The sequence below is a fragment of the Stenella coeruleoalba genome (genome assembly GCF_951394435.1).
Source record: "Stenella coeruleoalba genome assembly, chromosome: 9".
Lineage (NCBI taxonomy): Eukaryota > Metazoa > Chordata > Mammalia > Artiodactyla > Delphinidae > Stenella > Stenella coeruleoalba.
In genome coordinates, this window is record NC_137155.1 from 70,713,492 (window position 1) to 70,785,580 (window position 72,089).

The window sequence follows — 72,089 nt, forward strand, 5'->3', positions numbered from 1 at the left end:
TATTTTATTCTTTTTGTTGCAGTGGTAAATAGGAGTCTTTTCTTAATTTCATTTTCAGATTTTTCATCATTAGTGTATAGGAATTTCAGAGATTTCTGTGCATTAATTATGTATCCTGCTACTTTACCAAATTCATTGATTAGCTCTAGTAGTTTTCTGGTAGCATCTTGGGGATTCTCTATGTATAGTATCATGTCATCTGCAAACAGTGACAACTTTACTTCTTCTTTTCCGATTTGGATTCCTTTTATTTCTTTTTCTTCTCTGATTGCTGTGGCTAAAACTTCCAAAACTATGTTGAATAATAGTGGTGAGAGTGGGGAACCTTGTCTTGTTCCTGATCTTAGTGGAAATCGTTTCAGTTTTTCATCATTGAGGATGATGTTGGCTATGGGTTTGTCATACATGGCATTTATTATGTTGAGTAAAGTTCCCTCTATGCCTACTTTCTGCAGAGTTTTTATCATAAATAGGTGTTAAATTTTGTTGAAAGCTTTCTCTGCATCTATTGAGATGATCATATGGTTTTTCTCCTTCAGTTTTTTAATATGGTGTATCACGTTGGTTGATTTGTGTATATTGAAGAATCCTTGCATTCCTGGAACAAACCCCACTTGATCATGGTGTATGATCCTTTTAATGTGCTGTTGGATTCTGTTTGCTAGTGTTTTGTTGAGGATTTTTGCATCTGTGTTCATCAGTGATACTGCCCTGTAGTTTTCTTTCTTTGTGACGTCTTTGTCTGGTTTTGGTATCAGGGTGATGGTGACCTCAGAGAATGAGTTGGGAGTGTTCCTCCCTCTGCTATATTTTGGAAGAGTTTGAGAAAGATAGGTGTTAGCTCTTCTCTAAATGTTTGATAGAATTCTCCTGTGAAGCCATCTGGTCCTCGGCTTTTGTTTTTTGGAAGATTTTTAATCACAGTTTCAATTTCAGTGCTCGTGATTGGTCTGTTCATATTTTCTATTTTTTCCTGGTTCAGTCGTGGCAGGTTGTGCATTTCTAAGAATTTGTCCATTTCTTCCAGGTTGTCCATTTTATTGGCACAGAGTTGCTTGTAGTAATCTCTCATGATCTTTTGTATTTCTGCAGTGTCAGTTGTTACTTCTGCTTTTTCATTTCTAATTCTATTGATTTGAGTCTTCTCCCTTTTGTTCTTGATGAGTCTGGCTAAAGGTTTCTCAATTTTGTTTGTCTTCTCAAAGAACCAGCTTTTAGTTTTTTTGATCTTTGCTATCATTTCCTTCATTTGTTTTTCATTTATTTCTGATCTTTATGATTTCTTTCCTTATGCTAACTTTGAGGGTTTTTTGTTCTTCTTTTTCTAATTGCTTTAGGTGTAAGGTTAGGTTGTTTATTTGAGATATTTCTTGTTTCTTGAGGTAGGATTGTATTGCTATAAACTTCCCTCTTAGAACTGCTTTTGCTGCATCCCATAGGTTTTAGGTCGTCGTGTCTCCATTGTCATTTGTTTCTAGTTATTTTTTTTTCCTCTTTGATTTCTTCAGTGATCACTTTGTTATTAAGTAGTGTATTGTTTAGCCTCCATGTGTTTGTATTTTTTACACATCTTTTCCTGTAATTGATATCTAGTCTCATAGTGTTGTGGTCAGAAAAGATACTTGATAGAATTTCAATTTTCTTAAGTTTACCAAGGCTTGATTTGTGACCTAAGGTATGATCTATCCTGGAGAATGTTCCATGAGCACTTGAGAAAAATGTGTATTCTGTTGTTTTTTGGATGGAATGTCCTATAAATATCAATTAAGTCCATCTTGTTTAATGGATCATTTAAAGCTCGTGTTTTCTTCTTTATTTTCATTTTGGATGATCTGTCCATTGGTGAAAGTGGGGTGTTAAAGTCCCCTACTATGAGTATGTTACTGTCGATTTCCCCTTTTCTGGCTGTTAGTATTTGCCTTATGTATTGAGGTGCTCCTATGTTGGGTGCATATTTACAATTGTTATATCTTCTTCTTGGATTGATCCCTTGATCATGATGTAGTGTCCTTCTTTCTCTCTTTTAATAGTCCTTATTTTAAAGTCTATTTTGTCTGATATGAGAATTGCTACTCCAGCTTTCTTCTTATTTCCATTTGCATGGAATATCTTTTTCCATCCCCTCACTGTAGTCTGTATGTGTCCCTAGATCTGAAGTGGGTTTCTTGTAGACAGCACATATATGGGTCTTGTATCCATTCAGCCAATCTGTGTCTTTTGGTGGGAGCGTTTAGTCCATTTACATTTAAGGTAATTATCGATATGTATGTTCCTATTCCCATTTTCTTAATTGTTTTGGGTTTGTTATTGTAGGTCTTTTCCTTCTCTTGTGTTTCTTGCCTAGAGAAGTTCCTTTAGCATTTGTAGTAAAGCTGGTTTGGTGGTGCTGAACTCTCTCAGCTTTTGCTTGTCTGTAAAGGTTTTAATTTCTCCATCAAATCTGAATGAGATCCTTGCTGAGTAGAGTAATCTTGGTTGTAGGTTTTTCTCCTTCACACTTTAAATATGTCCTGCCAGTCCCTTCTGGCTTGCAGAGTTTCTGCTGAAAGATCAGTTGTTAACCTTGTGGGGATTCCCTTGTGTGTTATTTGTTGTTTTTCCCTTGCAGCTTTTAATATGTTTTCTTTGTATTTAATTTTTGATAGTTTGATTAATATGTCTTGGCGTGTTTCTCCTTGGATTTATCATGTATGGGACTCTCTGTGCTTCCTGAACTTGATTAACTATTTCCTTTCCCATATTAGGGAAGTTTTCAACTATAATCTCTTCAAATATTTTCTCAGTCCCTTTCTTTTTCTCTTCTTCTTCTGGGATCCCTATAATTCGAATGTTGGTGCATTTAATGTCCCAGAGGTCTCTGAGACTGTCCTCAGTTCTTTTCATTCCTTTTCTTTCTTCTGCTCTGCAGTAGTTATTTCCACTATTTTATCTTCCAGGTCACTTATCTGTTCTTCTGCCTCAGTTATTCTGCTATTGATACCTTGTAGAGTATTTTTAATTTCATTTATTGTGTTGTTTATCATTGCTTCTTTCCTCTTTAGTTCTTCTAGGTCCTTGTTAAATGTTTCTTGCATTCTCTGTATTCAATTTCCAAGATTTTGGATCATCTTTACTATCATTATTCTGAATTCTTTTTCAGGTAGACTGCCTATTTCCTCTTCATTTGTTAGGTCTAGTGGGTTTTTACTTTGCTCCTTCATCTGCTGTGTGTTTTTCTGTCTTCTCATTTTTCTTATCTTACTGTGTTTCGGGTCTCCTTTTTGCAGGCTGCAGATTCATAGTTCCCGTTGTTTTTGGTGTCTGTCCCCAGTGGCTAAAGTTGGTTCAGTGGGTTGTGTAGGCTTCCTGGTGGAGGGGACTAGTGCCTGTGTTCTGGTGGATGAGGCTGGATCTTGTCTTTCTGGTGGGCAGGTCCACGTCTGGTGATGTGTTTGGGGGTGTCTGTGGACTTATTATGATTTTAGGCAGCCTCTCTGCTAATGGGTGGGGTTGTGTTCCTGTCTTGCTAGTTGTTTGGCATAGGATGTCCAGCACTGTAGCTTGCTGGTCGTTGAGTGAAGCTGGGTGTTGGTGTTGAGATGGAGATCTCTGGGAGATTTTCCCTGTTTGATAATACGTGGAGCTGGGAGGTCTCTTGTGGACCAGTGTCCTGAAGTTGGCTCTCCCACCTCAGAGGCACAGCACTGACTCCTGGCTGGAGCACCAAGAGCCTTTCATCCACACGGCTTGGAATAAAAGGGAGAAAAAGTAGAAAGAAAGAAACAAAGAAAGAAAGAAAGAAAGAGAATAAAATAAAGTAAGTTAAAAGAAAATAAAGTTATTGAAATAAAAAATGAAAATTAAGAAAAAAAATTTTTAAGTAAAAAAAACAAACAACAAAAACACGGCTGGACAGAACCCTTGGACAAATGGTGAAAGCAAAGCTATACAGACAAAATCTCACACAGAAGCATACACATACACACTCACAAAAAGAGGAAAAGGGGAAAAAATCATAAATCTTGCTCTCAAAGTCCACCTCCTCAATTTGGGATGATTCGTTATCATTTCAGGTATTCCACAGATGCAGGGTACATCAGGTTGATTGTGGAGATTTAATCCACTGCTCCTGAGGCTGCTGGGAGAGATTTCCCTTTCTCTTCTTTGTTCGCACAGCTCCTGGGGTTCAGCTTTTGATTTGGACCCACCTCTGCATGTAGGTCACCTGAGGGCATCTTTTCTTCGCTCAGACAGGATGGGGTTAAAGGAGCCACTGATTCGGAGGCTCTGGCTCACTCAGGCCGTGGGGAGGGAGCAGTATGGATGCGGGGCGAGCCTCCGGCGGCAGAGGCCGGTGTGACGTTGCACCAGCCTGAGGCGCACCCTGTGTTCTCCCGGGGAAGTTGTCCCTGGATCACGGGACCCTGGCAGTGGCGGGCTGCACAGGCTCCCAGGAGGGGAGGTGTGGATAGTGACCTGTGCTCGCACACAGGCTTCTTGGTGGCTGCAGCGGCAGCCTTAGTGTCTCATGCCTGCCTCTGGGGTCCGCGCTGGCAGCCGCGGCTCGCGCCCGTCTCTGGAGCTCCTTCAAGCAGCGCTCTTAATCCCCTCTTCTCGCGCACCAGGAAACAGAGGGAAGAAAAAGTCTTTTGCCTCTTAGGCAGGTCCAGACTTTTTCCCGGACTCCCTCCCGGCTAGCCGTGGTGCACTAACCCTTTCAGGCTGTGTTCACGCCGCCAACCCCAGTTCTCTCCCTGGGATCCGACCGAAGTCTGAGCCTCAGCTCCCAGCCCCCGTCCGCCACGGCGGGTGAGCAGACAAGCCTCTCGGACTGGTGAGTGCTGGTTGGCACCGATCCTCTGTGCGGGAATCTCTCCGCTTTACCCTCCGCACCCCTGTTCCTGCGCTCTTCTCGGTGGCCCCGAAGCTTCCCCCCTCCGCCCTTCGCAGTCTCTGTCCGCCAAGGGGCTTCCTAGTGTGTAGAAACCTTCCCTCCTTCACAGCTCCCTCCCACTGGTGCAGGGCCCATCCCTATCCTTTTGTCTCTGTTTATTCTTTTTTCTTTTGCCTTACCCAGGTACGTGGGGGGGTTTCTTACTTTTTGGGAGGTCTGAGGTCTTCTGCCAGCATTCAGTAGGTGTTCTGTAGGAGTTGTTCCATGTGTATATGTATTTCTGATGTATCTGTGGGGAGGAAGGTGATCTCCGCTTCTTACTCTTCCACCATCTTCCCTTTTCCTGGGGAGTGGTACATTCTTGCTATTAAGTCTATTGCTGGCCCTTTATGGGCTTGTGTAGGTTAATTAACTCTGGAAAGACTCAGTTACTGTTCTTGAGAAGTGTGATGAAAAACTGTCATTTGCCATTCAATTCAGCAGCAAGGTGTAAATGCTGATTCTAGCGGTGTGTAGTAGGTGTAGCAAGGCCCTAGCAGCCAGGGAGAGGTGCCAAGCTGGGGCGGGGGTAGGAGCACCAAAGTAGCCTGAAGAGAGGGGTGCTCCGGACACTGACACACCTACAGATTGGTTGGGAAGTGCAGCCAACCAGGTTGATTGTGCACAGTCATGGCCCCCCTCCTTCCTAAGAGGACTCTCGTTTGTTCAAGTATCCATACTCCTTGTGGCCACGCTTTTTAGGGGAGGTATGAAGGATCCCTAGCCCCTTGAGCCTGCCTTGTTCCTTTGGTTCACTGAGGCCTGGGAATACAAAACAACTTGGGTTGAAGAAGTACAAGTCCAAGTTGGCTTGAGGATGGAGTGGGATGGGGGTGGTTCTGGTGTTTTGGGGAAAGGATTTCCTCAAGAGAAAGTTCCTTTACTGCTTTTACTCCCTCTGGATATTGACCTCAGCATATGATCTCCGCTTCAGGCATCTTGCATCCAGGAGGCCAAGAAGTGAAAGATGGCAGAACAGAAATGTGACTTAACCTGGACCTAGGAGGAAGGATGGATTTGCACAAACAACAGAACAGTGAAGAAGCAAGAGCATTTCAAGACATGGTAAGAGCATAAATAAGAAAAAAAAAAGTGGACTGGAGCTGGCTTATTAATTGAGCAGTTTTGAAACCACTAAGTCTGGAACCATAGGAGGAAAAGTTTTGTTAAATGAGGAGAATTCACAGTTGCTCACCTGATCACCTCTCCCTGCAGGGCGGTGGTGCCATGTAGGATTCTTGGGCTTCCTACTTGCCCTGAGTCACCTGTGAATCTTCAGACTTCTTTCTTCAGACGAAGAGTAGGGAAAGCCAGGAGGCTTAAAGGAGTCTTGTGAGTCTACACCTATTGTAAAGTTAAGGGAGTTGTGCATGAGAATCACCGTGCTCAATTTTATCTTAACGTGGTCTTTTAAAAATGATTACTGTGAGCTTATGCATTTTCTCTTTTTTACTTCATGGTGGGAGAGGTATTGATCTGGTTGCCATGTAAAAGAGAGAAACTGACTTCCCATAGAAGTAAAAAGAATATGGTATTTGTAAAAGTTTTTGGAATCTCAAAGTTAAAAATGCACCTTATAGAAAAGCCAGATCACATAGAAAAATAGCATTATTTAAAGTCGAATACCACCAAGATGGAACGAAACTGCTTCAGAATTTTGTGACTGTTCATTCAACAGCAACTCTTTGACTCCAGTGATCCATGTGCCTGAAGACATATGAAGTAGACAGTGTTTTATGATAGGAGATAAACTCTTAAGTGCATGAGCTACTACTGAAAATATATGAAAGCTAAGTTATTATTAAACATACAAAGCATTACGAAGATCACTTTGTTGCTGTCATATACATCATATTTAATAAAATCTAAAAAGCCATTGACTGTTAAAGGCAGTATTCTTATTTTGGTTTACTCTTGTTTTTACTCGGTAAAAACATGTATGAAAAATTTTTATTTGATTTCAGAGTGGAGTCCTTGTGAAGCATTTCTGTAAAAAGTCCAGAAACCATCAAAGAAATGAATGGTAAACTTGACCACCAATTGATCTTTACATATTCCACAAGCAAAGTCAAATAACAAATGGGTGTGTGGGGAACATTTGTGCAAATTACATGTGTAATAAGAATATTGATGTCAGCATTACTTCATATAAAAACAGAGCATTACAAAAACATAGCCATTAAGAGGAACCAGGTAAATAAATTCTAGTTAGTACACCCCCAAGATGCATTGTTATCAGTTTGTGTTTTGGTTACTGATATATTTTTTTCTTTTAACATCTTTATTGGAGTATAATTGCTTTACAATGTTGTGTTAGTTTCTGCTGTATAACAAACTGAATCAGCTATAAATATACATGTATCCCCATATACCCTCCCTCTTGCCTCTCCATCCCACCCTCCCTATCCCACCCCTCTAGGTGGTCACAAAGCACCGAGTTGATCTCTCTTTGCTATGCGGCTGCTTCCCACTAGCTATCTATTTTACATTTGGTAGTGTATATATATCCATGCCACTCTCTCACTTTGTCCCAGCTTGCCCTTCCCCCCACCGTGTCCTCAAGTCCATTCTCTATATCTGTGTCTTTATTCCTGTCCTGCCCCTAGGTTCTTCAGAACCATTTTTTTTTTTTAATTTTTTCTTAGATTCCATATATATGTGTTAGCATCCGGTATTTGTTTTTCTCTTTCTGACTTACTTCACTCTGTATGACAGACTCTAGGTCCATCCACCTCGCTACAAATAACTCAATTTTGTTTCTTTTTGTGGCTGAATAATATTTCATTGAATATATGTGCCACATCTTCTTTATCCATTCATGTTGATGGACACTTAGGTTGCTTCCATGTCCTGGATATTGTAAATAGAGCTGCAGTGAACGTTTTGGTACATGACTGTTTTTGAATTATGGTTTTCTCAGGGTATATACCCAGTAGTGGGATTGCTGGGTCGTATGATAGTTCTATTTTTAGTTTTTTAAGGAACCTCCATACTGTTCTCCATAGTGGCTGTATCAATTTACATTCCCACCAACAGTGCAAGAGGGTTCCCTTTTTTCCACACCCTCTCCAGCATTTATTGTTTGTAGATTTTTTGATGATGGCCATTCTGACTGGTGTGAGGTGATACCTCATTGTAGTTTTGATTTGCATTTCTCTAATGATTAGTGACATTGAGCATCTTTTCATGTGTTTCTTGGCCACCTCTATGTCTTCTTTGGAGAAATGTCTATTTAGGTCTTCTGCCCATTGTTGGATTGGGTTGTTTTGTTTTTGATATTGAGCTGCATGAGCTGCTTGTATATTTTGGAGATTAATCCCTTGTGGGTTGCATGATTTGTTCACAATATTTTGTCCCATTCTGAGGGTTGTCTTTTCAGTTCATTTATGGTTTTCTTTGCTGTGCAAAAGCTTTGAAGTTTCATTAGGTCCCATTTGTTTATTTTTGTTTTTATCTTCATTACTCTAGGAGGTGGGTCAAAAAAGATCTTGCTGTGATTTTTGTCAGAGTGTTCTTCCTATGTTTTCCTCTAAGAGTTTTACAGTGTCCGGTCTTACATTTAGGTCTTTAATCCATTTTGAGTTTATTTTTGTGTATGGTGTTAGGGAGTGTTCTAATTTCATTCTTTTACATGTAGCTGTCCAGGTTTCCCAGCACCACTTACTGAAGAGACTGTCTTTTCTCCATTGTATATCCTTGCCTCCTTTGTCATAGATTAGGTGACCATATGTGTGTGGGTTTATCTCTGGGCCTTCTGTCCTGTTCCATTTGTTCTTTATACTTTCTTTCAAGTTTTGCCCAATGGCAGTGTCGTAGCCAGTGAGGTTTATCCGAGGCACAATTACTGCTATTTGAAAACTATATTGTCTTTCATTGAACATTGTTATCACATGTAACTTCTTTCACTTTATGGCTTGCATTTTTCTCCTTTCAATAACTAGAAAATGTGAATTTTAATATTGTCTAGCTTATCAGGTTTTTTGCTTTATAGTTAGTGATTTTTTTGTGTGCACTTTAAGAAATCTCTGCCTCTCCAAGTTCAGAAAGATAAACTCATATCGTCTTCGAGAAATTTCATTGTCTTACCTTTCACATTCAGAGCCTCAAAATGTGTAGTTTTGTGTGTAATTTATTCTTGACCATGATGCGAGCCAGGGAGGAATCCAGATTTGTTTCTTTTCCATATGGATATCCAGTGACCCAGTACCACTTATTTAAAAAGACCCTTCTTTCTCTCACTGCAGCATATGAATCAGTGACTAAATTTGGACAGATACACTGTTAGAGCCTGCATTCTGTTCCATGGTAAATTTGTCTAAGCTTCTGCCTTTTTCATACTGCTCCCCTATTGCAGCGACATAAGTCTTGATTTTTGGTATTACAAGGTCTCTAACTTTATTATTTTTTGTTCATAATTGTGTTGGTTGTCCTAGTCCCACTCATTCCCATATAAATGTAAAAATCACCTCATTGACACACACAAAATGTTGCTAGGACTTTTTCTATTAGGACTAAGTTGAATCTATATTTCAGCATGGGAGAAATTAAAATTTTTATAATAAGTCTTCTAACATGAAAATTCATACAATTCCATTAATTAGATCTCCTTTAATTTTATTCAGTAATGTTCTGTGGTTGTCTTTGTAGATGTTTTGATTTTTCTTAGATATATTCCTGGAAATTTGGTGGGGTTTTTTGTTACTATTTAAAATGGCATTATTTTACTTTTTACTTTTTTATTTTATATTGGAGTATAGTTGATTTACAATGTTGTGTTACTTTCAGGTGTACAGCACAGTGATTCAGTTATACACATACATGTATCCATTCTTTTTTCTGATTCTTTTTCCATATAGGTTATTATAGAATATTGAGTAGACTTCCCTGTGCTATACAGTAGGTCCTTATTGATTATCTATTTTATATATAGTAGTAAATATATGTTAATCCCAAACTCCTAATTTATCCCTCCCCCCAACATCTTTCCCCTTTGGTAACCATAAATTTGTTTTCAAAGTATGTGAGTCTGTTTCTGTTTTGTAAATAAGTTTATTTGTATCATTTTTTAAGATTCTACATATAAGTGATATCATATGATATTTGTCTTTCTCTGTCTGACTTACTTCACTTAGTATGTAATCTCTAGTTGGATCCATGTTGCTGCAAATGGCATTATTTCATTCTTTTTTATGGCTGAGTAACCTTCCATTGCATACATGTACCACATCTTCTTTATCGATTCCTCTGTTGGTGGACATATGCTTGCATGTCTTGGCTATTGTAAATATGCTCCTATGAACTTTGCGGTGCATGTATCTTTTCGAATTATGTTTTTCTCTGGATATATGCCCAGGAGTGGGATTGCTGGATGATATGAAAGTTTTATTTTTAGTTTTTTAGGGAACTTCCCTACCTTTCTCCATAATGGTTGTACAAATTTACATTCCCACCAGCAGTGTAGGAGGATTCCCTTTTCTCCACACCCTCTCAAGCATTTATTGTTTGTAGACTTTTTGATGATGGCCATTCTGAAAGGTGTGAGGTGATATCTCATTGTGGTTTTGATTTTCATTTCTCTAATAATTAGCGATGTTGAACATCTTTTCATGTGCTTTTTGGCCATATTTATATCTTCTTTGGAGAAGTCTGTTTAGATCTTATGCCCATTTTTTGATTGGGTTGGGGTTTTTTTTTGTAATATTGAGCTGCATGAGCTGTTTGTATATTTTGGAGATTAATCCAATGTAGGTCGCATCATTTATTCACAGTATTTTCTCCCATTCTGTGGACTTTTTAGTTTTGTTTATTGTTTCCTTTGCTGTGCAAAAGCTTTTGAGTTTAATTAGGTCCCATTTGTTTATTTTTGTTTTTATTTTCATTACTCTAGGTGGTGGATCCAAAAAGATACTGCTGTGATTTATGTCAAAAAGTGTTCTGCATATGTTTTCCTCTAAGAGTTTGATAGTGTCTGGCCTTATATTTAGGTCTTTAATCCATTTTGAGTTTTTTTTGTGTGTGTGTGTGTGTGTGGTGTTAGGCAGTGTTCTAATTTCATTCTTTTCCATGTACCGGTCCAATTTTCCTAGCACCATTATTGAGAGGCTGTCTTTTCTCCATTTTATATTCTTGCCTCCTTTATCAAAGCTAAGGTGACCATAGGTGTGTGGGTTTATCTCTGGGCTTTCTATCCTGTTCCATTGATCTATATTTCTGTTTTTGTGCCAGTAACATACTGTCTTGATTACTGTAGCATTGTAGTATAGTCTGAAGTCCAGGAGCCTGATTCCTCCAGCTCCATTTTTCTTTCTCAAGTTTGCTTTGGTTATTCGGGGTCTTTTGTGTTTCCATACAAATTGTGAAATTTTTTGTTCTAGTTCTGTGAAAAATGCCAATGGTAGTTTGATAGGGATTGCATTGAATCTGTAGATTCCTTTGGGTAGTATAGTCATTTTCACAATGTTGATTCTTCCAATCCAAGAACATGGTATATCTCTCCATCTGCTTGTATACCTTTAATTTCTTTCATCAGTGTCTTATAGTTTTCTGCATACAGGTCTTCTGTCTCCTTAGGTAGGTTTATTCCTAGGTATTTTATTCTTTTTGTTGCAGTGGTAAATGGGAGTGTTTCCTTAATTTTTCTTTCAGATTTTTCATCATTAGTGTATAGGAATGCAAGAGATATCTGTGCATTAATTTTGTATCCTGCTACTTTACCAAATTCACTGATTAGCTCTAGTAGTTTTCTGATAGCATCTTTGGGATTCTCTATGTATAGTATCATGTTATCTGCAAACAGTGACCGCTTTACTTCTTCTTTTCTGATCTGGATTCCTTTTATTTCTTTTTCTTCTCTGATTGCTATGGCTAAATCTTCCAAAACTATGTTGAACAATAGTGGTAAGAGTGGGCAACCTTGTCTTGTTCCTGATCTTAGTGGAAATGGTTTCAGTTTTTCACCATTTAGAGTGGTATTGCCTGTGGGTTTGTCATATTTGGCCTTTATTATTTTGAGGTAAGTTCTCTCTATGCCTACTTTCTGGAGGCTTTTTACCATAAATGGGTGTTGAATTTTGTCAACAACCTTTTCTGCATCTATTGACTTGATCATATGGTTTTTCTCCTTCAGTTTGTTAATATAGTGTATCACATTGATTCATTTGCATATGTTGAGGAATCCTTGCATTCCTTGGATAAACCCCACTTGGTCATGGTATATTACCCTTTAAATGTGCTGTTGGATTCTGTTTGCTAGTATTTTGTTGAGGATTTTCGCATCTATGTTCATCAGTGATATTGGTTTGTAGTTTTCTTTTTTTGTGACATCTTTGTCGGGTTTTGGTATCAGGGTGATGATGGCCTCATAGAATGAGTTTGGGAGCATTCCACCCTCTGCTATATTTTGTAAGAGTTCGAGAAGGATAGGTGTTAGCTCTTCTCTAAATGTTTGATAGAATTCACCTGTGAAGCCATCCAGTCCTGGGCTTTTGTTTGTTGGAAGATTTTAAATCACAGTTTCAATTTCAGTGCTTGTGATTGGTCTGTTTATATTTGCTATTTCTTCTGGTTCAGTCTTGGAAGGTTGTGCTTTTCTAAGAATTTGTCCATTTCTCCCAGGTTGTCCATTTTATTGGTATATAGTTGCTTGTAGTAATTTCTTGCAATCCTTTGTATTTCTGCAGTGTCAGTTGTTACTTCTCCTTTTTTATTTCTAATTCTATTGATTTGAGTCTTCTCCCTTTTTTTCTTGAGTCTGACTAGTGGTTTATTAATTTCTTTTATCTTCTCAAAGAACCAGCTTTTAGTTTTAGATCTTTGCTATCATTTCCTTCATTTGTTTTTCATTTATTTCTGATCTGATCTTTATGATTTCTTTCCTTCTGCTAACTTTGGGCATTTTTGTTCTTCTTTTTCTAATTGCTTTAGGTGTAAGGTTAGGTTAGTTATTTGAGATGTTTCTTGTTTCTTGAGGTAGGATTGTATTGCTATAAACTTCCCTCTTAGAACTGCTTTTGCTGCATCCCATAGGTTTGGGGTCATCGTTTTGTTTTGTTTTTTTTTCCATACACGGACCTGTCACTGTTGTGGTGTCTCCCGTTGCGGAGCACAGGCGTCGGACGTACAGGCTCAGCAGCCATGCCTCATGGGCCTAGCCACTCCACGACATGTGGGATCTTCCCAGACCGGGGCACGAACCCATGTCCCCTGCATTGGCAGGTGTACTCTCAACCACTGTGCCACCAGGGAAGCCCAGGTCGTCTTTTTTTCATTGTCATTTGTTTCTAGGTATTTTTTGATTTCCTCTTTGATTTCTTCAGTGATCTCTTAGTTATTTAGTAGTGTATTGTTTAGCCTCCATGTGTATGTACTTCTTACAGATTTTTTCCTGTAATTGATATCTAGTCTCATGGTGTTGTGGTCAGAGAAGATACTTGATATGATTTCAGTTTTCTTAAGCTTACCAAAGCTTGATTTGTGACCCAGGATATGATCTATCCTGGGGAATGTTCCATGAGCACTTGAGAAGTACATTCTGTTGTTTTTGGATGGAATGACCTATAAGTATCAGTTAAGTCCATCTCATTTAATGTATCATTTAAAGCTTGTGTTTGCTTATTTATTTTCATTTTAGATGATCTGTCCATTGGTGAACGTGGGGTGTTAAAGTCCCCTACTATGATTGTGTTACTGTCAATTTTCCCTTTTCTGGCTGTTAGCATTTGCCTTATGTATTGAGGTGTTGCTATGTTGGGTGCATAAATATTTAAAATTGTTATATATTCTTGGATTGATCCCTTCATCACTATGTAGTGTCCTTCTTTGTCTCTTGTAATAGTCTTCATTTTAAAGTCTATTTTATCTGCTATGAGAATTGCTACTCCAGTTTTCTTTTGATTTCCATTTGCATGGAATATCTTTTTCCATTCCCTCCCTTTCAGTCTGTATGTGTCCCTAGGTCTGAAGTGGGTCTCTTGTAGACAGCATATATATGGGTCTTGTTTTTGTATCCATTTAGCAAATCTGTGTCTTTTGGTTGGAGCATTTAAACATTTACATTTTAAGGTAGTTATCGATATGTGTGTTCCTATTACCCTTTTCTTAATTGTTTTGGATTTGTTATTGTAGGTCTTTTCCTTCTTTTGTGTTTCCTGCCTAGAGAAGTTCCTTTAGCATTTGTTGTAGAGCTGGTTTGGTGGTGCTGAATTGTCTTAGCTTTTGCTTGTCTGTAAAGGTTTTAAATTCTCTGTCAAATCTGAATGAGATCCTTGCTGGGTAGAGTAATCTTGGCTGTAGGTTTTCCTCTTTCATCACTTTAAATATGTCCTGCCACTCCCTTCTGACTTGCAGAGTTTCTGCTGAAAGATCAGCTGTTAACCTTATGAGCATTCCCTTGTATGTTATTTGTTGCTTTTCCCTTCCTGCTTTTAATATTTTTTCTTTGTATTTAATTTTTTTTTTTTTTTTTTGCGGTATGCAGGCCTCTCACTGTTGTGGCCTCTCCTGTTGCGGAGCACAGGCTCCGGACGCGCAGGCTCAGCGGCCATGGCTCACGGGCCCAGCCGCTCCGCGGCATGTGGGATCCTCCCGGACCGGGGCACGAACCCACGTCCCCTGCATCAGCAGGCAGACTCTCAACCACTGCACCATCAGGGAAGCCCTGTATTTAATTTTTGATAATTTGCTTAATATGTATCTTGGTGTGTTCCTTGGATTTATCCTGAATGGGACTCTCTGTGCTTCATGGACTTGATTGACTATTTCCTTTCCCATATTAAGGAAATTTTCAACTATAATGTCTTCAAATATTTTCTTAAGTCCCTTGTTTTTTTCTCCTCTTCTTCGGACCCCTATAATTTGAATGTTGGTGCGTTTAATGTTGTCCCAGACATCTCTGAGGCTGTCCTCAATTCCTTTCATTGTTTTTTCTTTTTTCTGCTCTGCAGTAGTTAATTCCACCATTTTATCTTCCAGGTCACTTATCCATTCTTCTGCCTCAGTTATTCTGCTATTGATTCCTTCTCAAGAATTTTTCATTTCATTTACTGTGTTGTTCATCATTGTTTGCTCTTTAGTTCTTGTAGGTCCTTGCTAAACGTTTCTTTTTTTCTCCATGTGTTTCCAAGGTTTTGGATCATCTTTACTATCATTATTCTGAATTCTGTATCAAGTAGACTGCCTATTTCCTTCTCATTTGTTTGGTCTGGTGGGTTTTTACCTTGCTCCTTCATCTGCTGTGTGTTTCTCTGTCTTATTTTGCTTAACTTACTGTGTTTGGGGGTCTCCTTTTCTCAGACTGCCTGTTTGTAGTTCCTGTTGTTTTTGGTGTCTTCCCCCAGTGGGTAAGGTTGGTTCAGTGGGTTGTGTAGGCTTTGTGGTGGAGTGGACTGGTGCCTGTGTTCTGGTGGATGAGGCTGGATCTTGTTTTTCTGGTGGGCAGGACCTCGTTCGGTGGTGTGTTTGGGGATGTCTGTTAACTTATTATAGTTTTCGACAGCCTCTGTGCTAATGGGTGGGTTTGTGTTTCTGTCTTGCTAGTTGTTTACCATAGGGTGTCCAGCACTGTAGCTTGCTGGTCATTGAGTGGAGCTGGGTCTTAGTGTTGAAATGGAGATCTCTGAGAGAGCTTTTGCTGTTTGATGTTACGTGGGGCCAGGAGATCTCTGGTGTAGCAGTGTCCTGAACTTAACTCTCCCACCTCAGAGGCTCAGGCCTGACACCCGGCTGGAGCACCAAAACCCTGTCAGCCACATGGCTCCAAACTGCGGAACTCCACACTCCAGAGGCCCTCCTTTCAACATGATGCCTCTCCCCTTCTGCCCCTCTAAGAGTTTTACAGTATCTGATCTTACATTTAGGTCTTCTTTTTTTTCTGGTACGTGGGCCTGTCACTGTTGTGTCCTGTCCCGTTTCAGAGCACAGGCCTCGGACGTGCAGGCTCAGCGGCCATGGCTCATGGGCCTAGCCGTTCCGTGGCATGTGGGATCTTCGCGGACCGGGGCACGAACCCGTGTCCCCTGCATTGGCAGGCGGACTCTCAACCACTGCACCACCAGGGAAGCCCGGGTCATCATATTTTCATTTTCATTTGTTTCTAGGTATTTTTTGATTTCCTCTTTGATTTCTTCAGTGATCTCTTAGTTATTTAGTAGTGTATTGTTTAGCCTCCATGTGTATGTACTTCTTACAGATTTTTTCCTGTAATTGATATCTAGTCTCATAGCGTTGTGGTCAGAGAAGATACTTGATATGATTTCAGTTTTCTTAAGTTTACCAAGGCTTGCTTTGTGACCCAGGATATGATCTGTCCTGGAAAATGTTCCATGAGCACTTGAGAAGTGCATTCTGTTGTTTTTGGATGGAATGTCCTTCCATCCAAAATCTTCCTGGACCGGGGCATGAACCCGTGTCCCCTGCATCGGCAGGCGGACTCTCAACCACTGCACCACCAGGGAAGCCCACATTTAGGTCTTTAATCCATTTTACATTTATTTTTGTGTATGGTGTTAGAGAATGTTCTAGTGTCATTCTTAAGCAAACTTGCAAAATTAAAATCGAGCTGGAGGAATCAGGCTCCCAGGCTTCAGACTATACTACAAAGCTACAGTAATCAAAACAGTATGGTACTGGCACAAAAATAGAAATACAGATCAGTGGAACAGGATAGAAAGCCCAGAAATAAATGGTATTGTTTTAAAATTATAATGTGTCTGTTATCCTGGCATATAGAAATAGAATTTGTTTTTGTATATTAATGGTTTCAGTTCTTGGGAAAAGGTTTTTTATTTATGAATTGACTAAGAATGCTGGGACAGTATTGACAATAGATTTTCTTATCTCATTCCCAACCTCAGAAGGAAAGCTTTAAATAATAACTTAGGATGCTTGCAATAGGTGTTTTTAAACATACTGTTTAATCAGTTGAAGAAAATTTCTTCCTATTTCCAGGTTTTAAAGTTTTTAAAGTTTAGTTTTGTTTTTAATCATGAATGGATATTCAGTTTTGTGAAAAGCTTAATTTTCTATAATTGGAGATTTTTCTAGGTATATTTCTGTTGTAAGTTTCGGGTGTAAGTCCACTGTGTTCAGAGAAGATACTCTTGAGTGTTTTAAATCAATCTGAAAAATTTTGAAAAGTTTTAATTATAAAGTATATTGTAAATTTTGTCACATGCTGTATTTACACTTGAAAAGTTTGTTCTGTCATTGTTGAATGTAGCATCCTATATACACCCATTATATCAGTGTACTGCTTAGTTTGTTAATTGTGTTATTCAAAGTTTGTATACACTTAACACTTAATTTTTTACTGCCTACCCGTTCTGTCTCGTGGTAAGTGGACTCACAATCTGCTGAAAGTTTTCTGGCAAATGTAGCTTAGGAATAGAAAAACAAACTAGGAAGCTTCAATGAGGTCTCCTAATTGAATCTTAGGATAAATTTTCAGAGCCTTGCATTCTGTCCTTATTTATTAAAGTGGTAATTTGTTTCCCATTTGACAAATGTTTCCTGTGTCTGAGCTCCCTTGGTATAAAGCCCTGAAAGGCAAAAAGGATAGTGAAACACTTTAGGGTTTTAAACCCCCCTGAGCCACTCACATTGTATTTCTCAGTTTTTCAAAATATGTTATTCTTGGTCGTACATTAGTGTTCTCATTAAAAGAAACTTTAAAAAAAGACAAACACTTCTGCAAAATATTCATTGTTGTTTTCGAAAGTGTAGATTATCAGTATCTTATAATATTAAAGTTCTTATTAAAATATTAGCTACACTCTAGCTATATACATCTTCCATATTTTCAACATGGATAATGAAATGAGCCTTTGAAAATCATGTGTACAAGGTTAATGTAAAGATCAACAGGTTAATAGGATGTCAGTCCAAGCTTATACCTTCATCAGAATATTTGTGTTGTTCTCAGAGGTTTGATGGAGATCAAGATGTTCTCTTAACATCAAGTGGTATCACTTTAAAGGAATGGCCTTTCTGGTTATTTCAGTTTGCATACCTCTTCTCTCTCAAAGAGTTAAAAGAACTCCCTGGGCTGGCTCTCAGTGGGATCTGTTTGGTGCCAGTGATGGAACTTGCAGATAAATCAGTATAAAGCGGCGTGCTGACAACATTCAACATTCCACATGGCAGTTTCTCAGAATGTCTTTGGGGATTTTATCCACACAAGGAGTTTCCAGAAGAAAGCACACCAAGTCTGGAGGTGGAGCAGACTGGGATAGGTGTCACAACTGATGATCTATGGTGCATGGGGCGGTGAGTGAGCATCACAGCCCACACCTGCCAGCATTTCTCAAAAGATGCTGTCAGCATAATAAGATGCTAGATGCTGAATATCAGAAAAACACAATGGGAAGATTCAAGTTCAACAAATGTAGACATGTGGACTAAACAAAACAAAAGTGGCTAAAAATCTAAAGAAAGGAGAGCTACAGTGTCTGTTACTGAGAGAACACAGAAACGGAACTTGGTACACGGAACTCAGAAGTTCACACTATGGTTAAATACCTCAGTTATACCAGTATTATTAGACGGCAAAAGAAGCTGGCTTTATTTTTGTTCCTTTTTTTCATAAACAATGTTTTTGAGGGCTTTTTTTACCTCTCCTGATTAAAGTAGGCTGTGCTGATTGTAGAAAATCAGGAAAATGGGGAAAAGTACAATGAAAATAAGTTCACCATAATCCCCAAAGAGAAGCACAGTTAATAGTTTGTAATATATGCTATCAGTCTTTTCCACATAAATACATATGAATTTAAGAAGCCAATTTAATCACACTGTATACAGATATACCAAATATTAGGCAATTTATTTCTCCTAACTGTTCTGATCCCTGTTTTGAGACCTCAGCTCTCTACCTCGCCTCCACCATGGGTGGCAAGAAAAGAAAAAAAAAAAATAAGAAAAACGTTCAGTCTCTAAGGTTTCTCATTCTCTTGTCCAGCTACTTCCTGACATCTTAATTTAAAACTACGTATTTATTTCCCCACTCCCCTTTCCCCATCCTGCTTTATTTTTTATCTTTTCCCATAGTCCTCATCATTATCTAACACGCTATATATTTTGCTTATTTTTTCTTTTCAGTTTTTTCTTCCCCAACTAGAATGTAATTTCCATAAGGGAACAGATTTTTAGATTATTTTTTTCAACTGTCTGCCCAATACCAGGATCAGTGGCTTTTACAGAGCAGACCCTGAATCCATATTTGCTGAATAAATGAATGAATGCAGAGCCATGGTGGGGCTTAGCTTCTGGATCCTCTGTGGTCTTTCTTGCTGAAGTGGGACTGCTCTTGTCTGCCTGTGACCTTAAACATTTGTCCTGATCTTGGAACCACAACCCTTAATACCCTCTTGTTCCAGGCCCAAACTCTTTGAGTCTACTTCTAACACCAGTAAGTCTATATCTGGTCCCGGGCAGGGCAACTTCAGGATCCTCTAGAAGCTACTGGCAAGCCTTGGTGGAGATGACAGGAGAGGCTGTAGCATTGCCTAGGACTCGTTTTCTTCTCCTCCCTTGGCCAGCTTCCCACTCCCAATGCTGTGTCATTTAGGTCATGGAAACAAACTGAGGATTGGTACTTTGCATGTGTATCTTACGATCTTCTAAGCTGTGCTATCCAACATGACAGTCACGGGCCACCTGCACCCATTGAATAGTTGAAACACAGCCGGTATGAATTGAGATGTCCTGCATATGAAGGATACACATCAGATTTCAATGACAATATTAAAAAAATGGCAACTATCTTGTTAGTAATTTTATGTTGATTATATGTTGAAGTAATAATATTTTGGCTAGGTTGGGTTAAATGAAATGTATTATTTACATTAATTTCACTTGTTTCTTTTTGCTTTCTCGTGTGGCAACTAGAAAGTTTGAAAGCACAGAGGTAGCTGGCATTTGTGACTCACATGATGTTTCTCTTGCTGACACTGTTCTAAAGCTCCCTCCACCCGCTCCTGGGTGGGGGTCGGGGGGGAAGCAGCACCTTGGCCCTGACCTCTGTGCGTTCTCCCTCTCTCCCCTTTCTCAGGGGACAGTTCAACTCAGGACAGGCTAGGGCCAGCTTTGGGCTCTCCTTCCTTCTTCCTCCCCTTAGGGTAGCATGGCCAGAGGCCTTTCTGGGCAAAAGAATTATCTTCCCTAAATTTATGGAAAATACTGTGATTTAATTTTTTGGCCTGGTCTTTATTATGCCAAAAGAATGCAGAAAATTCTCTTTCCCTTTCCTTCCCATGAAGCCTGGCTTTAAAGGTTTATTGTCTTTGACAGTCAAAGCTTTGCAGTAGCTCAGGTCTTCTAGCTGGTGTTTGCCGTACCTCTGAAGCACCCAAATCCTGTCCTTTGCTTTTCTTTATGGGAAACCATCTACTATACATATAAAATACATGTATGTGATATCCTACAGTATTTCAGGAAAAATACTGTCATTACATAGGTATTATTCTACATTTTACCTAAGGAGATTTTTGAAATCTGCATTTTTCTCTTTAGGATGTAGTGTGACTGGAGGAGGGAAGCGGGACTGCTTGGCAGGAAGGAGATGTAAGTGACTATCACGGCTGTCAACACAAAAAAGTTTCCGTTTACACCTGTGATCCCCTCCCTCACCCCACCCATGACAGGAATTCTGATTTTTCACTCCGCGTACCCCTCAACCTCCCCCATCTATAGTATTGCTCGTGGAAATAGCACTCCAAAGCTATCGACACGGAAGTGATTTGTTTTTGCGTGATTTGGACAGCTCCAAACACTTTCTCAGGCCCTAGTGTGTGTCCTGAGGGTGCAGCACTTTGCTTTGTGCTCATACATGTTCTCCTCAAAACGCAAACACCCTGGATGGTTCATGTGCTTCGCTCAGTAAGCTCTCCACGCTGTGGAATGGGTTATTTCATCCTTATCTTCTGTCGATGGAAATGGGAATTTGAGTGGCCTTGGAGAGTGGCCCAGGGGAGAGGGAATGTGGGTTTGAGTAGAATATTCTAGTCCTGGTCCAGGGCAGTACCAGGGTCCCAGCTTTCTGAGCAGAGGGGCTGGAAAGAGGAACACGAGGAGGAAGACAGGGTCTGGGTCAAGTAACCCTGTGTCATGTGTTCTTTCCCAGGCCGGTGTCTGGCCCTCGCTGCCAATCCACCTGTGAGTGAGGGGCAGATCCCCTTTCTTTCTATCGAGTAAATACATAAAATATGGTTTGAACAGAAAGTAGAGTACTTCCAGGGGCTGCAGGGAGGGACGTGGGGAAGAGGAGTTACTGGTTAATGGGTATGGAGTTTCTGTCTGGGAGGATGAAAAAGTTCTGGAAATGGAAAATGGGAAGAGTGGTGGTAGTCACACAACACTAAATGTACTTAATGCCACTGGACTGTACACTTAAAAATTGGTAAGATGGTAAACTTTATGTTATGTATATTTTACCACAATAAAAATTATATATATATACATATATTTCATATATGTGTGTGTGTATGTATATATATACACACACATATGAAACTCTATGAAAATAAAAGTTTAAAAATAGCAGTTGAGATTCATGGATCGCAGGTGCTAAGTGGGCAAAAGCTTGACAGCTGCTCATGTGAAAGGAATGGAAATTGCAAAGAGGAAATGTCACTGGAGGAAATGATGCAGCAGACGCTCACAACAAGTGATAGAGAGGAGCTACCAGAGAACAAGTGACCCCTGGGCCAGTCCAAGGTAAAATGACTAGAGGAACGCCCCTCCCATCAGAAATATTTACAGCAGTAATTTGCAATTGATTGAATGAATAAAGCCTGAGAAAAATGCATGTACTTGGCAATAGGTGGTACCTGTAACACCTCAGTGTACAAACCTTATTTTAAAATGAGCACATTGAAACTGTCCGTAACATCAATACCAGCTGTCTCTACACCAAGAGTACTTTTGTAACACAACTTGGTAGGTTTCAGGACTAGGAGGCAGGAACCCTTGAGTTCCTTTGGTGTTTGGCCCAGATCTCACACACTATGCATTGTCAGCACTTAGAGCTCCTGTCCCAGGTTGGAGCATGAATAAATTCAGCTTCGTTTGACAATAATTCGGAAGGTGGTGCTTCTATACAACTGTCCAATCATTAGATTTCTATCCCCAAAGTATAATTGGCAATGCATATATCCAACATGGCTCCATTGGTAAAAAACAAAAACAAACAAACAAACAAAAAACGATAATGTGATGTGAACACACAAAAGAAGGAGAAATCACTAGATTACCTGGCAAAAAAATATCCACTGAGATGATTAAAATATATGGCAAAGAAATTGTACCCTTTTCCTCAAATAGGGTGTTTACTATTAACAACCCTCACACCAGCCAATAACTCCGAACAGCTTAAGGAGACATGTATTGGAGGAAAATGAGAAGTTTTCCTCTGTGGCTTTATCATGAGGTCAGTTCTACTCTTAGCCAGAGGCTGTGCTGGACTTACAAATATAGAAGTTTTGCAGGGACAACAGGGCAACATTGTCTCCCTAAATAAGCTTTAGAAGGTTGTCAAGGACAGAATCGCTTGACAGAAAAATTCCATACTACGAGTGCCAACTTGCCCAAGTACTATACTTAAGGCTGCCAGCTATAAAATATGTTGATATAAAACTGACAGCGCTGGCCAAGGCGTTCAGAGGATCATTCAGACATGATGATGTTAGACGTGGAGTATTCAAAGACTGACATCATGAATTTGGTCCAAATTGGGAGCACATTTCACAGCTTCCCCCCTTTCCATGGTACAGTTCTGAAGGTGCCAAAAGGGAACCTTGACTGCCTGCAGTCCTGTACAAGTGGTCCTGGACTTACTGGATGGGGACAGGAAAGCCTTACGTGTGTTTCTTCCTCGTGCTTGTCATTAGCATCTTCCCTTCATCCTCCACCACTTGCCCCTCTTTCCCCTCACCATCACCCTCATAGAAGGCAGGACTCTCAGCTTGGGTTCATGCTGTTCATACTTCTCCTCCTTTACTGCTTCCTAACTCCCTTTCCTCAACCCAGGGCATCTGGCCTCACTTAAGTGATGGCAACAATGGTGGCAACCCGGCTTCTCCTACTTCTATTACTCCTACCCCATAACTTTATTCCCACTTAGGTTTCATATCTCCTAGAATACTCTTAAGATATGAAGACAAAAGCTAAGTCTGGACATGTTAGTCCCACAAAATCCACTTAGACAATTCTCACTAGTGTCACGTTCATAGGTAAACTAGTGTGTCCCCATAGTGAACATCACGTATTGCTGTAACAACACATTTAAGGCCTGCGGGTTAGGCTAAATTCACTGCACCATCTCTTACGATGGGGCATAGAGCTCTTTGGAAAAGACCTGTTTTACTCTTTCCCTTCATTGCTTAGTTGAGTAGCTATTTCTAGCTTTATCAGCCATCCTTCTAATCATAGCCTCCTGTGTCAGTAAAGAGCAACAATCCAACATACTGCTTGTTGGATTCTTGAATAGATTTCAACCCCTCCTTCTTTGTTACTTTCCAAAATGTTAAACTCGTAAAACATAGGTCTTCTGATTCACAGCTGGATGTGCTTAACCCGTCCTAGAAGCCTGTGCTTTGTGCTTTTAAATTATTTAGACCTGCCAGAGAAGTCTGAATCTGTTTCATCTTCACCTTGTCTGTTTTAATATTTTTTTTTTCATCTTACATTGTTCCCATTAGTCCTCATGGGCATGCTTATGGGCTAATATAGCCCTCGAAATCACCTTCTGGCATTGAAGATTCTGCCTTGGGGCTTCTAAAGCCCTGGAAAGTCTGCAGGGAACCCTCTCCTCCAGGCCAGTTGAGTCGACTCCCTAGATCTTTAGAGGAATAAGAAACGCACCCTGACAGTAATTCCCTCCATTGGTACACGGGTGCTGCATGCCGGCAATTGAATGTTACATGCGGATTTTGGTTTATTTTATTTCAAACCTACACATGCATACGATCAGAATGTCCCTCTCTCTACTGTAGTTGCAAAGGTGAACTATGTTAAGTGAAAAGCAACCTGTGCTATAGCAATGAAACAAATGAACAAATACAGTTCAGTACAATGTTGTTGGGACCGAGACCTGGCAGTGTGGTGTCACTGTGCCGGCATGGTTGCCAGAAGCCCTGCCCTTTAGCATGTGATGTTGGGCCTTGCTGGATGATACAAAAACTTCAATATGAAGAGCAAATTCCTCCTATTCTTAGAATACCCTCTTAAGATATTCTTCTCTGAGAAAGCAGACATTTTCTGAGTTTTCTGGTCAGATTACTCTGTGTGTGTGTGCACGTGTGTGTGACTTCCAATTTGGCTTGAGATGAAAATTTCTGATCTTATAGAAACAAAGAAAACTTCTTCAGGAAGAATACACATGTCTGTGGCTTTATCAAAACTTTGAAGAAGGACACGACCCAAGTATAAAATGTGACCGGAATCCCTCATGCCTTTCCCACTGCTGGAGCCACACATGGGCCTCTGGGGCTGGTCTACTGTGTGAGCAAGAGCTCACACACTATCCTAGCAGAGCTAGGCTCAGTCAGGTGGGATTACCTACCTGTAGACGTCGGAAGACTGGCCCTATCACTTGCGTGCACCAGTGACTCTGCACAGACCTCTGCTAGAACTTTCTACAATATATCAGAACAAAACAAAATAAGTCAACTGGGAATTACATATTAAAATGGTAACTAAGCATCTGAGAAGTTGCCTTCATATAATGCTAAGTGGGAAAGAAAGTTTGCAAAAGATTATGTATCATATTATTCCATTTTTATTTAAAAATATTCACAGAATAAAAGACTAGAAGTAAATATAACAAAATGTTCATAACAGCTCTGACTGGTGTCATTACAATGATATGAAAATTGTCAGTTTCTTTTTTATCCTTCCAGTGTTTTTTTACAAAAATAAATGCAAATGTGATATATATTCTTTTTTTTAAAATCGAAGTATAGTTGTTTAATGATGTATTAGTTTCAGGTGTACAGCAAACTGATTTAGTTATATATATACGTGTATCTATTCGTTTTCAAATTCTTTTCCCATTCAGATTATTACAGAGTATTGAACAGAGTGCCCTGTGCTACACAGTAGGTCCTTGCTGGTTATCTATTTTAAATATAGCAGTGTGTACATGTCAATCCCAACCTCCCAATCTATGCCTTCCCCCACTCCACCCCTCCGCCGGAAACTGTAACTTCGTTCTCTAGGTCTGTGAGTCTGTTTCTGTTTGGTAAATAAGTTCATTTGTATCTTTTTTAAAAGATTCCACATATAAGCAATATCATATGATATTTGTCTTTCTCTGTCTGACTTACTTCACTTAGTATGATAATCTCCAGGTCCATCCATGTTGCTGCAAATGGCATCATTTCATTCTTTTTAATGGCTGAGTAATATCCATTGTATATATGTACCACATCTTCTTTATCCATTCCTCTGTTGATGGACATTTAGGTTGCTTCCATGTCTTGGCTAATGTAAATAGTGCAACAATAAAGATTGGAGTGCATGTATCCTGTAGAATTATGGTTTTCTCCAGATATATGGCCAGGAGTGGGATTGCTGGATCATATGACAGTTTTATTTTTAGTTTTTTAAGGAACCTCTGTACTGTTCTCCATGTTGGTGGTGCCAATTTACATTCCCACCAGCAGTGTAGGAGGGTTCCCTTTCCTCCACACCCTCTCTAGCATTTATTGTTTGTACATTTTTTGATAATGGTCATTCTGACTGGCATGAGGTGATATCTTATTGTAGTTTTGATTTGCATTTCTCTAATAATTAGTGATGGTGAGCATCTTTTCATGTGCTTCTTGGCCACCTGTATGTCTTCTGTGGAGAAGTGTCTATTTAGAGCTTCTGCCCATCTTTTGATTGGGTCGTTTGTTTTTTCAACATGGAGCCACATGAGCTGTCTGTAAATTTTGGGGACTAATCTCTTGTTACTCGCATTGTTTGCAAATATTTTCTCCCATTCTGTGTCTTGTCTATTCTTTTGTTATGGTTTCCTTTGCTGTGCAAAATGTGATAGATACTCTTCTTAATCCTCTTTCTTATACAAAGGATAACATATTTTTACTAGATTATTTTGTGTGAATACAAACAAGCTCTAAACCTCAGGGGCACACTTTTCAAAGCACGCTTTTCTTTCTCAGTCACTTTTTTTTTTTTTTGCAGTACACGGGCCTCTCACCGTTGTGGCCTCTCCCGTTGCGGAGCACAGGCTCCAGACGCACAGGCTCAGCGACCATGGCTCACAGGCCCAGCCGCTCCGCGGCCTGTGGGATCCTCCCGGACCGGGGCACGAACCCGTGTCCCCTGCATCGGCAGGTGGACTCTCAACCACTGCGCCACCAGAAAAGCCCTCTCAGTCACTTTTATAAGGGCTGCTCTGCTGCAGCTGCAGCTCTGCTCCTGGCTGTACGTAGGCTTCCTAGGTCTCCTTTTTCTGGGATCCAGGCCAAAGGAGCAGCTGCTATCTGAGACATGCTCTTCCTATGGTAGAGGGCAGGAACAAGAGAACTGGCAGAAATTCATGATGCCTCAGGAAACTCAGACATGACATACATCACATTGCTCCACTCGCTGCAGCCTGTCACATGGCCAAGCCAACATCGGGGATGTATTGTCTTACTGGAGAGCAGTGCTTTGTACTGTGTGTTTTTCATCTTAAGAATATGGCCTAGGGATATACTCATGTGAATATAGAAAGGGCTTCTTCATTTCTTAAATACCTACATGGTACTTCATCTTGTGGATATGCTGTAGCTTATTTAACCACCCCTCTATTGATGGAAATTTGGGCTCTTTCCAATCTCTTACAGTGTCAAAACAATGCCAAGATGAATAATCTTGTCCATATGTCATTTCATATGTGCACAGGTGTATAGTAGGATAAAGGCTAAGGTACCCTAAGAAAAAGATCCAGATGTATAATGGCTTAAGGTTATTTCCTTCAGGTAATTGTCCCGAGGTGTGGGGTATGGTGAGTCCAGTGATGGTGGACTTGTTTCTTGTGATCATTCATGGGTATCTAAGTCCCTTTGGGTGGCTATAATAAGCTACCATAGACAGGGTGGATTGAAAAACAGAGACTTACTTCTCACAGTCTGAAGGCTGAGTTCAAAATTAGGCACAGGCAGATTCAGTGTCTGTTGGGAGCCTGCTTTCTGGTTTACAGACAGCTGTTGCCTTGTGTGTTCTCACATGGCAGAGAGGGCAAGAGTGCTCTCTGGGGCATCTTTGTTTTTTTTTTTTTGCGGTACGCGGGCCTCTCACTGTTGTGGCCTCTCCCGTTGCGGAGCACAGGCTCCGGACGCGCAGGCTCAGAGGCCATGGCTCGTTGGCCCAGCCGCTCTGCGGCATGTGGGATCTTCCCGGACCGGGGCACGAACCCGTGTCCCCTGCATCGGCAGGCGGACTCTCAACCACTGCGCCACCAGGGAAGCCCTGGGGCATCTTTTATATGGGTACTAATCCCATTAAGGAAGTTTCCACTCTTATGACCTAATCACCTCTCAAAGGTCCTACCTTATACTACCATCACATTGCAGGTTAGGATTTCAACATATGGATTTTGAGGGGACATGAACAGTATATTACAGGGGGCCAGGTTCCTTCCATCTCATTCCTCCTACTTTTCTCAAGGTCTGAGTCTGCATGATTGAAATTGGATCATGGACACACATCCATCTTTCAGGTCACAGGAAGGAAAAGAGAGATCATGGAGAAGCACCTGCCCAGCATGTGAGGACCCAGACCAAAAAGTGGCAAACATCTCATCCCATCATGTTCCACTGGCCAAGACTTAGTGACCATAGCTACCACTAGCTGCAAAGGAGGATGGGAAATGCAGCGTCAAGCTGGGCAGCCGTGTGCCAGACGCAGTTCTGTCTTCAGGATAGAAGGTGAGAATAGGCATATCTGTAAGCTAAACTAGAAACAGAACGACTGGATCAAAGGATAAATATATTTGTAATTTTGGAAGATGGTACTAAATTGTACTCCCTAGGAGTTGAACCATTTAGTACTCCCACCAGCACTGTAGGAGAGTCTGGCTCTCATCTTCCCAGCAATGATCAGACAGTGTGTGGTCAAACTTGGGTGTGTTTTTTTTTTTTTTTTTTTGCCAATTTACACGTTTAAAAAAAAATAGTTTAGTTTTGATTGAATTTCTCTTATTCTGAATGAGGTTGAGAATCACTTCATATGTTTAAGGGCCATTTGTATTTCTTTTTCTAAGAATTATCTGTTCTGATCTCTTGCTTATTTTTCTTTTAGATTGTTAGTCATTTGCCTGTGATACGAGTTGCAAGTATTATTTTTCCTGAAGCTTGTCACTTGTCCACTGACTTTGCATAGGATTCTGTGTGTGTGTGTTATCATGATCAGAAAGCCCCTACCCTCCTCTGACTCCTCTAGTGTCTAAAGACATTTTTGATTGTCACAAATGGGAAGATAGGGTTTCCAGGTATCTGGAGGGTAGAGGCCAGGGATGCTGTTATATATCCTACAACGCACAGGAAAGAATCCTACAGTAAGGAATTATCCAGCCTGAAATGTTACTAGTGGTGAGGTGGAGAAAATTTGTTTAAAGGAATCAGCTCATGTTTTTTGGTAATAATTTAGAACATTTCATATTTTACATTTAAATCTTTGATCCATTTAGAATTTATCCTGCTCAACAGTATAAAGTATGTGTACAAGTTTATCTTTTCCAGATGAGTCCCCATCAGTTATTACTCCATATTATCTGTTGTTACGTAACAATATGCCCAAATCTTATCAGATTGAAACATCAACATTTATTGTGATACATAGTTTCTGATGGTCAGGAATATGAGAGTGACTTTTCTGGGTGGCTCTGACTTAGGGTTGGTGTTAAAGTTATAGTTCAGCTATTGGCTAGGAGTGCAGTCATTTGGAGGCTCAAAGATTTGCTTCCAAGATCATTCCCTAGGTTGTTGGCGGGCTTTAGTTTCTCATTGGCTATTGTCTGGAGGTCCCTGTTCCTCGTCATGTGATCCTCTCCATAGGGTACATGAGTGTCCTCATGATATGGCATCTGGCTTCCCCAGAGTGAGCGATCCAAGGCAGAAACAGAGCACCCAAGACAAAGGGAGGTTGTTCATTTTGTAGTCTTAGAAGTGACATATGATCACTTCTGCAATATTCTATTTAGTAGAAGTGACTAAGTCCAATCCTAACTCAAGGGCAGGAGAGTTAAGCTCCATCTCTTGAAAGGAAGAGCATCAAAGAATTTGTGGACGTATCTTTAAAACTACCATACTCTGCTTATTTAGTATGCCTCCTTTATCATATACTTAATTCCCATGGGTACTGGGCTAATTTCTAGAATTAATGTGCATTGCTTCTGACAGATTTTTACAAGGTAATTTAAAAAATCATGCCTCTGTCCGTGTTTTGTGTTAAGGGACTTGTTTATATTCACAAACTATTTTATGTACTTCTACTAGCCTGGTGGATCAAATGAGATTATGGATGTGAAAGTGCTTTGCAAACTCTAAAGAAACACACTACTGTAAAATTTTATTATTATTATTTTTGTGTGAAGATATAGCCAAAAAATTTCATATTAGATTTCCTATTTGATTTGCTGAAATTGTTTCTTGGATCCAAGTTGGAATGTAAGTTGTGGGCCAGTTGTGGAATTTTCCATCATAACATTTCCTGCGGATTCAAACCGAACTGAAACCCAACCCAGGAAACAAACATAAAATATGTCAGCTAGTTGATATTCTCTGAGTCTTATCTGCCACTTTTAGGGGTGTCAGTTTATCTTTTATGTTGCTTTTTTGGGCAATCACAGTTATTACAGGTGTGTATAAATATGTGTGGCTGTGTTTGGATTTGAAAACAGGAATGTGTGACTCTCACATGATAAAACACCAGCAGGATTTGCTAAAGATCTATTGTGTGATATGAGATGTGCTGTACTAAGCCACGCCATCCAAATCTCTCCTCTAGAATTCTGCCTATAGAGTCCTTCCTTGGTTCTTGCAGAACTGTTTGTTTGTTTGTTTGTTTTTTAATTGTTTGAGCCTTTTTAGATATAAGTAATATGAGGGCAGGTAATACTTCAATCCTACTGATAAATAAAGCCTAGTTGAGGAGGAGAAAAAGGACAAAAGAAATGATAAGAACCTTAGAGATGGGCAAGGAACCAGGAAAGGAGGAAACAAAGATTGAGATGGAAAGATGAACTTTTTCTATCATAAGCATTCATTGTAATTATTAACATATTTAGATTTTTTAAATATGAAATCTGCAGTTGGCAGTCCACGTGTTGGATCCAACCCACAGACATGCTTTGTCTAACCAAAAATATGTTTTAAAAATGTGAAGATTTCTTTAAAAATTGCTGGCTTTCCTTGAAAGAACTTGAATATCTCACCATACTGGGCCAGCATGGTAGCAATCAACCAGAGCTGTATAGGGCCAGTGACCTTTAGTTGGGGTGAGAACCATCCAGTTCGCTACAGTCTCCACTAGTCCTTTATGCCCCCGCCCCCCACCCATTACGGAGGTCACATAGTAGTTACCACTTGTCATCTTACTTGTGCTGTTATTCATGTAGTGGGAAAATATTTTTGTGTGTACTTAAGAGTCTAATAAAAGTTGGACAGAAAAGACAGATTAAAAGGACCATATTTTAAGAAAATGACTAGCAGCTTCATGGTGGGCATCTACCCTGTGGGCATTTGAGTGTGCAGTCCTGGGACTCAACAGCGCTACCATCTGCAGCATCATTCGAGCCCTCTGACAGTCTGTGTGCCTGAGTGTTCCTAACACACTTCAGCATCCGATAGCTTGCATGGCCTTTCCTTGGAATACTTGTGCCGCACCTTGCTGCTATGAGGAAACCATGTGCACGAAGTTGTGTTTAAATTGCAGTGACACTTTGCACCAAATGAACCACATTCTCCCTTGGTCCATTGTAGCTGACCTATCAAAGGAGACCACCTTTGGATTACAGAGAGAGGTTTTCCACGTGCTGTTTTGTTTTTTTTTTAATTAATTAATTAATTTTTGGCTGTGTTGGGTCTTTGTTGCTGTGCGTGGGCTTTCTCTAGTTGCGGCGAGCAGGGGCTACTCTTTGTTGAGGTGCACGGGCTTCTCATTGCGGTGGCTTCTCTTGCTGGGGAGCACGGGCTGTAGGCACGCAGGCTTCAGTAGCTGTGGTCCGCAGGCTCAGTAGTTGTGGCTCGTGGGCTCTAGGGCGCAGGCTCAGTAGGTGTGGTGCACGGGCTTAGTTGCTCTGCGGCATGTGGGATCTTCCCGGACTAGGGCTCAAACCCGTGTCCCCTGCATTGGCAGGCGGATTCTTAACCACTGCACCACCAGGGAAGCGGCCTCATCCATTTCAGATGCCATCATTGGAGGCTTTATGTCCACCTCTTTTCAGGTTTCCTAGCCCTGGATGCTTTGGGTGACAGGAGTCAGGAATTATTTTTGTAGGATGTTCTTCAGCTGAGTGCTTCCAGAAAGGCACCTGCAGCAACAACCAACACCCCTACCCCGTCCTCTGCCAGAGGACTCAGAAGAGCAGTTGCCCTCACTCCACTCCTGCTCAGCTACCAGGGAGAGACTAATTACTCCCTGAGGGACCGTGAAGGCGCCCCAGGCACCTCACGTGTGAAGAAGGATGCTCACTTCTTCAGCCCTCTCTACCCACCTGCCCAGAATTTGACCTGCCATTCCTGGGTGTGAGCAGGTCGAGATCTCCATGTAGGCTCAGTTTCTCGACTAAAGCACATTGTGCTATTTATGTGGCCACGTATGGCTTCTCTACCCTGATTAGAAGACAGAGATCAGGACAATAATGACCACGCACCCCCCCCCTCAAAAAAAATCTTCAGTGAGCACAGTTAAAATATTCCTGAAGGTTATTTGAACCACACATGGCAGAGTTGTTGGAGGCAGTTTCACTGTGGACACACAGATGTTTTGTTTCTGTTTTATTTTTGTTTTATCCTCTGCGTTATCTGGGATTCAGCTATATGTTATAGAAACTCAATAACATCAGTTTAACCAAATAGGAATTTATTTTTCTCTCTTAGCAAGAAGCCTGATGTCATCAAATACCCAGTGCCCTGTCTTTCTGCTCCCCTAGATTTAGCATGCAGCTTTCATTCTCAAGTTTGTTGCCTCATGGGCACAAGAAGGCTGCTACATCTTCAGCCTTATCTCTGCATTCGGGCAGAAAGAAAAAACAAGAAGAAGAAAGGGTCAGTGCTTGTATTGGTAAAGCAAAAACTCTCCCAGAAATCCCTAACAGAAGTTTTCTTACATGTCGCTGGCCATAACTATGTCAGAGTAGCCATCCCTAGAGGAAAGGAAATCTGGTAGAGTATTTTAAGTGAGTGCACTTCTGCCCTCCTCTCTCCCACCACCCACCAGGGTTATGTGAATAAAGAAGGAATAAGAGGATAATGGACATGCAATTAGCAGTGTCTGCCAATTCTTATTAATTTCAGAAAAACACATAAGCTTATTTTGGAAATTATTTATTTTCCCATTTTCCTTCACTCTTAATTTCCTACTACGTAATGCCTCCTTTGAAAGAGGAGAGTCGGTACTCTGTGGAGGTATTTGAAAAGAGGATTTGGGGTGCATACAACAATGTGGTAGGTCTAACAGCTAAATCTGAAACACTTGGGGATCTGGCCGTTCTCTGAGCCTCGTGGCAGTGTCTGTACAGATGGAAGTGGAGTGAAGCTGTGTAAATGTTGTTGTCTAGCAGGTACATTTCCCCGCCTAGGAACAGTTTTTATTTTCTCTGTACTAATTGCCCATCTCTGATTCTCCCAGACATTTCTCTCACCTTCTCTGCAGATCAGTGAAAGGCTGAATTGTATTTTTTTTATTAGTAGTAGTATTGAACTTTGGGACTATAGCCTGCTGCAGTGTGCAAACACAAGCAAAGCAAATACATGACAACATGAATAAATTCATTTAAAGTAAACTACACACTTATAATTACTTTCTTGGCTATTCAGCATAGTTTCTTCTCCTCAGGCAGCATGGAGAGTCATAACTGTTTGTCATTATTGCTCATATCATTAATATTTAACAACAGTAGCATTTGTTGAAAACCTTCAATATATCATAGCTCTGTAAAGAACATAGCTGGGACTCCGATGGTGGGCTTCTACTCAAAAATAAATGTGTACAGAGGAGGCTTCAACATCCTAGGAGGGAAATAATAATTTCTTTATAGAAATTTCATGTACTGCTTGCATACAACCAATGAAATTAGATTCTTCTGGAATTTCCTCTGGACTCTTGGGTATTTTCCTAAGGGTTAGGTATGATCAGTTAAGTCACATATTTAGTCAAACCTCTTGGGTATCATCCCCTAACTGAATATTAAGCCATCGGTACAACCAGATTACTGGATAGTTTGGCTAAGCCAGAGGTAAAAGAAGAGATTAAAGTATTAGAAGGTAGATGCTTGAAAAGGTGGAGAAAGGGGACTCAGACGTGCTATTATCCAAATTCCAATCAAACCCATGTATAGAAGTCTCCACATGTAATGCTGGGGTTTGGAAGTTATAGTTCATTATGCTCATGGGGGCATCTTCATTCGCAGTGGGAAAACTGGGAGCTCCTTTATAGCAGGGGTTGATATTCATCTCTGAATTCTCACACCTGGCACAAAATAGAAAGTGTCCCCTGAAAGTTGGTTGACTAAATAGATGAGTGAAAAGGGGAGTAAACTTTTGAATTGTATTTGATGTAACTAATTGCTAGGTTAACACAACTAAAATCTGAATGGGATAGTAGGAGAAATGCATATGTAGGATTAGATGTTTTCTCAATAAAGAGGATAATTACAGGAGATGAAGGAGAAGCACTATAAGTCCTCCTCCATGACTCTGGGCAAGTTACGTAACATTTCTAAACCTCAGACAGTACGTAACTCATGGAAATACTAGAAAGGTAAAAAAAGAAAAAAGTATATTTAAAGCATTGAGCACAATACCTGGCACTCTGTAACTTGTATCTCAATCTCAGATGTTACAAATTTGTTTTGACTCCTCTGGGCACTCGAAGAAATTCCGGGCCAAGGGTCAAGTTGAGGAATGTAGTGATATCAGTAAGTCTTGTGATTTGGGGGGCTGCTCTCTCAAGTATAGATCTGATTCTGGACCTTCCTCAAAAGAGCAGTGCAGGGAGAACTTCAACCCTGAAGCCAGGCTGACCTAGGTATCTCCAGCTACAGCTCTCATAGGAATGGAGATGCTTAATGAGAAATTACAATGACACTGGGGAGTTTGGAGAGAATTGTCCAGGTCAAAAAGTCTTTTATAAGGAGCCCCAGTGGGGAGGAGAAGGGAGATGTGAGGAAATTATCTCTGAGGATGAGATTTGGATTCATTCTGGGGAGAAATGGGGACCCTTTCCTGTCAAGATGGAAGTGTGTTCAGGACAGACCGTGGCTTCCTGGGTTAAAAGGAAAGTGCTCCAGTTCTAAGATGTGGGGGGAGATACTAGAAAAAAAATGAATGTGATTCAAACCACAGGGCACCTGTGAGTGAATGAAGTGGAATACTCATTCCACTTGAGTTTGACAAGAAAGATCATCCTTCCACATTATCATCATCAAGGCTTTCTGAGGCCCCCTTCAAACCTGCCATTAGCTCCCTGACCATCTGGTCTACCCCTTTAACATCTCAGCCCCCAGCTACTCAGTTCAGTACTCTGCTGGCTCTGGAGTGCATGCTTTTCATTCCATTCTGTATCAGGATTCTGGTCTCTGTTTCCAACTCATCCTCCCCACAGCAGCCAGAGTATTTTCTAAAAGACTGAAGGTCTTATCTCCTTGTTAAAATGCTAATCCTTGGCTTTCCAATGCTTTCAGGGTACAGTTTTCACTGGCCACTAACATCACATCCCAGCAACATGGAAATGTTTACATATTGCTTCTCCTCTCTCCACCTTTCCCTAATACACATAAGCAGTCTTTTCCTCTGTTCTTCTCCTACGTGGTTAATTTCACTCACCTTTCAGTAATTCCACCAGCAATCTTTCAGACCCCTTTCCCCTCATCCATAAACTAGGTTAGATGCTGCTCCTCTGCCTACGTAATCCCCTGTGCCCCTCTCTTATCACCAACCTTCCCAGGTCTCATTATCTTTTTATCTGTCCTTATCACTCATGAGTTTGTGTGTGCCTCAAGGGTCTTATTTATTTTATATAGACAGTACCTGGTACTTGGTAAGTGAAGGAAATATTTTTCTAGAATAACTAGAGGGGTGGTATAGGGAGGGTGGGAGGAAACTCAAGAGGGAGGGGATATGGGGATATATGTATACATATAGCTGATTCACTTTGTTATACAGCAGAAACTAAGACAACACTGTAAAGCAATTATGCTCCAATAAAGATGTTAAAAAAAAAAAAAAAGACAAATGAATGGATGCCTCATGACTTTAGCCAGAACACATACTGAGAAATCAGACTCCCGTTTAAGATTGTTTTCTATGAAATCCAAGGTGTTTCTTCTGTCTGACCTTCATAGCTTCACTTGTTGGTCCCCCCCATGTGTCTCTTTTTCTAATTATTTACGGCAGCAAGTCTTTTCAGTCATTCTAGATTTGATTTGCTTAATTTATCCTTACTCCCATCCTTAGGATATTTATTGGGTAGCCAAAAGGGCAAAGGGAAATTTTTATGCAGGTCATGCCTTCACCTGAATAAAAATGCTTCATGGCAATGAAGTCAGCCTCCTTCTAAAGAGATTAAAAGCCTTACATCTGGGGAGTCATTTAATAAGATGTGAACATTCATATGTTGTTTTCCTGACTTTTAAAGGTAATTAAAGTTGTAAGTCAGCTAACAGTGAAGGTTCTTCGTTGGTAGGAATGGTTGTTGTTCAGAAACACTCTAGAAGCTGACTAGTTAGAGAAGCAACTGTCCCAGAACCTCCCAAGCAAGAATCTGTGACATCTCTAGGAAGGAAGCTCATAAATCAAACTTATCTCACACAGTCATCACGCTCAGTGGAGTTTTGAAGGTTAAATGTTTCAGCTCCTAATTTGGTCTTATTATTTTAAATCAGATTGCATATAGATTTTGGTTAAAGGATTAGATACGTCGCTAAATCAACAGAGCATTTTCAACTATGAGATAAAAATAAAAAATATTCAGTGTATAGAAACACTTAGAGGAGATATTTATTTTTATTGGTAAAGTAATCAGTAGAACCTGTAGGATTTCATAATTTATTGGTCTTAAGAGATAGTGATTGGGCTTCCCTGGTGGTGCAGTGGTTAAGAATCCACCTGCCAATGCAAGAGACATGGGTTCGAGCCCTGATCCGGGAAGATCCCACGTGCCGTGGAGCAACCAAGCCTGCGCGCCACAACTGAGCTTGTGCTCTAGGGCCCGCGAGCCACAACTACTGAAGCCCACACGCCTAGAGCCCGTGCTCCACAACAAGAGAAGCCACCGCAATGAGAAGTCCACACACCACAACGAAGAGTAGTCCCTGCTCGCCGCAACTAGAGAAAGCCCGCGCACAGCAACGAAGACCCAATGCAGCCATGAATAAACAAACAAACAAAACGAACAAATAAATAAATGGGCAGTTAAAGACTATTTCTTTGCTACTATCTTTAGAATAGTGTATTTATACTGCTGTCCCCACTCACAGCTCAAGTGTTAAATTATAATAATTGACAAAGTGTTTCTAAATTGTAATATACCTTTTTTTTTTGAAGTAGTGTTGATTTCCTCCCTCCACGCCCCTTCCTGTCCATTTTCCTCATGGTTTCCTTTGTTTAAGTTTCTGTCTAGAACTAAACCCTGAAATGGAGAAGTGAAGAATACATTCTGTAATAATCAAGCAATTTGTTTTTTCTGTTGTGGCAATTTTTTTGAACTAGAATTTTCCTGATATTGCCCCTCAACTGTGTACTTCCCACTGTTAATACTAGCAACAGCTGCGAATATTGAAAGGAGCTTAACACATCTGGCTGCCACTTTCTGAGAATGTAAAAATCTACCATGCCTTTTCAAATATTCTGCTTTGGGTATTATTCATTTACTTTTTAATTATTAGTATTTATAATCTTTTCTCTATCTTTACACATTACTTAAACGTTCAAAAGAAATAGTCCCTTGCTGCCAATCTGAAGAGCTTCTTGTTGAAGACATGAGCAGGGTGAGGAGTACCAGCATGTGCTGAACTGAGCCAATCTAAATAGTTGGCAGTTGGCTGCTGTCTGGAGTAATTTTTTTTTTTTTTTTTTTTTTGCGGTACGCAGGCCTCTCACTGTTGTGGTGTCTCCCGTTGTGGAGCACAGGCTCCGGGCGCGCAGGGTCAGTGGCCATGGCTCACGGGCCCAGCCGCTCTGCGGCATGTGGGATCTTCCTGGACCGGGGCACGAACCCGCATCCCCTGCATCGGCAGGCGGACTCTCAACCACTGCGCCACCAGGGAAGCCCTGTCGGAAGTAACTTTGAATCATACTATATTTGCTTTTCAAAAACAAGTGAAACGTGTATTAGTAGCTCCTCCCCAAACAGTGCTCATTGGAATCTCTTAATTTATCACTGTGTCAATTTTTTTCATTTATCTGTGTAAGTATTTCCTTACAGTAAACCTTGAGACTTGTGTGATGTGGAAAATTGGAGAATGAGAGATGCCTTACAAAGTGGAAGCACATGACTAGGTGCTGAATGCTTTGGAGAAGAATTCCCATGCATTCATCACCTCAGAGCATGCTAATTCCCAGGGGACTTGTGTCTTCAAAACCCAAATCTCTGCATTTACCCAGCCACCATCTAGAAAGCTTTTGTGGCTTTTTTTGTTAATTTTGAATTTGTTAAATTATCATAGTTCCCCGGCATTTTTTTCTTCTTTTTAAATTACATATCAGAATAAAAGAGGTATACACTTTACAGACACACATGTACCTTAAACTAGCACAGAACGGGATGAAATGCCTAAATCCTCATTGCTGCAATCTCTTTTTCTCAGTAATTTTTCTTTAGACTGAGAACTTAGCTTTCTGATAATCATGCTGGGACCCAATCTTATTTTAATGTCTAAATTAACATTTCTCATTTACCTGGGTGAAGAATAATATTAAGCACTGGAAGTTTTTATTAGAAATGGATAGAAGTACAAGCAGGTCTTTCCAAGTTAATTTTGCTTTACATTAGGCTCATGATCTCAAGAATTTGATCATGGATGTCCCTTTCAATTAGAGTTTGCTTTGTTTTAGAGTGACCAAAAGTTGCAACCTTCTAGTAACTGACTAGCAGGTCATACTTAAAGAGTAGATCACCCCAGTGAGTTTTCTGAGAGAGAATTCAGCCACCCAAAGGCCAGCTTTTTGATTTTCACCTAAAAGAGTCAGGATTAAATCCAGGTTTTTACTATTGTGGAGGATATCATGTCTATTGTTCTAAGGTAAAATGTTTATTTTAAAAATACAATAGGTGGGCTTCCCTGGTGGCACAGTGGTTGAGAGTCCGCCTGCTGATGCAGGGGACACGGGTTCATGCCCCGGTCCGGGAGGATCCCACATGCCGCGGAGCGGCTGGGCCCGTGAGCCACGGCCGCTGAACCTGCACGTCCAGAGCCTGTGCTCTGCAACGGGAGAGGCCACAACAGTGAGAGGCCCGCGTACCGCCAAAAAAAAAAAAAAAAAAAAATACAATAGGTGTCAGTAAAAATGGGCCTAGCAGATTTAATAAGTACGGGATAATTCCTTTCCTGGTGATATGTGACAATCACGAACATTTCTCCTGATATCTTTATGTGTTGATGAATTAGCCAATTTGCACTGGTAAGCCATGTCTGATCCAGTTATTTCAGTCACCTTAATAATCAATGCAGATCACTGCATCATCGATTCAGCAGTAGAGATGGGAATTAATCATAAAGACAGTTCCTAGACTGTGGTCAAATGCTCTGCCCACGAATAGATGTGGTCTATGCCAAGGATTCTTTTCACATGACTGTTTCTCAGGTTCCTCCCTTTTGATCTTCCTTTCGTTGGTGTAACTACAACTCCAGTTGAAGTCCTAAAACATCAGAAGCAACATTGTGTTGATGACATCACACTTAGATGACAATCGATTTGAACTTTAGGATAGGTAAGTTGGTTTTTTTAAAAAGCCATCTGAAGGTAGTTTAAAAATTAAATCTTAAAAATGACTTGACAGATTTTTTTTTTCCTCTCCTGGCCTGTCAAAATCGTTGAAAGTAAACATTTGCTAAGCATGCACACACACTTGTGCTAACATACTTGATCTGTTTGATCACTTCCACGTGTTTTTGGCAAACACTATATTTTAAATATGGGATTGGGATTTTCTAAGGGTATTTTTTCTCAAATTTGTGGTCTTCCTGGTGTTAATACTTTTTGTACGGCTCTTCCTGCAATATCTGCGAGGATAAGCATGGCCCGAAGTTTTGCATGGCTATGTGGACTCTGTCAGGTGACCTTCATGCCCAGTGGCACAACAGTCATTAAAAGCAACTGGATTGTACTTCCTGTAAAGTTTGTGCCTGGACAAAGGGTTAGGAAGTCTGAAGAAATCTATAGCTACTATGATACTGTGACTTACAAATACTCGTTCCTCAGTGAACTTGAAGTAAATGACTAAATTAAGTGAAACTGAGAGTCTATTTGAGAAGTTTCCCAATGTGAGTAAAATATGTGAGAAGAAAGGACTCTATGGAAAAACATGACACCACAGGGTGTTTTTCAAGTTTTAGCTCCACTGAACACCATGTGAGAAGGTGAAATTCCTCTGGAGAAAGCTGAAACCCACTCTGACATCTACCTAGCCTGAAGCTGTGTTTTACAGAGGTTTCTTCACCTACCCTGAGTTTAACAGTGGGGCGTGCATTGACTTCTCGGTACGGTGTTTAGTAGATTATATTCTGTGGAATAAGTAGTTTGCCATATTCTAGAAAAACCCTTTGAATTCACAAAGCTTTATGGAGTGTCTAGTTCATACTGGCCACAGCAGGACAAGATCCACTCGGGAGCACTATTCCTGGAAGGCTGTCAGCTGCTTTGCCTGATCATACTTTGTGTACCTTCTTCTTCGGGATCCATGTATTAGCGGGCCTGACTTTTCTTTAGACCTGGAGAGAGAGTAGTTTATGACAACAGTTAATTAGTGTGCGTTGTTTCTGTGCATAGCACTAAGCTTAGGTGTTGTCATTTTTTTCTTTCTCTCACATGTTCGCAGAAACAGTAAGAGCAATCTGAAAGGCAAGAACACATTTAATGGTCACAGGCCTTGGACCTGACGAAGTTGGGTGCTGAAGGGCAAAAATCTGAAGACGATGAAGTGTAGCCTCAGGAAGGTACCTTTACCTGGCCCTTAATTCCCTTTCCAAAGGGTTGTCCTGTCATTTGCCTTCCGGCGCAACCTACCACTAACTCAGTGAGTAACAAACCCAAGAAGTAAGGCAAATATTTAAGTCATGTGGGCTGTTTTAAATGCAGCTAGATGGGGGACTTCCCTGGCAGTCCAGTGGCTAAGACTCTGCACTTCCAGTGTAGGGGGTGTGGGTTTGATCCTTGGTCGAGGAACTAAGATCCCACATGCCACGGGGTGAGGCCAAAAAAAAAAAAAAAAAAGCAGAAGAATAAGGAAACAATAAGACTAGCTAATAAGTTAATATCCGTTGATTACTCATTACAGATGAGGCACCAGGCCACAAACTGCACAGGAATATCTCATTTGATTCTAGCAAAGAAAAAAGAAAAGTTATAAATGCAGCCAGAGGAAAATATTTTTTTAAAAATGTTTGAGTTGTTTTTTTTTTTAATCTACATGCCAAATTACCAGTTGTTTCTTTGAAATAAACATTTCAATTGGTTAAGTGAACTGAGGTCATTTTTAGACATGGCTGTTGGCCTGAGTTTGATGGCATAACATCTTTTTTCAATTTGATCCCCAAGTCCAAGTAAAAGCAGGCCTAAATTTACAAATTCTCCGAAGACTTTACCCAGGACTCAGGCCTCATCTCCATTTGCCAATGGAAGGATTTTTTTCTTAGTCCCCAGTTTCACTGACTTTCTAGGCCCTTGAAGGGCCCAACTTTGCATGGGGATCTCAGTTCTAACTCCCTGCGCTGTGTGAAGACCTAAGGCATTGCCCTATCCTTATGAGGCACTTGGTGATCAGAAATGGCAGGTCCTCAAAAGTAGCCCTTGAGTCAACTTCCATTTGTCACTCTGGTTAGAAATTCTCCCTCATCTTGGGACCCTGGGAGTTTCCATTAATTTATTGCAAGCTCAGCTCTGCATTAAAAAAAATATTACTGTATTTTGCGCAGCATTTCTAGGTGTTCTCTTAGGAAGATTTTTAGGCTATGTAGTTGGTTATATTGCCAGAAATAGAGGTTCACAGATGCTTAGAAAATGTTTGGACTAAAACTACTCAAGTTGATCTCTCCAGCTTTAAAAAGCCTCAGGATGCAGAATACATGTCACTGTAGCTTTTGTGTGTAATAGTTGAGGCTATTATGAAGTATTCTATGTAGCTTGATGTTAGGTGGTATGTACTATTCAGTCTGTTAATCTCTTGAAGTTTGTGGACTGCATCTTCTTTTGCTTCTGTATGTCCCATGTGCCTAGGACAGTGTCAAGTACATGATAGTTGTTTAATAGACATTCATTGCTTGATTGAAGCAATCATCACCTTCTGTCTTGTGAGTTGAGAAAACCACTGTTGCCATCACTTATTCTATCATTTCTTTTTATTTAAGCATTTGAATTTTTTTCCTTCCCGTGAAACGTATTGAATACTTATTATTCAATAATCCCTCATCCTACTGAAGGCGGTCTTTTACAAGCAATTAGTATGGAAACTGAAGACCCAATCTAATCTTTTTACTTCTCTCTCATTATTGACTGATATAACCCTGGACATTTCAGTGTTCTAAATTTTGGTTATGTTTAGTCCAGTTCAGTTCTTTTAATAGCTGTGATCTGATTTTTCAAAAAGGGCGTTTGAAGAGAAAGGTAAAGTTAGTCATTTTTGAAGAATAGAGGAATGCTTTTTGAAGATAACCAGTGCAAAGGCCTAGTTTTATGTGCTAGTTAACCTACAAGAGCTTAGAAGTTCTGAAACACATGTGATGCACACCATCAAATAGGGGGTTTCTGAAATTATAGTTGTATGCTAATTACTCATTTTAAGCTGTGGTTTTCTGAAGCAGTAAATGATCCTAAACCCTCTGTCTCAGTGAGGGAGAAAAAAAAAACTTCGAAGTCGGGGACTGTTAGTCACCAATATAGGAAATGCCACTTTTCTAAACCTGAATAGAAATGAATTCAATAAAAAGAGACATAATGACGGATTTATAAAAGTAACGTTCCTTCACATAATGGGTTTCCTATTCTAATGTTTCTTTACTGTAATCCTTTAAAATTATGCAAAAATTTATTATTTAAGTGATAGTAAAGAATTCATTAAAAGATTAATAGTTCTGGTTTACCAATTCACTTACTAGGTCACTTAATTATTTAGTTCATTAATTCTGTAAATGTCAGACTTACCATGAACTCCGGTGATTTGCATAAGTTAAGGTTATAGTTCTACTGGTAATCACAGTCTAACAACTTCAAATAGGAATTTGGCATCATTTATACATTTCAAATGAAATAAAGTTTTTTTTTCTTTCAAACCAACAAGGGAAATCCAGCAGCTGAGAAATCGTAACAATATAATCTAGCTATTCAGCCTCCAACTTTATCCATTAAAAGGACCATGATGGGCAGGTGTAATGAAAAAAAATCTCCAAAGAACAGGTCAGAAATAGTTTCTAGATTAAGCAATAGGAAGGACTCTACTTTTGAGATACATGCATTACTTTTAAAAAATATTCCTCTCAATGAAAGAACTATGAAGTCTTCTAGGGATCCATATTTTATTTTATTTATTAAAAATGGTTACTCACTGGGAAAGCTTCAGGGAAAGCAACATCTCATTATCATAAGGGTCCTAGAGCAGAGCTGGCGGTTCCTATATAATGAATATCATTTACACCACGCTAATGCATTCACATCACTCACCAGGCACTGTTTACATTTAATACAAGTGAATCTATACAATATAAAATGGGCACATTATTAGATTTAACAATGGAATTAGTATAAATAGCCATCAGCTATTATTTAAACTTCACCAGAAGTCACTTGGACAATGCATAGAATAAGATTTTCTTTCTATTTTTTTTTCCCTTTATGCAGTTTACCATTATCTTAGCAGGTCTGAATAGAGACAATCTGCTGTTTATTAAATAAAATGAAGAATTTGGAACCTTTGGACTCTGTAAGGGCACTTATAATGTATAAGCACTTTCTTGGGGTGAAATTCTTTTCCTAAGGCCCCCTGGGAGAAGTGCAGCCATTTATTTCAGGCATGTTTCTGAGCAATCCATAGCCCATTGGTTTTTCCCACGACAGCACTATATGTACTCAGAGTTCTAGATGCTAACGGAGAAAGTGACAAAGAGTTAGGAATGAAGAAATAAAGAAAAATTGGGTTCTCCTAGGACAATATTTTACATCACAGTCATTCACAGAGGAGGCTATAAAATTCTGCTGTTTCTGCAAATCCATGAGTATGTGCATATATTCTTAGCTTGGCATGTATGTTCATGAAGGTAATGAAATCGTGAGGAATAGAAACCTGCTTTCAGAGTTGTACTTTGCCTAAAAAAAGAGGCAGTAACCCAGTTACTTCCATATCTGTGTGGTCATTTGCTGACAAAAATATCTACATTTGATTTTATTGAAGGAGCAGTTGAAATTATGGTTCCCAGGAAAAGTTTGTGAGGGAAACTCCTCATCTGGGTCATTCACTTTGCCAAAAATATGGGAATTAATTTGCAAAAATAAAGACTCAAGCTGATGTTATCAGTTAGGAAGTTATCATCTGCAAGAAACAGAACCCCAACTCAAATGATCTTAAATAATGGGAATGTATTATTTCACCTGCTGGTAAGTCAAGAGGTAGGAAAGTCTTCAGGACTTTTCAAGGCAGGAGTTTCAAAATACCATCAAGGCCTCAAGTTGTTTTCCATCTCTCCTTGGTTCTGACATCTTTATTGTGATGGCGTTACAGTTATGGACATAAGATGATTAAAGCAGTTCTAGCAACACATTCAGACATAGCATCTCCCTCAGAGTGAAAGGGGAGCATCCCTTCCTTATCTCCTTTTTTAAAAAAAGAAACCCATTCTGAAGATTCCACATGTGCCTCCTAGGACATGGGTCAGACCCCTTACCACCTCCCTCCCTTGCCCAAATTCCAATCACAGGTAAAAGCAACTGGATCCCCTCAATTAGTCTAGAACAATCAGAATTTAATAAGAGTCACCCTTTCCTGAGTGAAGTCTGGGTTTGCCAACAAGGGGAGGGGAATTGACATTGGGGAAAAACCCCAGTGATTCTTACACCTGTTATCCCAGAGGACCTTGAGGGAATTCTGGGCTTGCAAACCAAGGCTCTTGGTCATCTGCCATGAGACCTTCATCTGGGCAAACATTATCCTTGAAAAATTGTTTTCTGGGGAGTATGGTTCCACAAAGCTTGGGCCATTCCATCTCCAAAGGGGACAGTAGCAAGGGAGCTTTCGTAACTGTGCCAGCATGGGATTGTGGAAGGCAGGTTGACCTTGGCAATAAAGTCACCTTAGCTTGAATCATTTTTCTAGCACTTACCCATGGGTTCATTGGCTAAAGCAAGAGGCTCTCTGAATGTCAGTCCCCTTATCTGTAAAAAGTTCCCTTATCTATAGTACCAGCCTCACAGGGTTGATTCGAGGATTCAGAAATGTATATGAAACTGTTTTGTAAACTGTAAAGCTCAGGACTGTGTAATTGAAGGGTATGATTATCTAATGAACCAGTCAATTTTAACCTCTGCATGTCACACTTTTCCAGCCGTTTAGTCTTGTTTTCCTGCTGGCTCACCAAAGTAGCTTCCTGCTGTCTCATTACCACCTCATGTTTAACATGGCAAAGATCAAGATTTTAATTTTTTACTGGAACACACTCTTCTCTTTTCAACTCTGCAGTCCCCATGGGGAATATTACTCCAGTGCCAATCACACAGGCCTGAGTCTGAGGCTGTTTTAGAAGCTGCTCTTTCAATCTCTCCCTTCACAGCCATGAGTTCGTTAAAGCCTGCCACTTCCTACATAGCTTCTCTAATTTTCAGCCTCCCCCCTCCCGCCCTCCCCCCCCCCCCCCCCCCCGCCAAAAACAACTATCTAGTTCAGGTTCCTGTCATTTAACACCTAAACCTTCTGCAACATTTTCATCAGATTTGCTTCTTCAATTTCATGTGAAATCTCCTGCCAGACAAGATTTAAAAAGTGAGAATTCCTACAACATGTCTCTTCCCACATGCTCTGCAAACCTGACCACCTCTCTGTTTTGCAACAATGTAAAAGCTACTGGGAGGTGAGGTTTCCCCCTACCGCCTGGGGTTCTTCTTTTTTTTTTTTAAACATCTTTATTGGAGTATAATTGCTTTACAATGGTGTGTTAGTTGCTGCTGTATAACAAAGTGAATCAGCTATACCTATACATGTGTCCCCATATCCCCTCCCTCTTGCATCTCCCTCCCACCCTCCCTATCCCACCCCTCTAGGTGGACACAAAGCACCAAGCTGATCTCCCTGTGCTGTGTCTCCCTGTGCTGTGCGGTGGCCTGGGGTTCTTAAATTGACACAAGACAGATTAACTGGAGGAAAAAACAAATTTAATTTGTATGTGCGGAGGTCTCATAGAAATAGGACTTAAGAAGTGGCCAAAGCAGACAGCTTTTATACTTCTTGTAGACAAAAGAAAAATAAGTTTGTGAAGAGCTGACAAGATAAAAAAGCTTCAGCTTGGGTGCTTAGTTAGTGAAGAATCTAAATAGAGTTTGTGCTTGGGGTAGTACATTAGTAAAGAAGTAACAGGGTTTGTTTATATAGGCTGTTAGCCCTGAATTCCTTATCTCTGGTGATAAGGATGTTTCTCTACCTCTTGGTGAAGGGAGGGTATTTTTCTCAGGGGCAATTTATTTCCTGCTTTCATGGAGAGAGAGAGAGGAGGGTCTAAGTGTCCTTCTTGCCCTGGCTGTTTCTTAAGTAAAGGTAATTCAAAATAATCAATATGTCACTTGGGCATATTTGGGGCCAGCCTGCCCTGAACCCCAACACTACTAAATGTAGACGCTTGATGTTGACATTGGACACTTGGGAAGCAGGGCCATTCTGCCAATCTGGGCCAGTGAACTCTTTGAGAACTTTCTTCTCCCCTTTGTTTTGCACTGGGGAGGGCAGGCAGAAGACCTGATCAATCCTTGGGGAAATGTAGGACTTCCAGAGCAAATCAGAACATAGTTTTCATTCTTTTTGCCCCAAGCCTCTGAATACTCATCGATGAACTCTAGGATGGGGCAAGGGTACCAAGGGGTATGTATCCCTTGGTACCAAGGGGTAGGTACCATGGGTACCTACTCCCAAGGTCAAGTTGGAAAAAAAAAAAAAAAGATTGAGATAATGTTTGATTTGAGGAAATGGTAGACCTCAAAGATTGATCATTGTAACCCATTTACAATGATAGAGACACATTTGATCTTCAGTTTGGATGGGGGGAGAGCTTTGGAGATGTAAGGAATCCATCCTAATTCATAATGGAATGAATTGGTGAGTATAATGTCAAGGAAAGGTCATGAGTGGAAAAGGGGAGTTTGACTGAGTTGTGTGATTGAGCTAAAGGCAGGACACCTGGAAAGTGTAAGACATAACATGTCAAGTTGTTAGTGGGTGGTGCATGGGAAAATGGAAGATATGGAATGGACCATAGAGACATGATGATGGCTCAGATTGTTACATGCAGAGTGAAGGGCAGTGACGAGATAAACTCAGATTTCAGAAGTTGAGGGGACGGTATGGGAAAGGAGTGGGACAAATATGTGTTGAGCGCATACATTAGACACTCTACTATGTTCTTTAAGTACATCATCTAATGAAATCTGTAGCAATTCTATTAGCTAGGTATTATTATTGTAGTTGTTACAGATGAGAAAAGTAAAGAAGCTTGCTCAAAGTCACAGAGCTGGCAATTGGCCTGACTCCAAGAACTTGCAAATTTCTACCAAATCTCTGAATTACATTGTATGATCACCTTTGCAATGACCACAAGGGGCAAGCAACAGCAGGTGATTTTAGATTTAAAGGGACTGAAGCTCAGAGAGGTTAAATGCCTTGCCACACAGCTTGTTTTCTTTGAATCTGGAGTTTATTTTTTTTTAATTTAATTTTTTATTGTATATTTAAGTATAGTTGATTTACAATGTTGTATTCATTTCAGGTGTACATTGAAGTGATTCAGTTATACATATATCCATTCTTTTCAGGTTCTTTTCCCATATAGGTTATTACAGAATATTGAGTAGAGTTCCCTGTGCTATACGGCAGGTCCTTGCTGATTATCTTTTTTATATATAGCTGTGTGTATATGTTAATCTCAAGCTCCTAATTTATCCCTCTCCCCACCTTTCCCCTTTGGTAATCATAAGTTTGTTTTCGCAGTCTGTGAGTCTGTTTCTATTTTGTAAATAAATTCATTTGTATCATTTTTTAAGTGAATCTGGAGTTTAAATTGGAATCAGCTTGGCTTCCAAGCTCACTAAATTATACCAATGAATATGACAAGAAAAAACATAGCTTAACCTCAGCCTTTATATAGGGCTTCATCTATTAGCCATCATTTCACAGATGTTAGCAAAGAGATTTCGAAAAGAGATAAGTGAATCAAGAGAGTGTTTTTGTGTTGGGTAAGAAATGGGGACGCTATGTCATCCTTCTACACTTCTGGGCTTTGCCTTTACTTGGTATCCACAGTGATGCTCCCAGCAGCTTGACAACTCTCCCAGTGAGAAGACTAGAAATCAGGGCCCCTCTAAGGCTTCAAGGAATTTAGAGGGAAACGTTTGCTCCTTCTTAGGTGCTTCCTTTATTCCAAGTGCCCTTAGCAATAGCCAGTCTCCTCTCCCTACTGTCTTTAGGTACTGCTTTCAGTCAATAAAGATCATCTTAGCCTCAGGAGAGCGGAGGTTTTCTGAACTGATGGGGAAGGAGTGGGCAGGGACAGGGCAGAAAACTGTGAGACTGTTTGGCACATACATTCACCCAGCAAAGGTATGTTGAGCATCTACTGTGTGTTAGGGATGGGATGGTGAAAAAATATGGACCCGGTCCCTGCTTTACTTTAGAGCTGGGGTCCAATCCCCATCCTGCCACTTATCTGTGTGATCTTAGGAAGATACTTCATTTCCAGGGTTTCCATTTTATCCTCTTTAAGGACACACACACACACACACACACACACACACACAGTACTCAGTGCCCAGAACCATAGGTGCTGAACAAATACACAGTGCAGGGAGCGGAACGGGTAGGGCAGAGCACAGAGAGAACATGCAAATGCAGATGTTTCTAAATGGTCAACTAGATTGTAATTATGTTAAGTAACAAGTTCCGTAAAGAAATGCCTGGTGACCACGGAAGCGTATATCACGTTGAACAGATTTATCAAATGAGGGATCAGTCAATTTTGAAAATATGAAGTTGCTGAGCCTCCCCTCAAGAATACTCCTACTCCATTTCACATTTTCCCCTCCGATTTATCATCATGCAAAGCTGCTAAGCGCTGACCACCTATTGAACCACAGCTTCTTGTCTCTATTTACAATGAGTTCAGCTAAAAGATAGCTAAGAAGACTGTGCCCACCGTTCCCCTCTGGCCCAGGGCCAAAAGGATATTATTAATGCTCCTGGGCAAAGATGTCCTCAGCATTTATTGATCCATGGATTGGATTATTAACATGATGCTTGCTTAATGTGACTCTCAAAAACATTTCTTTTGCTCTCCGGACCAAAAATGAAGTGGAACATAAACCTCCTCTTGTTAGATTTTTTTCCTCTGCTCTTCTAAACTACCTGCATCCTACAGCATCTCCCCAGCCCACACTGAATCTTTTATGTTCCAGTATAGCGTTAAGAAAAGAAGTGCACAAGGATTTTATAGAAAAGTTTCTCTTCTGTAAAGTATATTTTTTAGATATTTATTCTCGCTTGCCACTTACCGGAAGCAAAAGTGTTGCATCAGAAAAAGCAAGAAGGTATGATTTACATTTGTTGTTGTTGTTTGTTTGTTTTTCTTTTTTTCTGCTCAATAGCTGGGCTACCTTGGGCAAGTTCCTTAACTTTTTCTGGGCCTCATTTATTAGTGTTTGGACTTTGAAAGCAGCCAAAGCAAAGACTGGTAAAAGGTGCTGAATGTAAATCCCCCATAGGCAGACTTGATTTATTTAACAATACAGGACTGAAGAGACAATCTTTTATAATTCATTCACTTGTTTGTTAGTTTTCTCATTCGTTTGACAAACAAGTAATCAGCCTCAACTGATTTGTTCTTCAGATTATACAAATGAATGATTCAAGTTAAATCCTGTCTTCAGGGAGTTTGACTGCTGCATGATGGGAAGGAGCCAGATTGATAAGAAAGAAACCATAATGCAATGTGATGGGTGCCCAAAGTGTGTGTAAATCATTATGTGGGTAGAAGGAACTGAATGATTAATTCTTCCTAGGGGAAGGTTTCAGATGATGGGTAAATTGGATGTAGGAACTGAGGGAAAAAAATAGTATGGGCAACAGAGAAGAGAAAGCATAGGAATATTCCAGAATGTCTAGTAGTACGATTGCAACAAGAGAGGAGGGTAGACACAGAGTTTGGGATCAGATAGTCTTTGAAGGTTTTTTAAGAAGTGGAGTGGAATGATTAGTGGGGTGACTCTGGAAGCTGTGTGATGAGGGAAGAGAAAGGAGATGGGATGTGGGCCATACTAGTTTTAAAGAAACTAGTTAATAATTGATTTCATTAAATTAGGAGAAAGATCAAAAGGCTGAATTAAAGCAGGGGCAATAGTCTTGGCAAAATAGAGACCTCCAAAGGGATATTTCCAAGGAAGAAGATAAAAAGTTTGTTCCTGGGGATGAAGGGGGAGGGCAGAGGCAGTGGACGATAACTTACCCAGAGCACACATCTATCATTCTGCGTTTGTTGCTATCCCATTCACACTGAGTCTTCAAAGATTGGAAAGCATTTGACTCATGAGATCACATTTGAGAATTTACATAATTGAAATACATGTTTCATCATAGATTACTTTTTTATATCAATATGAGAATCAGGGCACTATTTTGATTTTTAAAATTATGTTTGTGAGGCTTCCCTGGTGGTGCAGTGGTTGAGAGTCCGCCTGCCAATTCAGGGGACGCGGGTTCGTGCCCCGGTCCGGGAAGATCCCACATGCCGCGGAGCGGCTGGGCCCGTGAGCCATGGCCGCTGAGCCTGCGTGTCCGGAGCCTGTGCTCCGCAATGGGAGAGGCCACAACAGTGGGAGTCCCACGTACCACCAAAAAAAAAAAAAAATTATGTTTGTAGGTGAGTTATATTATCTATGAATTCTATATCAGTATAGTAATGGAAGTGTTGCAAAAAGACGGATTATGGTTCTGATAGGGTTTCAATTCACTGGACTAGAAGAAAGAAAGAAAGAAAGAGAAGGCCAGTTCAGATTTATCAGTAGCCTGGAAAGGTAAATGGTGCTCTGTGTGTAGACTCCTGAACTTCAATCAAGGTTTTTCTTAATATGGTTTTGGTGGGGAGCTGAATGATTTTTGGTAAGCTCTAGTGTTCTAACAGCCCTATAATGTACCCTTAAAATGTTGATGAATTTGGTTCTTCATTCTTCTCCCAGCTATATTGCGTAATCTATGGTGTGTGCGTGTAAAACACATGGGTTCCCCTCAGTGTATTTACATCAACCATAGCTACTTGCCTTGGTCTATTCCTTAGTCCCCATTGTGTTGGTGACAACCTCACTGCTGAATAGCCACATTCCTTTTCCTCCCCTTGGTCAGTTTCAAAGCATCCTCTAACAGTAACATTGCATTCCTCAATGACCATGACTTAGCTATAGATAGGATGACCCTAAAATTATCATTCATCTGGAATGCTTTTGAGAATGAAAAGGGATGCGATTAATAACTACTTGGGGACGATAAGAATAAATTGGGACTGTCCTGGAAAGCCAGGATATATAGTCACCCTACCCATACTTTCCAGGTGTGGTGAGGAATTTGTAATTATTTATTCATCATGGATGTGACTGGGCGTTTTTGCCTAGACCAAATGGTAACTCAAAACAAACCCTTTCCAGAAAATTAACGCTTGAGGCCAGGGGCCATTTAATTCATCTTTGTGTCTCTAGTGTTCAGCTTATATATGAGAAACAGGGTTCAGAGCCCAGTCAAGAGATTTGGATCAGCTTGTAATTAACTGATCCACCTGATACCAAAGTCATCACCCAGCGATCAGAAGACCTAATAATGCTAATAAACAGCTCCCACCTCCCAGAGTGGAAAACAATGTTTAATACAGTCATGTAGGTGGTTGTTTAGGAAATACACGTTCTTTTACAAAAAACAGAGGCTCTGAACAACAGAAATACAATAGTCAAAATCTGGGCCTTTCCTTACAGCCCAGCCCAAAGCTGAACCCCCCTAGAGTAGCACATCTCAAACTTCATGTATGTGTGAATGACCGGGAGATCTTGTTAAAATGCAGGTTCTGGTTCATAGTCTGGGTGCAGCCTGAGACTGTGTTTTAATAAGCTCCCAGGAATGCCAATGCCACTGGTCCCCAGCCCACACTCTAAGCGGCAAAAGCCTTAGAGTATTTCAGATCCAGTCTGGGTATTCACTTCCTGCTTTTAACTGTTTGCTTTCCCTCCCGCGGCCAAGCACTCCTCTGAGGCCTTAAAGTATTTCATTCATCTTTCTGTCCCCAGGCCTTAGCACCGCACCTGGCATGGCTCTGTGCCTGGCATATGGTAGCAGCTCAGTATAATTTTATTGACTGAAAGACAGAAAGCACTTCAACCTGTGTCTTCTTACAGAACCTGCAGCCAGTAAATCACCCCTTTCCTCCTCTAGGAAGACCTAGTAGATGATACTGCCTTGTCTTTGGATATGATACACCCAGTCTTCAGCATATCCTTTTCCCTTTCAAAGCCAATTTCTTTCTTTCTTTCTTTAGCAGCAAGTTCTTAATTAGTTTTCTATTTTATATGTATTAGTGTATATATGTCAATCCCAATCTCCTGATTCATACCACCACCACCACCCTCGCTTTCCCCCCTTGGTCAATTTCTGATTCAATTTGACTTTTTTTTTTTTCCTGCGGTACGCGGGCCTCTCACTGTTGTGGCCTCTCCCGTTGCGGAGCACAGTCTCCGGACGCGCAGGCTCAGCGGCCATGGCTCACGGGCCCAGCCACTCAGCGGCATGTGGGATCTTCCCGGACCAGGGCATGAACCCGAGTCCCCTGCATCGGCAGGCAGACTCTCAACCACTGCGCCGCCAGCAGGGAAGACCTCAATTAGACTTTTAGAAAACAACTTCCACTGAGTTGGATGGCCTGTCTCCAGACTCCAGCTAGTAAGTAAGCCCAGCTTAGCTTTAGCCCTTGACTAGGAATGTTGCCTAGACCCAAACTAAAACATCAACTCAAGAAGCTGCTCTTTATGGATTTGCCAATTCTGGATATTTCATATAAAGGGAATCATAAAATGTGTGATGTTTTGTGTCTGATGTTAACTGTATTTCTTGTTGAACTGTCTCTCTCGTTGATCATGTGAATTTTTGAAATTATGACCAATTCTTGGTAAAGATCTGAACAAACCTAAATCAATTTTCCCTTGAGTTACACACTAATTGTATCCCTGGAAATCTGTATGTATGAAAGCCATTAGGAGGCATTTGGTGCTTATTGTACAATAGAGTTTTCATCACAAACAGATTATTCAACTGCATGAATGTCCCTTGGGAAATTTGATAGTTGTATGGTACATGGAAAAATTCTTTCATTGTATGTCATGAATTGTAAGGTTTCTTTCCTCCTTGATCCCACTTGCACAATGCCATTTGGGCCTCCAGTCATTTTCCAGGCAAAACCACCGCTGCTACAAATTTATAACATGTTCCCCACTCTGAGACCCACTGCTTACTTAGCCTCAGAGATGAAGCACCTGTTCTTTCTATTTAATGCTCATCCCTTTATCTGTGCCCTTGGCCTTGTCCCTTGTTTCTTTTAGTTACTTACCCATCAATTATTCTTTTTCGGAAAATTTCAGCCTCTCATTTGTGGACTCCGCTTTGGCATCCAACTACTGTCTATCTCTCTCTTTGTTATTATTTAACAATCAAGTGCATGAATAGAATGAGGTATATTCTCATTTTAGCTTCCCGTTCACCTCCCACCCCGTGCCCTTCAGACTTTCTGCCACCACATCGGCACAGCTGCTCTATCAAAGGCTGCAATACATTGACCCCTCCATCCCCCAGTCCTTCACCCCCAACCCTTGACCTGACTCTCTTACTTGACGTCTTTATGGCTTCTGATGCCCTCCTGGCTCCTCAGCCCTCTCTAACTTATCCCATTGCCGTCTCCTTGGCCTCTTGCATCCTCCGCGCATACCTTAAAAGTTTGCTGGAATTGTCTTTGTCCATAGGCTCATGATTCCTGAAGCTCTATTTCCAATGAGATTTTTCCCTCGACTTCCAAGTTTCCCTCTGGAGTTCCAGACCTGCACGTCCAATTGCCTCTAGTCATTCCCATCTGGATCTCTGAAAATGACAGCGTTAAAAAATACAATTGCAAGTTAATGATCAACACATCCAAATCTGTGCTCACTACCTTCCTTCTGGTTGTCTCTTACCCTTATTATCCCGTTTATAACACCGCCCAATTGGCATCCTTGACAGAAACCAAAGCCAATTTGAACTATTCCCTTTGTCACCCGTCCTCTCCCCATCTCCCCTTCCCGTGAATAAATATCGCATATGTTCTTTCTCTTCTTCACCAGCCACCTCCACTATTCCTGCTTGCCTTCAGGCTTTTGTCACCTCTCATTGGAGCTATTGCAGTATACGCCTGAGAACAAGGAGCAAGGAAACAAATTCAGAAAGGAAAGTAATTTAGGATAGAATCTAAGTTGAATCTACTTTTTTTATTGTTAGTCTCACTCTCCCCCAAATTTGCCAGTTTTGATTTAAAAGATGTCACTGTGCTCTTCTCATTCGCTTACTCTTATCTGCTTTATGAAACCTCTGACCTTTTCAGAGTTTAACCTGTGGGTCAACACACAGCCCTTCAATCCAGGGGTCCAGCATAGCTTTCCTTGAATTGAATTGAAAAGTTTTAGATTGTCTTTTCTGGACCTCTGATTAGCTTCCTGAATTGTTTATAATTTAGTTTTTCTGCTAATCACAAATAGATATTAAAAGAGAAAGATGGGCTTCCCTGGTGGCGCAGTGGTTGAGAGTCCACCTGCCAATGCAGGGGACACGGGTTTGTGCCCCGGTCCGGGAAGATTCCCACATGCCGCGGAGCGGCTGGGCCCGTGGGCCATGGCCGCTGAGCCTGCGTGTCCGGAGCCTGTGCTCCGCAACGGGAGAGGCCGCAACAGTGAGAGGCCCGCGTACCGCAAAAAAAAAAAAAAAAATTAAAGAGAAAGATTATGGAGACTAGAATTTTCCAGTGGGATTCCCAAATGACTGTCTGTCTTTCCCCTAGTCAGGAATTTCTTTTTCTTTCTCTGACCCCTTTGTGGCTCAGTGTTCTGTTCTGTGAATATTTTCCCTAATGCATGCAATGCAAATTTTTCTCATTTAGTGTAAAATTCTCAGTACTTTAGCAACTTTTAAAATCTGGTATCTGAGATGGATTGCTCTCTTGTTAAAGAACAGTACTGTTTTCAAGGAGCAGTGTGATGTGGTAAGCAGATTTAGGTATGATATTTGCTGTATTCAAATCCTGTTCCTGCTACTTACTTAGATTTACTTGGCAAATACGGGCAATTAATTTAATCCCTCTGAGCCTCTGTTTTCTGGTCTGTGAAGTAGGGTAATGATAGGTTCTATTCTTTAGGATTCTTGTTAGGAATAAATTACAATGGACCCTTGAACAACACTGGTTTGAACTGTGCAGGGTCACTTATATGCAGATCTTTTCCAACAGTAAGTGCTGCAGTACTACACGATGCACGGTTGGTTGAAGCCGTGGACTCAGAACCGAGTGTGCAGGGGGAACTGCATATATAACTGCATGTAAATTATTACAGATTTTTGTCTGCAAGGAAGTCAGCGCTCCTAACTCCCCATTGTTCAAGGGTCAGCTGTAGTTAATTTGGTTAAATATAATGTCTGGCATGAAATAAGGTGTGATAAAAAAAATTGTATAAACTGATAGAAACAAATAGGGCTATAAAGCAATATGTAATCCTGATATAAATGTGTAATTCTAGCAGGAAGTCTACATGTTATTTTCCAACTTAGTAATGCTGACTTGTATTTCAGTTTACTCCTGCTAATGGATTGTGTGACCAGGTGAAAAGTGGTACTAAAAACTTTATTGTTTGTAGGTACCTTTGCCCAGGGGTCCCCATGGCTCCCTGGAGCTCACTTCCTTTGGGTCTCTGTTCCATTGACTGCTTAGCACAAGGTCTTCTCCTCTTTCTCTCCTGTACACCTTATTCTCTGGTTTATTTTCCTTTTCGTTTTCTGCACATCCCCTGACATTACATGTGTTTAATATATGTGATCTGTTAGACAAATATTTAAAGTCTGTCATCCACGACTAAAACTTTTCTTCCACCAGATAGTGTCTCTTCTGTTCACTGATGTATCCCCAGGCCCTAAAACAGTGCCTGGCTCATAGAAATTGCCCACCAAATATTTGTTTAATTAACTTTAATATCCTGGCAAAGCTTAGTGACTTCTGGAAGACAAGTGTTGTTTCCCCTTTTTACATAACAATGTAAAGAGCAATGGTTCTTAACCTGGAGTCGATGGATAAAATTCAGCATGTCCTTGAACTTGAATGGGGAAAAAAATTACATCTCCTTTCACTAACCCCTAACTGAAATTTAGCATTTATTCCTCAGTGAATGTAAGCAACAAAGAACAATCGTCTTAGAGGCACCTATCATTTTGTCATCAATCGATATGACATATATTTTTATATCACATCACAGTAGTTGCAGCTGTCTCAAAATATTGTTCACATTCATTGCTACTTCCAAATTGCAGTATTTAGGAGACCTGTCTCTCGATAGTGACATTTAATATAATAATAAAGAAGCACATTTATTACTACATCAGAAAAATTAATAATCGGATTCTTCAAAATCCTGTGTTATTTTATACAATTATAAAACCTCATTCGAGAAAGCATCCGTAGTTTTCACCAGATGTTCAAAGGGACCCATAGCACACAGAATAAACTAAGAACCCTGGTGTAGAAGCTTGGGAAGGGAGGTGATTTATTTGTCCAGTTAGTATAGCTGGTAAATGGCGGTTGTAGAACTAGAACCCAAGTCAGGTCATGTTGTATAGCCTTGTTGCTCTTCGTGATCAACATTATAAGTGAAGGGGATACTTGTATATAGCAGTAGAAAAGGCGCTCGCTGGAGTTTTGCAGCATGGTGGCCTTGACTGGGATTTTTGATCCCATGTCTACTACTCTTTCTCTACACCTGCTGTATGAATCTTGAAATACTCATTCTTATGGAAAGAATAGTTGATAATTCCACATTCCCTTCCATCTAACTAGTATGTGGGTCGGTCAGCATTGCCCATTCCAGCCACCTGGGTTAAGTCATGCCAGAATGTGGGGATTAAAAATGATCAGACTTGAGGAAAGCATCTCTCACTGGATGAAATTTACAGCTATTGGTTGCAATTTCTTAACTGTTCGGGTCACTGGAGATTTCATGGTCTGTGCTCTTGTTGATGTCCTGTCCAGATTCTCCTGAGTGTAATTATTTTCTGTTGACCTCTGTTCCCGCATTTGTTTCACTTGGATATAACATTCTTCATTTAGGGTTCTAAGTTGTTTTGGGCGTTTATACACATAGTTAAACAGTTGGCATGCATCAGTGTAGATTTCTATTTCAGCATACACCATTTTCAGAGATATGAACTCTTATGTATATTTCATATAACCGTTGACTATATAATAATTCTAAAAGTACACATAGAAAGGTGAATTAATAACTAAGAGATGGATACAAAATATAGGGTAAATACATGTATGCACACATACACACATGTATTTATTTCTGAGTGGTACATAATGGAAGTGAAACTTGCACGTGCATTATCAAATTCCAAGGTATAATACCTGCATTGTCCCCTAACACACACATGTGATGGTACAAGCACTAAGCCATAGTCGTAGACAAATAGCTGTATGTGGCAGGTGGGCGTGTGAGAAGTTGGAAAAGAGTAAGCTGGAAAATCAAGATAAATCCTTAAAAGATTATTTTTTAAGTCTAGTTATTAATGCACGTTGTAGTAATGCATTAATTTATTCCTTGACGAGTGTTTCTGCATAGGAGAGCTTGACCTTTGGTGGAGAAATGACTAGGCATTTGCCTACAGCTTCCGCCTAATTGTGAAACCATAATTGTTTGATTTTAAAGGGGAAATTTCTTTGAATCTACAGCTAGCAAGTTGGAGGAGCCAGCTGGACCTCTAACCAGATAAGGACGGGAACTGTTCCAGAGATGTAGTGTAATGGGTGCCTTGTGGGGACGAGTCCCTTGTGGAATGATGGCTTGGCATACATGAAATTCCCTGGACTATTTGTAACTTCCTTCTTGTACAAATGCAGCATGTATTTGTGCATTCTTGGTTTCAGAGTCAGCCTTTCCTTCTCGGGTACACCCTTTTCCTACCTTATAGACGAATATAACTCACTAAAGGTCACTCAGATGACTAGTTAGGATGTGACTTTCCCTGGTACACAGTAGTTATTTCTCCCTTGGTGTCTTCCAACGGTCATTTCTTTCAACATGTCGTTTCTTCAGCCGCAAATAATTATTGTAGGTCATGGCCTAGTTGCTCTTCCCTGTAAGAACCAGTCCCTGTCCTGGGTTTTATTTTGGCCAAAGAAACACTTAGCTAGGCTGGGAAACCATTTTCTACGTGTCTTGACTTCATCCCCACCCTCAGATGGAAGGCTTAACTCAGTCATCCCCATCCATACATCACTAGCACATCCTCATGGGGTGTCCTCCATCTGCAAGGCAGGGTGACACACCATGTCTCTATGCAGTCTCTGTCCTTAGGGCACCATGTCCATAAAAATTAGCCAGCAACCTCACAAGATCATATAAGATAAGTATGAAGGGAATATTAGCAAAAATAGCAGGTTCGTTGGAAGTTGGAGTTAATTGGGAAATATTCATGAAGGAATTGAAAACATTTGGAGCTAGAAATTCCATGGAAAAATCTGCTTAGTAGTAAAAAGACGTTTAACCATATCTAATAATGACACAGAGACAGTGCTTATAAGTTATTAAAAGATATCCTTAAACATAAAAGAATTATGTGAATACAATCAGCTATTAAAGAACCCATTTAATTTGGGAAGAGGAAAGCGATGTTTAGAATCAGACTGACTCTGAGAAGTCTTTCCTTGGCTGGGACCTGTCAGGATAACCCTTTGTGTGTTGTTCTGTACCCAGTAACTTTCACCCTATTCATAGGGTCAACTTAAAAGATGAGGAGAATGTAGACTACAAGACAAAGTTCAGAATTAAAAATGGAAAGGTTAACAAAGTCTTCTCTGCCCAGTGCCTCGGGTTAGCTCACTTGCATTTTTTTTTTTCTTGTGAAAGAAGTAGATTCAAAGAAGTGCAGAAACAGGGGAAAATGAGCTTTTAAGTAGGTGGTAGAAGAAAAATCACACCGATAAAAGTTATAAACAATACTGCAGGGGCCCCTCACTAAGAGGGCTCTGAATACCCTGTGAGGCATGTTTACCAGAAGAAGAAAGATAGGGTTGGCTGGTGCCTCCTGAATGAGCATTCTCAGGAGTTGGGGACACACATGTGCTTTTGTGTGTGTTTTCTCAGAGGACATTTTCAGACTCCAGTCTTTTCTAATCACAGGCATGTTTTTAAATTGAGGAACGTATGGGATTTCCATAGAGGACATAGATATGTAAAGGTCCATTAGGAAGTTATCTGATATTTAAATGCAAAAAAGGCAATTAAGATCCCACTGCCCTTTTCATAGTTTGTTTTCTTTATTTGAAGCAGTCGGGAATTAAAAACAACTGAAATTGTTATTTTTGTTTTATAAACCTTTCAAGAAATTCATTTTTGGACTAAGCTCAAACATACGGTCAGTAAGCCAGAAAATGGACTATTTTCACAAAGAGTTGAGTGATGGAAAGCAGAAGCTGTCATGGAAAGTGTTATGTGAATACTCTCATTTAAAAAAAAATGAATATGGATTGGAAGTAGGCATTTCTTTACGTTTTAAAAACTCTGGCAAATTATTTCCCTTTGGAGGATGATCATTTGAGCTAATTTGCCTGCATCCTAAATATTATGGGTCTTGTGACAGTACACGATTGTTTTCTCTTTTTTTTGACAGGTTTCCCCCTGGTCTGTGGGCAAACTCTGGACATATCTCAACCAGAAGTCAAGGCTGTTCAAACTGTAAGTGTAATGACTGTCTCACTGGTTTTGATTGACAGGATTTTGTACTGTGTAATTCACTTACTAATGCAAATTGTGAATATAGTTTATACTTCCGTTGGCTCCCACTAAAATATTGCAGTAAGGTATATTCTAAGACGGAATCTTCATGGATTATTTCTACAACTGTTGAAAAACATGGAGCCTTGGTTCTCAAGGTTTGGTCCCCCAACCAGCAGCTTCAGCATCACCTGGAAACTGGTTAGAAATGCAGATTCTCAGTCCCTAGCCCAGGCTTTTCAAATCAGGAACCCTGGGGATGGATCCCAGCAATTTGTGGTTTTACAAGCTGTCCATGTGATTTGGATGAGCTAAACACTGAGAACCAATGCTGTAGAACACAAGTTGCAGACGTAAGGGGAGTAGAACTACTCGAAAAAGAAGCCCAGTATCTTTTGGAAAAATTTTTTATCCTGGGGCAAATTTGACTGAACAAGATTTCATAACATGCCATCCCATGACATGATAAATTTAACATTTGCACATTCATCCAACGTAATCTAAGTATTTGAGAATTTCTTAAATGATCATCATACGGGTTGTTTAATACAGGGTGACTCTGACGTGCTCTCTACTAGTAAGTTTCCAGATGCTAGTTTTGGATGCAATGAGATTCAGAGAAAATTTTGGTTCTGCTAAACAAAGCTAAGGAGATCCCTGTTTACTTTAGCTTTTGAGAAATATTCCAAAAGTGAGGATTAGTGGTAATATCACAATGACTGAAAATTCTCTCAACTTGAAAACAATCTTCCTTCTGTCATTTGTAATTCACTTCACATAACTTAGAAAAAAGGATCTGAGCAATACTGTCAGATAATATCTATATTCTGACCGTAATAAATATATATAAGGCCCTTACACTTATATTTAACAAATGCCATTTTATTATTCTGAGACTCCATTTCTCTTGGCAAGCTTTCACTGGTCTCTGTTGCCAACAAGGAGAAAAAGAAAAGCAGAATTGCAGGATAGAAAGAGCTTCGGCTGAGGAGCTGGGGAACGCAGTCTCTAAACCTGGTTCTGCCACGGACAGCCTGTAGATGTGAACAAGGCACTAAACATCTCGGGGCCTCAGTTGTCTCCTCTGTAAAATGGAAAGGTTGAATTAAGATCTCCAAATTCTGCTTTAATTAGCTCTTGTGGTGTAAGAGACTATCATAAACACGGGGGCTTAAAACAGTAGCTATTCATTATTTCTCATGAGTTGGCAAGTAATCTAGGTGGTTCTGCTGACCTTAGTTGGGTTTGACCAGTCTCTGCTGGACTCACTGTGGTAAGACGGGGAGTGGCTGGAAGCTGACCAGTCATGATGGCCTCATGTGGTTTCTCATCCCCCAGGGGGCAGCCTGGGCTTGTTCTCATGCCCATGGCAGAGCTCCAAGAAGACAATTAGAAGCATGCAGTCTTTTGAGGCAGAGATTCTGAGCTGCCACAGCAATATAGTTGCCACCTTCTATTGGCCAAAGCAAGTCACAAGGCAGGGAGATTCAAAAGGTGGGGAAATAGATCGCACCGTCAATGGAAGGCTCCGCTAAGCTGCATGGCAAAAGGTATGTTACAGGAAGAAAATTGGGGATGCTTTTGCCGTCAATCTACCTTCCTAGCTTTACAGTACTGTGAAATATCAGGAAATACGCTCAGTATAAAACTATAGGATGCTCACTGTTTCAAGTATACAGAAATATTTAGAAAAATGGAAGATGCAGAAAGGATATAACATATTTGTAAAAACTGGAGTAAGCATGTTTTAAGCAAGGCTTCTCTTTAATTATTGTCTGAATTTCACATAAAGTCTGCTTCATCAACTAGATAAATATTTGACTGCTGTTCAGTAAATTGCATTAGTTTACTTTAACTGTATGCTCAGCCTTATTCAGGCATCCTATATTAGGCAATGTAGTGTGTAATGCATCTCTGCAGGTGACCAGAGCTATTCTCTCTATGAGGTAAATTAAAACTCATATTTTAAAAATTAAACATTCTTGCACTTCATGATTTCAATATTTAATTATAACCTGTGTCAAGGCCTAATCTCTGACTGAGTCAGGCATGAAATTAATCAAAAAAAAAAAAGAGGCAAAAGCTTAGCAATTCTTCTATACTGTAAAAGTAATGTGGTTTCTCTAGTTGCACAGTGATATTTATATCCATTTTATAAAGAAGATTCCAGTAGCCAGTAAGTTGGGAGACTAAGTTACCATAAGTGGGAACAGTGACCTGTTCAGAAAAATCAGTTACCTGAACTGTTGTTTATTAATTTTAACAGGAAACCAAATCTTTTTTTTAAAAAAAAGATAAATTATTGACCTTATTGAAAAAGATGATAGAAAATAAAGTGAATGTGTTGATATCCCAGGTGGAATAAAAATGAAATATATCCAATAGTACATTTGTTAAAAATGTCATGTTTATCCCCATTTATATTTTCTATTAGTTTTTCAAAAACTTCTTGTCTGAAAAAAATCCACACAAGTTTTTTAAGGAATATATGCCTACAGAAATACTAGGAAACATTTGTTGCAAGTTTTCTTATCTACAAGAACTTGCATAGAATTATAAGATTTCTCAATCACAAGAGGGATGTACCACATGAGAAGAGGAAAATGCATGGAGGTTAGTTAGTAGAACTGGAAAGCAGTAAGCCAGTGACTTCACAGCATGATGTACAGGTTACCAGGTCATGGTGATGAAACAGGTAAGTTAAGGAGGATGATCACATTATTTTCTTCACCACACGAGTGAGATGAACGTGAAGGGATAAACTTGTGTTGTATGTAAACAGATTGTTCCGAGCCTGGATGCTCTAGAACATTTTGGATTCTGCAGTCTTGATGCTTCTGCCACTAATTTTGGTTACAATCAGTGCCGCCACTGATTTTATATACAATATACATATATATGTATACATATGAAAAAGATGAAGTATCTACAACATTTAAAATAGTTAAAAAACATGTAACAAAAGACTACCCAATAAAAATAAGCAAAACTTAGTAGAAATCTAAATGTCATTATGAAAATACAGTGAAATATAATTTCACCCCCAACAGGTAGGCAATAAATACAAAATCTGGCAATACTGGACGTTGTGCAAGATGTGGAGAAATTAGAACTCCCAAACCATTTTGGAGAGGAATTTGGTGATATGCAGTAAATGGGAAGATTTACTTATCCTCAGACCCTGCATTTCCATATCTTTGTACTAGATTGTCTATCACAACATTTGTCTTAAAAGTAAAAATTTGGAAACAGCACAAATATCTTTAGTGGTGTTAATACATTGTGGTAACTCTTGTGTGAAATAATATATAGTGGTTAAATAAGTAAATTAGAGCTATGTACATGAACATGGATAAAATATTGAAAATGTTCAAATATAAAAACATTGTAGAACCACGTGTATGGTAGGGTACCATTAATGACGTTTAGAAACATGCAATTCTGTGGTCTGCTCATGGATACATATCCTTGAAGGAAATGTATTAAAATGTTTCTGGAATTGTGAACACAAAATTGAGCTAGCTCCCTCCCTCCCTGCCTGCCTGCCTTCCCTTCTCCTTTTCTTTCTCTCTTTCTTTCCTTTTCAAGTGCAGCTGTAATGTGTTTTTAAATGTCTGAAGAAATATGACTAAATGTTAAGCTTTGTTAAAGGTGGGTGTAGTAAAAAGAATGTTTATTATCTTATTCTCCATATATTTCATAATTTAAGAAAAAGATTATTTCTAATTTTTTTTCAGATTTAATGATTAGCCCATATTGGTGAATCTTTAACGTTTGTAGTTTCCTCCCCTTCATTCCCAAATTAGGTCTCTGCCTTGTATCTAAGCCCAATGTAAGACCCAGACAAGCATGTATGGTAAACGCCTGTTTCACTGTGATATTACACACTTTACCTCTAGAGTGGGTAACAATTCTGGCCCCAGCACCTGTGTTAGAAAGTATTCTACTATATTTTGAATTTGGAATTCAGAAGCTGGCTTCTGTGAGTGAATAAAAGGGCAAGTCATTATATAATATTTTCGTGCCAGGAATATATGAATGATTGCCTAATGTTTTTCAGTATTTATGCTATCCATCAAAGATATTTTAATTAAAAACTGAGATCTACCCTCTGCTCTATGAAAATTACTATGTCTGTCCATTAAAGCCTTGATCCAATAATCACATCTGTTTGGTGAATATTCTTACTACATGATTTGCCGCTGATTAGTGATATCTTCATTGGTGTTCCTCTTCTGTACAGAATATATACCCACAGTGGGTGCTTCTGTCTATAGCAACTACCCTGATCAAACTAACACATAACTGTCTGCTTTTAAATTTAACAGTGGAAAAATTCTGGCTATAAAACCCAGGTGACCCAATGGGAGGTGAGACACGTACCTGAGTCAAAGAGAACCACTTGATCAGGTAGGAGATGGTGGTTAATTTGCTTCCCTCCAAATAAATCTTTCATCATTAAGTTTATGGAAAAACTGATTTGTCACAAATCTTTATCCAATAATTTCGATGTGGCATGTAATTTATTAGAGAGTATTCCTGTGATAAGTGCTGTGGTAACACATTATCTTAAAGAATGTGTAAAACCCTCTGAGTTGTGCATTATCATTTTGCAGATGAGAAAACTGAAGATCAGACAGGTTTTAAAAATTGCCTGTGCTTATATAATGGGGAACTGGAGAGGTGGATTTCAAGCCCTGGTATGGCTGATTTGAAAGTCCACAATGCTCTCCGCAATGCTTTCTCCCAGTATTACTGCATTAGCAACAGTAAAACTCTCTGCTATAGCGAAATATAGCATTACCACTTATCACATAATGTTGGAAATTTTTAGTGCCAAATCCTAGGAAAAACAGTTTATGAAAGGAAAGGGAAAAAAGTAAAAGAGATCAAATAATACAGCTCTTTATCAAGGCAATAGTAAAGGAACAACCTTGGCCACACCTTTGCCATTTCCTCTCAAAAAATATGTTGCACAGATCGTATTTTCGTAAGCTGTCTCTGATACTTAAGTTCACACTCAAGAATACGTACATACATGGACAAGCTTTTGTGGTTTTTAAATTTGTAATTAATAATAAACTTCAAAACTACAAGTATTCATAACGTACCTTCCTACATAGAGTTCTGGGTTGTATCTGCTTCAGGGCTTCTGGAATAAGTCAGGAAGACCTAGATGAGACCATCAAGTTCTGTTAGAGTCCAAATGGCCCATTCATCTCTTCCCTTTGGTGACTTGGAAAGTGGGATTATCAATCTCTGGTTTAGTCCGAATCAGTTGTTCTTTCATTCACAATTTGGGAGACAGTGAAAATACTAACTTCTGATGCTTATGTTAGGTATGTACCTCTCAAAGTTGAGGTTGCTACCCATTAGTGGTTTGGGACAAACTAGTAGTTGTCAAAGGAATTAGTGGATTGCGACCAGCATTAAAAAAGTAAATAAAAGGAAAATAGAATAGAATAAATATCATAGTACATGACATGTCATAAGGGTACATAAATGCAAGTATTATTTCAGATATATATATGTCTGAAATTCAATGTAAGATGTTTTCCTTGCTGTATACCATGATCAAAAGTCAGAAAAGCTGGGCTTCCCTGGTGGCGCAGTGGCTGAGAGTCTGGCTGCCAATGCAGGGGACGCCGGTTCGTGCCCCGGTCCGGGAAGATCCCATGTGCCGCGGAGCGGCTGGGCCCGTGAGCCATGGCCACTGAGCCTGCGCGTCCGGAGTCCGTGCTCCGCAACGGGAGAGGCCACAACAGTGAGAGGCCCGCGTACCACAAAAAAAAAAAAAAAAAAAAAAAAAAGTCAGAAAAGCCAATGTAGGACTTCCCTGGTGGCACAGTGGTTGAGAATCTGTCTGCCAATGCAGGGGACACGGGTCTGAGCCCTGGTCTGGGAAGATCCCATATGCCGCAGAGCAACTAAGCCCATGTGCCACAACTACTGAGCCCGCATGCCACAAGTACTGAAGCCCACGCACCTAGAGCCCACGCTCCGCAGCAATAGAAACCACTGCAATGAGCAGCCTGCACACCACAACAAAGAGTAGCCCCCGCTCGCTGCATCTAGAGAAAGACCGTGCGCAGCAATGAAGACCCAAAGCAGCCAAAAATAAATTAATTAATTAAAAAAAAAAGAAAAAAGCCAATGTATTAGAATTAACTGGATATGATTGGAACATTTGGCTCTCTTTCAATGAGGTGTAAAGTCATAGGCACACCCTCAGACCAATGGATTACTATTCTTAAGTAATATTAAGACACTTATGTTAAGACAGTTAAATAACCACTGACTCATGTGAAATCTAATTAGGAAGCTGGCTGAGATTTTTTCATCTGTTGTAATTTCTACCTCCTCCCCTATTTTCAGATAGAAATGTCCCTCAAATGACTGTCCTAATTGCTGACAGTACAATCATCTTTTCAGAAGCTTAAATTTTTATTAATTTTTACCACTAAACTTTAATCTATTGAATGGGGAAAAATAGTCAATTGTTTGGTATAAAATGGAAAACAGAGCATTTGAATGGACTTCATCATTTTTTGGTTAATTATTTTGACTTCAGGAAGACATAATTTAAATGTTATCCTTAACCTCTAAAATAATCATCTAAAATATTCGTAATAAATAACATTTTTAGTGCTTACAAGCCAGAAGCTGTGCTAATTCCCATTGTAACTAGAGTGTAAGAATCATGGAAGAAGACATTCAAAATGCAGTTCCCAGGCCCCTCCCCTGGCCCTTATAGTTCATGTCAGTTATGGGGCCCAGGAACTTACTATGTAGAAACAGTTGTTATATATAAAACTGCATTGTCTCATTTTATCCTCACAAAAAGTCTTTGGGGTGCATATTTTATCATCATCCCCATTTTACAGGTGAGGGAACTGAACTTTACATAGATTAAGCAACCTGCCTCAAGTCACCTAGGTAGTGAGTGGAGAGGTAGGGATCCATGTGCAGGAGTCTCAGCTGAGACGCCAGCTCCCAGCATATAGGCTGCGTCCAGTGATGAAACCAACCAATGATTCAAATCCTCTTTCCCAGTCTCCCTTTCTTAAACTTCCAAGCCGACTTTCCTGGAGAAGAGTCCTGCCCGGCCCACCTCCTCCGGTCTTTTCCCCTCCCTTTCCCTCAGTTCACTTTGTGACCCAAAAGCTGGTTTTGGAGGGGAGAATAACAGCTGCCTCTTAAAAGGTAGCAGAGCCCCTTTGAAATCCTCAAGATGGCTTTGGTGCAGGATATGCCTGTAGCGTAGGCCGCACGTTGTCACTGGCATCCCAGAAGTACCATCATCTTTTACACTCCCTCCAGTGTGGCTTCAAGCCTGTAGACAGAAACTGTGATTTGGCTGCTGAAACTTCAAGGATGCCGCTGATACCTCGTGTTTTTCAGGGTGGGAGAAGTTTGGCTCTGTCACTGTAAAACCTGGAGACGTGAGAGAAACACTGGGGCAAGAGATCTTCTTTTTATCATAATTGAAGAATCGTTGCCATAAACATACAAGATGGGAAATACAGTGTTTCAAATCTGTATAGTGTTTAGTACATTCACAATATTGTACAATCATTACCTCCATCTAGTTCTAAAACATATTCATCACCCCGAAAGGAGACCCTGTACCCATTAAGCAGTCATACTCCATTCACCCTCCCCCAAGTTCCTGGAAGCGACAAATCTGTTTTCTGCCTCTATGGTTTTGTCTGTACTGGATATTTCATATAAAGGGAGTCATATAATATGTGAACTTTTCTGTCTGATTTCTTTTACTTAGCGTAAAGTTTTCTAGTTTTATCCACATTGTAGCATGTATCAATACTTTATTCCTTCTTGTGGGTGAATAATATTTCATTGTGTGGATATTACCACAATTTGTTTATCCATTCATCAGTTGATGGACATTTGGGTTGTTTCCACCTTTGGCTGCTGTGAATAGTGCCGCTGTAAACATTTGTGTACAAGTATTTGTTTGAGCACTCTTTTTTTTTTTAATAAATGAAGACTATTTTATTACTTCAAGTGTTAATGATAAAATTTCAGCACAGCTGTTGCATTTAAAAAAGTGAAACTACATACTATGTTTCTAGCTTGGTAAACAGATGAACCTGATGTCTCTGAATACGTTTAAGCACTTTTTAAAATTCTTTTGAGCATAAATCTAAGAGCAGAATTGCTGGATCGTATGGTAATTCTATGTTTAACTTTTTGAGGAACCACCAAATTGTTCTCCACAGTGGCTCCTCCATTTTATTTTCCCACCCGCAGTGTGTGAGAGGTACACTTTCTCTATGTCTTCACCAATACTTGTTCTTTCTTTTTAAGTTAGAAAAAAAAATTCTAGTCCGTCTAGTAGATACGAAGTGGCATCTTGTGGCTTTGATTTGCATTTCCCTAATAGCTAATGACGTTGAGCATCTTTTCACGTGCTTGTTGGCCATTTGTATATCTTAACTTCTTTGGAGAAATGTTGATTAAAATCCTACATTTAACTTTTCAATCCTCCTCATCTCTTTTTGCACCTAGGCCTCTCTTTCCCTGTCTTCCTCATATGCAGGAATAATGGTGATAATTATAGTAGCTGCCCAATGCCGGGCACAGTGCTAAGCACTTTAAGTACATTATGCCCTTTAATTCTATCAGATTTTATCTCCATTTTAAAGATAAGAAAACTGAGCCCCAGAGAAAGTTAAGTTGAACATGGTTCATTAAAAACCAAGAGGCAGGGCTTCCCTGGTGGCGCAGTGGTTGAGAGTCCGCCTGCCGATACAGGGGATACGGGTTTGTGCCCCGGTCTGAGAAAATCCCACATGCTGCGGAGCGGCTGGGCCCGTGAGCCATGGCCGCTGAGCCTGCGCATCCGGAGCCTGTGCTCCGCAATGGGAGAGGCCACAACAGTGAAAGGCCCGCATACCGCAAAAAAAACCCAAAAAAAACCAAGAGGCAGAGACTGATTTCTAAGCCAGTTCTCCCTGATTTGAAAGTCCGTGCTCTTAACCTCTGCATCAGAAGTCTGCAGTCTAGCTTATGTTGCTAACATATACAGGGAAATGATTTTTAGCTATGTACCATCTTATACATTTTTAATAATAAGTTTAAGTGACTGAAAAGGATGTAATTTCCCACGTATTGTAAATATTATCATTTAAAAATGTAACTGTTAGATCAGTCTTTTAAATGTTTCCAAGGGACTCTAAATGCCGTGGTGATACGGTATCCAGAACCACTGATTTAAAAAGTTCATGAACAATTCTCTTTTTATTTTGCTTGAAATTGTACTTTTATTATATTACTTCCCCAGAATGTTATCATAATATAATTTTCATGCTTGAAAGTCTTTTATTGATCACCGTCTCAGACTTTCTGTTTCAAAAATATGAATATAAATTAAAATTGAATTTTAAATAATTTCTTATAAAGCTCTGAGTATTAAGGATTCCTTCTGATTGAGTTATTATATTTATTGGTAGCAGTCAGCTGATAAAATCAACAAAAACAGATTACAGATTTTGAAAAATTACCATTAACTTTAACAAGTAAATTTGTATTAGAAACATACCTTTTTAGTAGAACGGATGGGGCTGTTTTGGTACCTTGATTAAAGGAGAATATGTGCATACAGTTTTTCAACTTGTCTCTCTGACACTCCAGAGCATTTTAACTATCAAATAACGCAACACATCTAATAGTGACATGTGAAAGGAACCCTTTTTTTTTTTTTCTTTTGATCAATTGGGAGGAGCTAATTTGAAAGGAGTTGTAGGGAAGGGAACCTGGCTGGGGTGCTGCCTTCACCACGTATAGGAGCGTTCTAAAACAGGGCAGGTTTGGAAAAGGACACATATAGCAATTATGGACCTGGAAATTGACTCTTTTAAAATGATTCATGCATCTCACTCCTTAGAGGCTCTCTGTGTACTCCTGGGGGTTTGAAGACTAGATTAATAAGCACTAGATTAATAAGTGAGGGGGGGGTGACCTCTCAGGACTTCAGCCCAACCCCACTAGTGGACCCCAGAAAAAGTAGCCACTTAGTGCATGACTGCCGTCTGCTAAGAATTTTGCACACGTGATTTTGTGTCATTGTCGGAACAACTTGGCAAGGGAGGGTTATGTTTAGTGTACAGAGAGAGAGAGTAATTTGTCTAGATCACAGAAATTTTAAATGGCTGAGCGAAAACTTGAACTCATTCTATCTCCTCCTTTTTCCTTAATTCTGTATTAGGCTCATGTCAACTAGAAGCCATGTGATTCAATTCAAATAATTCTCGTTTGACTTTTTTTCAAACTTTTTTCAAACCATTCTTTGTCTTCTTTTTAATTCACAGGGAGAGCAAAGAGCTCAACCTAAGTGTGTCTGTCATTAGTGGACTCTGGGGGGGGGGGAGTTTTTTTGAAGAGAGAAGATGTCTTGTATCCACCATCTACCTGTGGCCATGGACCACTCCCTGGGCAATTTCAGCATGAAGGTGGGCAAAGTCTCACACTGATTTTGAAAAGGTATAGAGCTGAGGACCCCTAGCTCAGACTTTTCTAAATTATAAGGTTGTGACTCAGATTTTCACCAAAGAGTTAATTGTCCATGGTCGGGGGAAGGAGGGTCACTGCACAAAAACATTTTCTTTTTTTAAAGGGAGATCATTGTAAAACCGAATCGCTAAACTGTTGGATAGTTTCATTTCTCACTCAGTCAAGAACTCAGATTTTTCAAAAAATATAAGACTGACTGTGTAATTTATTCATGAGTTATAAGGTAATGTTAGGTTTAGCTCTCATTCTATAAATAGAGCAATAAAAGCACAGACCAACACCTTTCAGTTACCCTGTAAGTAACTTCATGGTCAGATTTATCTGGTATACTGAGCAGAAAGCCATTTTCTATCACATAATGAAAATATTTGGAAAACCACTAGAGCAATGAGAGTTATAGAACTCTTAAAACTGTAATTGTCTGATTCCATTATTAGAGTGGAAAGTATTGGGAAATGTTTTAGTTTCCAAGTAAACGGCAGTGTATCATTCTGAGATTACTGATTAATTGCCCCACCCGTTTTCTTTAAAGACTAAAGTACAATGAGGTCAAAAAGAGAAAAAGGAATATCAAAAGGAAAAAGCAAAAATTTAAAAGGAGGGCTTTGCTTTTGATGGTATTTGATGGTTAGTATTTCTTTAGGTGACAGGTGTGTAAACAAAAAGTATTTAAAAAGTACATAGAAAGACAACGTGTTTGTAGAAAAATAATACTTGAATAGTTCCTTTCCCCCAAATCCTACATGAACTTTATAAAGAAAATAAGCACATACACAAATGGAAAAATGAGCGTCTTGCTTGGTAGAAAAAACGTTAATTACAAAAAACTTTTAATTTTTTAAAGGTTGCTTTCTTAGGCACTTCTGGCATTTCTTCCCCCTATCTTCTGCTTCTTGCCTCTTAGATAATTTCACTGCTTGTTGGAGGTTTTATTACAAATCAGACAGGCTTACAACAATGAGATGAAACTGACTTTACTACTTTTTTAGCGCTCTGTAGGAACAGGATCAGAGAAAGGTAGAGAACGAGGGTTTTGGATTATCAGTAGGTTTCAATTATCTGAATTATCTGGATGCCCCTTATCCAGGCAATGCAAATTTAATTATAGCTTACCATCAGTTTGTAGAAAAGCCCAGGAAAAAGACAAGGCATATTCATGAGCCAAGAACGCGGCTGAATACACAAAAAAGAAAAAATAGCAGCTTGGCATCAGCTGTTATTCGGGAAAAATCCACTTAGTGAAGCTACCTTGAAAGAAGGATAAACACTGGCAGACAAATTGGTCCATCATGGGACCAGTTTTACAAGATAAGTGAACACTTGCTTCTTTGAATCCAAGAACTATGCTGCAACCTGCCAAATCCTAGGCACAGTGTATCAAACAGCCGCAACAGGTTCCTCAGAGATCTCACAAATGACATTTCTTTACGTGCAACTTGATAAGTGTAATTCCCTATCTCCAGCTTTTCCTATATTGCTTCATATCTAATCTAATTCTTTCTTCAAGAATTGTTTTATGCCTCTTAATGTATTGTTGGGAATTTGCTTTTAGGCTCTTGGGTAACAGGGGGAAAATGAATTGCAATCTAGTGGAATCTTGACAATGTAACCATTACATTGTGAATGCTACAGCCAGAAAAGAAAGATGAAGAGAGCCGTGTTTGATTCTAGTAAATTGTATCCTTCACAATTTTGCTTTTGTGGAATAAATACAGTACATGAAATAGCTGTCTAAGGATAATCTGTTAGTTGTTTTACTCAATGAAAAGCAGAAGGAAATCATTCAGTTCTGAAAGAACTGTGAGCATCATTTGCAAGAACAGACATATATTGTTATTTTGCAAATAATTGTTTGATACATTTAATAAATGATACTTAACAGACAACATTTACAAAATGTATCCCTGTCATGAAGAAAAATCCACAACTCTTGTCGTGAGAAAGCTACTGCTTTCTCATTTCTA

At 39.9% G+C, this 72,089-nt stretch overlaps 1 long non-coding RNA gene across 1 annotated transcript; it reads left to right on the forward strand.

The window, feature by feature from the left end:
• Window positions 1-5,733: 5,733 nt before the first annotated feature.
• On the forward strand, window positions 5,734-59,807 carry LOC307192096. Its single transcript, XR_013829964.1, has 3 exons — window positions 5,734-5,977; window positions 27,609-27,816; window positions 59,489-59,807. It is a non-coding gene; the product is annotated as an uncharacterized lncRNA (long non-coding RNA).
• Window positions 59,808-72,089: the final 12,282 nt, after the last annotated feature.